Source organism: Egretta garzetta, unplaced genomic scaffold (genome assembly GCF_000687185.1).
Source record: "Egretta garzetta isolate BGI_Z169 unplaced genomic scaffold, ASM68718v1 scaffold575, whole genome shotgun sequence".
Taxonomy (NCBI): Eukaryota; Metazoa; Chordata; class Aves; order Pelecaniformes; family Ardeidae; genus Egretta; species Egretta garzetta.
The window spans coordinates 381,575-453,663 of record NW_009259790.1 but is presented as its reverse complement, the minus strand read 5'-3'; positions in this window follow the sequence as shown (position 1 = coordinate 453,663).

Below are 72,089 nucleotides of genomic sequence, written 5' to 3'. Positions count from 1 at the left end.
TGGTCTAAGTGCAAAAATCTAGTGTCATACAGTGATTTCTAAGAGAATTCCCAACTAGAAGTGGAACTGGGAGTAGTGTACAGCACAGTATTCCCTGTGAATAATTCAGCCTTTTAATGTGAATATGTAAATTTGTCCTGGGCTATATGAGCATAACATCCAGGCATCTGGAGTCTGAGTTAGCTTGCTTGGAGCTCTCTGGTGAGTCTGTGCATGGCACAACAGGGCAGGCACACTCTTACCTCCTATGAATGCTCGTTTAAAAAACATGAGTTACATTATACAAGCATTTTGCCCATTACTGAGGCAAGCTGGGCAGAGCATCAGAAACCTGTTTCCTGATGAGAAGCATAATGTCAGCCCTAGCAGCAAATGAAAGGAAACCATGTTACTCAGGAACAAGCTCAGGAATGACATGGCAGGACTGTCACTGTCCTCTGTGTGTCTGGGTTCTCTACCAGCCCCTTCCCTCCCTGTTAAAACAAACAAAACCCCAAAGCAGAACAGCTGTGACAGAGATGTTTAATGTGTAAGCAGGATGGACTGCAGTGACCATCCCAGGCATGAATTAAATACTGCTCTGGCCTGACTGAAACCCTGGATCTGAACTCTTTTTTTTCTTGTTCCTCTCCTCTCTTAAGCAGTGGGTTGGCTGAATCTAGATTGACATTTTGCAAATACTCTGTATTTCTATAAGAAGCCAAACTGCAAGCTGCATATATAAATGTAGTTGCTTCATAGAAGGCAGGGAGTTGGATTTAGATGCGGATTGTCATAGCTAGGTTTTTCTTTCTGATTTTACCTTCTGTATAGCTAAGGATGCTTGTATCCTGCGTGTGTGCATGCGTGCTTACAGAGGGTGCTAACCCATGCTGATACTATTTGCATGGCAATGAAAGTGCTTTCTCAGAGTCATTTGCATTACAGCACAGAGACTTGCAGACACGTATGCAATACTTGAGGGAAATGAATATTTCCAGTCAATAAGATATGAAATGGTCGTGTATGGTTGCAATAGCTAGAACATTTATTTATAGTAGAAAGTGCATCTATCAGTTCTGTCTGGCTTAATGTGGAAGAGAGGTCACTGCCAGAAACAACTCCACCTGAAGAGAGAGGTGTTTGTTATTTTGAAGGACTGAGGTTATACACACGCACAAATCTCCCAGGAATTTTATTCTGGAGTCTTCAGCAGATGTCAGGTGAAGGTAAAATAATGTTATACATCTTTGAACTGCCTTTACTTAAAACCCAGCATAGACTGCTGTGGTTACAGCGCTTCTCTGGTTTTGGATACCAAGAGATACAGAGTGGAGAGTGAACTGACCAGGCTGCCGTGTTCTTTTCTGGGAAGAACCAGCCCTGAGACTGGGAGGGCTGAGCAATGCTAAAGGCACTCTGTCATGGAACTGCTGCACCTCGGAAGAATTGCAGGCTTTCTGAACTGGCACTGAAGAATGGCTGGTGAGACCTCTCTGGGCATAAGTGGTGGATGACTGAGGCATTAGGAATAAGCGGTTTGTTGTGCAGAAACGGGACAAGCAGCTGAAGTGCGTGGCAGTTGTCAAAGGCATGGGAGCTTTTTGAAGCCAATAAAAATGGTGCAATGAGATGAATGTAAGCTGATGGGGAAGGAAGAGATGGAGCAGAAGAAACCAAAAGGAGGGATTACAAGGTTCCTTCAACACTGTCAGTCTGATCTCAACTGATTTCATGCTACCTAACATAGAAAACTATGTTAAATACTTTCTTTCCCAGTGGTCAGTGGAGACAGGCCACACGAGAAGCTAACAAAGAAATACATGGGTCTTTGTTGTGTACTTTGCATGCTGCTGTTGATGGTATAGGGAAAGTCATCTAAGTTGAGGGACTTAGCTGATTAATGTGTGTATCCCCAAAAATTGTGTTTCCCTTACATAAAGAACCATCTATCTCTTAATTATCAGCACAATACTGGCTGAATTACACTGTGTTGTGAGAGCTCACCTTGTGATGTCGACTTTTCAATATCATCTCCAGATAATGTTTGGCAACAAACCAGGATGACTAAAAACAGCAACTGCATTGAAGCTCTCTTCCCTTTCCAGCAAACAAATGACTTAGGCTTTTTACATAGCTTAAAAATAACTCTACAGATGAAATTTTGTAGTGCCTAATTCAGCCATATTCACCCAATCAATTTGTTTTATGCTACCTCTATCTGTTTAAAGCTGGTCTTACAAGCTGTCAAAAAGCTGTGTGCAGTGGTGGGTAATGTTAACATATCAACTGAAGGAAAACGTGGGTGAGGGACCTAATGTGTAGGAAGAGTTAAGGTTCTTTCTTCTCATCTGCTTTTGCTTTTTACATGAGCAAGCCAAATATATAGCTATGCAGATAATCAGCAAGTATACTAATAAGATGCTTCTCTACTTTTGAATATGTGTATTCTATTGATGAAGTGTTGGCTGCTTTTTGAGTCGCAGTATTGTGGAAAGCAGAGGGAGGTGAAGTCCACAGCACAAGGTAATTAATTAGAGCAGACAACATGAACATGCTGCACTACACTCAGGTGAGTCTCTGGTACATGGTGATTTGTACATTATTAAAACAAACTCATCAGTTACTTTCTGGTACCCTGAATATTGAAAACTGATTAGTGTGACAATGTATTTTTTGTTAAAGCCAGACACAGGAGACAGCATATTCTGAGACCGGTAATTCCATTCCTAGTCTTGCTGGTCCAACTTGATTAACAGATTTTCTCACATGTTGCTCTGCTGTTCTGTGTCTTTGGCATAACTTTTTTCATTTTCCATCACCATGTGGGTACTATGTGAAGAAGGAATGGGTTCTTCCGTGATAGAGGAGATTAGTTTCAACAGTTTCAGCAGCTGTTGCAGGGGAAATGCAGGATACAAAGGGAACTTGCAAAGTGGAGGTGTGTTAAACTTTGCTTTTGCTTATAAATAAACTTGCAATGTTTGTATATTCACAATATTGTTTGGGAACTTTATTTGCTGAGGAAAACAATTTTTTTCTACAGTGGGCCAAATCCAAGCTCTAGGCTTTGTCTTCTGGAAGGGATAGCAATTCCAGTCTGGAGACCAAGTCCAGGGTTTTAGTTGCCATTCCCTACAATTTGTGAAAATTTTGAAAAAGTGTTACCAGTTCCTGTACTATTTCAGGGGCAGTAGGGACTAAGTAGTAGCTACTTGTCCTGGTTTCAGCTGGGACAGAGTTCATTTTCTTCCTAGTAGCTGCCATAGTGCTGTGTTTTGGATTTAGTACTACAAGTATGTTGATAACATGCTGATGTTTTTAGTGGTTGCTAAGTAGTGCTTAGACTACTCACGGACTTTTTGAGCTTCTCCTGCTTGGCCAGGTGCATAACAAGCTAGGAGGGGGCACTGCCAGGACAGCTAACCCAAATTGTCCAAAGAGCTATTCCATACCATATAACGTCATTCTCGGGGGGAGTTAGTTGGTTGGAGGGGGAGAAGAGTGATTGCTGTTCAAGATGGGCTGGGCATCAGTCGGTGGGTGGTGAGCAACAGCATTGTGCATCATTCGTTTTGTATATTCTGTATATTCTCTTACCATTCTCATTATTACTATTATCATTCTTTTCTCTTATTAAACTGTCTCTATCTCAGCCCATGGCTCTTACCTTTTTTTTTTCTTCCCAATTCTCTCCCCCATCCCACTGAAGGAGGGGGGGGGAGTGAGTGAGCGGCTGCGTGGTGCTTAGTTGCCAGCTGGGTAAACCATGACATTACTGCTGCCTGCAGCCTCTTACCCAGAATAAGCCTCTTCCCTCTTCACCCTGCTGAGTAATTTTCAGTGCGGAGAAGACCCAGAATCTGAAATGAAAGGAAGTTTGCAGTAGAGCAGTAGGTCAGTGGGGTAGAAGATGAAATGGGAAGAACAGTTGTGATGAGTCAAAGCTGAGACTGTAGAAGGTGTTAAACGCACAGGACAGTGATGTGAGTTCCCACTCTGACAGTGTTAACAAGTTTTGCTATAATTCAGTTACACCTTGGAAACAGTTAAAGCAATTTAACAGCAAACTTGGTATAATTACTAGTTAATAGCCAGAGCCAGTGCTCCTGAAGTGTAAATTGTTTCTGTATTGATCTAACCCTATGCTGTCAGCGTTCTGTAGAGACTGAACTTCAAGTGCTTAATTCTGCTGTATGCAACCAATAATTTTGTTTTTATCCCCCAAACAAAAGTGCCATTGTTTATTCTATTTTTCTGCAATAATAAAAGAAATTATTTTTTCCCCAAACATGGCTGACCTTTGTAATCAACACATTTGAAATGCCAACATGTGGAAAGGAAATTACAACAGGATCTTATGCTTAAGAGAAATGCAGGACTGGATAGAGAGTTAATGCTGTAGCTACAGACCAAGCCTTCTTTACACTGATTTCCGATGGTGGAAGTTGTTTCTCCAGCCTCTTCCCCAAATTCCTCGTGTGTCTGCAGAACGGCGCTACCCATCCTGGTGAGAGTGTGATTTGGAGCAGTACTGGGCGATTAATACTGTTAAGTAATTAGCAAACAGAAATTATCAGCTACACAGGTTTTGTATCAAATGTTTTCTTGAAAAGAAAGCAGATCCTACTTTTAATATGTAAAATATTAAATAGGTAAATCTTGAAAATGAGAGTAAAATATAAAAGTAAATAAAATGAACAGCTTGTGAAGGAACAGATTGCTCCTGGTCGTAGTGGTACCCACAGAGGTCCCTGGTGAAGGAGGTACGGTTAATCCTCTGGGTGGTTTAATATTTAGCAGGCATTAGCCTTGGTGTCTGCCCAACCCAGGAGGCAGAAAGTTCAAAGCTGAATCAGATTTAAATGGGCCTCCATCAGACCAAGACTTCAAGCTGGTCAGCTCTCCTGTGAGGAAACATATTGCTTTGTTTGTCAGGAGGGACAAGAGAGTTGTTAAAACTCCACAGAACAATTAAGAAGCATGGGTTTTTTTCCCCCCTAATTAATTTGATTTTACTTTGAATTTTTCTCAGTTGACCCTAATAAAGACGCTAATGAAGCTTTCTACATAACCTTCTGGGTTTCATAGCCCTGTCTCCCAGGCAAAGCCTACTGTGATTTAATTTTCTCTCTTCCTCTAATTTATTTATGTGTCATAGCCCTGCCTGCCTGACAAGCTTCCTCTTGTCTGGCCATCTCTTTAAGCTCCCACTCGGTTGCTCCTATGAATGTGTATTACATGATTTAGATATAATATAGATATCTTCGCTGGGAGGACAGGACAGTCCATTGGTTTCAATGGGCACTTGGACACCAGCTTCCCTTTGTGAGTAATTTCCTCAGTTTGTTAGCTACCTGTCTGGATGGAGGGGGTAAGAGGTTGAAATTGTTTCATACGGAGATGCTCATAGAAAAAAAAAGTAGTAATGGTTCACTTCAGAGTGTTGGAAATGGAGAGGCCTCAGCCTGCTTCCAGGCAGAACAAGTTGAAGTGCACTTACAGGTGCGCAGGGATGTTTTCCCTGTTCAGGTTCCTCTGGAGTGAGGCAGGACAGGGATCAAGCGCTTTGCATCGGCCTTTGTGGCAGGCTGCAGTTAGACAGTCTCTGCTTAAAGCTGGGGGGAGAATTTATGAAGCCAGAATGTCATTAGTGGAGCTGGAGCTGGGAGAGTGGAGGGAGGAGACCACCTAAAGCTCCTGCAAGGTGCCAACAGGGACAACAGTGACCTAATCAAACACAATCATTTAGATGCAGAGATAATCAGCCACATTTTTCAGCCCAGCCTGTATCAAGGACAGCAGTGTGCACACAGTAATCCAAGTGCACCCATCAATAATTTAAAGGAACAACAGACTTTCAGACCTTTAGAAAAATCAATTCAACTTCACAAGCAATCACATTTTGCCACCAGCAGAGCTGCTGGCTGAGAACAAAAGGCATCATTGTACCTGATGTTCAGTTATGCACTTAAGGGGGAACATCACTGGCAAGGGTAGGCATTTTTCTATATTTGGCAATATTGGTATGTTTATGATTATTCTTTTGGTTTTTAAACCTCTCTTCAGTAACTGTCTTTTTGTATCAAACAGTGACTTCCTTATTTTTTTCCTCCCTGCTTCCTACCACAAATCAATAGTGTTTCTTGCTTGAGAGGAAGAGTATAGAGCAGGTACTTCTGCTTTCCTCTTACCTATCCTCAAAATAAAGGAAGAAAAATTCTTAGGAGGAAAGGCCATTGATCATTGGACAGCTTTTTAGGCTTAGAACTTCTTTGGAAACTGATATTTAAGTCTATTCAGCATTTGAAGTAAATATTTCACGAAATGTGCAAGCAAGGACCACCAAGCTCAGTCTGCTTTTGGGGTAGGTGATGAGTTAGGTATGATTATAGCTAGAAGGGAGAAGAGGAAACTATCAGTGGATCCTAAAACAGAAAATAGCATCCATGAAGGGACATAAGCACCTGGCCCCTGGGTTCAGGCTGGGCCACTGCCCTGAGCTACTGCTTAGGCAATATATGGAAAAAGAGGAATGTTTGTTGGGATTCTCAAACAAGCAGGCCAAGGCAGCCAGAGCAAAATGCCCAGAGAGATGGATGTCTCAAGTCCTGCATTGCTCCAGGACTTGGTCACCTACAGTTCTGTACAGAAGCCTTTAACCTTCACTGAGGATTCACATTCCTGAATCCTCTATTGAAGTTAGGCACTTTGCCTATATTTTTATGAAAAGTCCACAAAAAGAAGCTGGTAATTCTGTCAAAACATGATGGGATGTGAAGTTTTTGCCCCTCAGCTACAATGGAATGATAGTCGAGTGGTTAGGAGGGTCAGGATTTCATTTGGGTGAATTCCAGAGCTTTCTGGATGTCCCTTGACTGAGTCACACTTGCAGGTGAAATCATCCTTATTCAGAAAATAACTCAGGACTAACTTGAATCAGTGTCAAAAGTGAAGAAGGAGCCCAGGTGAAGGGAGGAGCTGATTTCAAGGCATTTCCCCAGGGAGAGTATCATTTTAAGTACAATAATGTCCTTGGTGCCAAGACCAGAGCCTGCCCTGGGAGAGTTCCCTAAGTGCCATACTTAATGGATTACAGCCAGTGTCATATGTTTGCTTTTGCGTGTTGCCTGATTTGGACCATCTTGCAGTTACTTTCTGCCAAGTGCCACAGCACAGCCTGAACCCAGCAGTGGTCAGAGCTGTATGCAGGTCTCTCTCATCTTGCTACTGGACTGGAGTAGGAAGGGTGAGTGACATCATGTCCTCTAGCTATATTCAAACTACTGCTGCTTTTTTTTGGTTAAAAGTTTCTTTCTGTTACCTGCCAGACTGAACTTCACTGGAAAATAGGCAGTGAAGTGCTGGTATTTGAGACTGAATGGTTCTTAGCCACCAGTTGCACCTGACTTCTGTGTGAAGTCTGTAAATAACGAGGTATTCACTAATGTGGTTCCCAAATCCTTGAGTCCTGCTTCTCTGTTTGCAAGAAAGGTAATGTGCTCCGCTCCAGTCCCGCTTCTGGTACATGCGCTCTCTGAAGATGCTGGCCATGACTTTTAACCTTTGGGTTGAGAGTATGGTTCTTGGAATTCTCAGAAAGGCTGCTCTCCTGCAGAGACATCGGGGAGCTTTGCTTCAGTGTGCTTTGGCAAGAACAGTCAGAATATTCTAGTTTATTTCTATTTTGGGATTTTTTTTTTTGTGCAAATCTCATCTCAAATTCTTTTTTTTATTGGAGAAAAAATGATGGTATTAGATTGCAAATGCTTGCAAAGTAGCCAAGAAGTGTGCTGAAAAAGTAGTGCAGTAAGAAATAGAAAGAATTGTGTTTGGTAGTGAGCTGCTCATTAACTGTATGCCTGCCAGGCTGCATGTTGAAGAGCAGTCAGTTGGTAGCTAATTAATTACGGCTTAGTACAAGTGGTTATGGTCCACACCACTCTTCTCAACTATAAGATAAGTCTTTCCACACTTTCCTGAAGGGCTTAATCAAACTGAAGACTGAGCAATATATAAACCATACAAAACCCAAGTGGAACACTTGAATTTACTGATAGCAATTGGCTATTTAATCCTTATTAGCTTCTGAACAGATGTTTGATTTGCTCTTCACGTGGCATTTCAAGACTAGTTCCTTGAATTTAAAATCTACTGTCTCAAGTATTTATGAAAATTTACTTTTTCCATCTGCCTTAGAGTATAGATTATTACAGAAGTGATTGCTTTGTCCATGATTGGATGCATTTAATTCTCCGTTGCTTAACATGAACATACATCTTTTGTTCACTATGCAAGTGTAGTACCTATACACTGTGAACGCCATAAATGATATCATCATTCTTTCAGTACAGCCAGTACCTGAAATGTAGAACAGTGGGTTCATAACGTTTTGATCAGACTGTCTCATTAGACTGTGACTGAATGACAGTGTACTGGCACTTCACACCATTTACAGCATTTATTCTTGAAATCTAGGAGTGCTGATTCATGCTTTTCAAGTCTTTTTTAAATCTCACGAAGAAGGAAGTGAAACTGGTGACGGGCTAGTAAATATGAAAATGCTGCCAGACATACTTTTAGTCTGATCTAGTCCAATCTTTGTTATTAATCAAATGCTTTTGGTAGCCAAAGATTTAACTTTCCAGCACTTTACAAAGTTCTGAAGAACAGGATTTCAGCATTATGCTTGAATTTTGCTAATTTAGAGGATCAGGTGTCCTCCAGTGAGTCCAATAGGGTAAGTCTGGATACGTGTATGTCCATCTGTCAAAGACATATATAGTCCACTGACTTCAGTATTGCTCTTAATTTTACAGAAAAAGTGCTCCCATTTTATTAATTGGCAGTATTAAAAACCCCCCTAATTTTGCATAAGGAATTAAGAAAAATATGCTTACTCTAGAAAACTAACTTCGAAAAACCAAACAGAATATTCAACACTAAGGTAAAATTACATCAATAAATAAGTGTAGGAAAACAAAGAGATTAAAGTGGCAATAGTAATAGTGGTTATTCAGTGTTACACTTCATCTTGAAATGATGTACTCCCTTGTCAGCAAAGAAAATTCTTAGTTCTCATCTGCTAAGAGCTCTAACAAGCAATAAAAGAGAAGGGTTTTGGTTCATTTACTCCGTAGAAGCCAACTCAAATTCAAAAGTTACTTGAGTTAATGATGTATGACCAGAAGAGTGTAATACAGATTTAGCCAACATGAAAGTCTTGTACCTGACATATAACATAATGTGCAGTCCCACCAGTCCTCCTGCCTATATGAATCATAGAATCATAGAATCATAGAATCATAGAATGTTTAGGGTTGGAAGGGACCACTAGTGGTCATCTAGTCCAACCCCCCTGCAGTGAGCAGGGACACTGCTAACTAGATCAGGTTGCTCAGAGCCCCATCCAACCTGGCCTTGAATGTTCCCAGGGATGGGGCCTCCACTACCTCTCTGGGCAACCTGTTCCAGTGTTTTACCACCCTCATTGTAAAAAAATTTCTTCCTTACCTCTAGCCTGAACCTACCCTGTTCTAGTTTAAAACCATTTCCCCTTGTCCTAACACAGCTGGCCCTACTAAAAAGACGTTCCCCATCTTTCCTATAGGCCCCCTTTAGGTACTGGAAGGCCGCAATCAGGTCTCCCCGCAGCCTTCTTTTCTCCAGACTGAACAAACCCAACTCTCTCAGCCTGTCCTCATAGGAGAGGTGCTATATATATGGTGGTATACTATGTTGTTTCTTGAAGCTGCTCAAGAAAGGGGGTCCAGCATGGCAGAGTTACTATGGCAAAGGTAATGTTAGAGTTGTCTGGACGATGAGCACTTTGGCGAATACTCTTACAATTGCTTTCCTCTATGTGCCCTTTGAAGTTTTGTTTTGGAGAAACGTTTCCATTCAGTTCGTAACTCTGAGTGTGCCTCCAAGCACTTTCTACCAGCTGATACACACTGTTTTCTGCCAGGACAAATGTAGAAGCAGCAGCACACAGCCCATCTGGGAACACTTGATCCAATGCAACTATCTGGAAGCACTAGAATAGATTGCTTCCTCCTGTTCTTCAAGGTGTGCTTTAAGGATTCCTGAGGCTCCTGCCATAATGGTTCTAGACATACTGTTACGTTTCAAGGAAAGGTAACTCTGACAAGAATAGATTGTGTATTGCAGATCTAATTATGTAATTTTAGTAATTGTATCAGATAATGTACAGTCTTATATTGGAGAGTATGGAAGTGATATATTCCTAGCAGAGTGCTAGGAGAAGTTTTTTTTCTTTCAGATTTTGTACAGGAAAAGGGGAAAAAAGCCTTCTGGTGCAGCATATTTCCTTGCTGCATTGCGCACAATTTATCAGGTCAGTAGCAGAGGTGTGGTGCAACACCTGACTCCCCTTTTTGGAGCAGGAAGTCATCAAAAGATGGATGGAAGGAAGGAATTCAAGACACATATTGTGACTTGTTTTGCATCCTCACAAATCTTCATGGTCTGGTTTGTTGCAGACGTTGATTGTTCGTAGGAAGTTTTTGCAATATGGTTCTATTCACTAGGATTTCCAGATGAAGTACTTGCAGTGATTGATTATGATCTTGCAAGAGATATTTCACTCACAGATAAATTTTGAAAGACATTCTCTATTTCTGGGGATGATATTTTGCAAAATGTACTCGTTCACAGCTTTCTCGTTCCTCCCACCACATGGAGTTTCTAACAACCTAGAATTAAGGTGGGAGAGATGAGTAACACAGAATTGAAAATATCATCACGGCTCTTGCATATGCAACAACAGCTTTGGAAATGCTAGCTGATAAATTTTCTGTCTATTTGCATGTAAAAGGACTCAGCGTTGCCTTCCCACTTCCCAGTGTGGAATTAAATACATTTCTCTCTGTAAGAATTGGATTCTACCTCCGTAAAAGTGATGAGAAGAACTCTGTTCTTGTGTGATGTATGGCCATTTAAACAGCTCTAATTCTTTTAAAGGTTCATTTATCTCTATAACTTGGTAATGGTGATAATACCATTTACAGCAATCATTCCGTATTAATAGGAGGATCAGCACAGTCTAGCCGCTGACCTGGGGACTAAGTATATGCTCTGCTCTCACCTGGCAAGGTGACCTTCAGCAAGTCTATGGCCTTTTCTGTGACTGCCAGTAATCTCCCCATTACTAAAGGTAATGATACTGAAATATCTTTGTAATGTGATAGGAGATCCTTGGATGTAATAGACTTTCTGTACATACATTGCCATGTATGCTAAATTGTCTTCTGCTTTTATTATACCATGGCTCCCAAGAGAATATGGAGTGGACAGGGTGACATTTCCTATAACATACAGTTCTGGTGTAATTCTCCATTCTTGTAAAAGTTTATGGGCACTTTGACTTCACTGTCCTGTGAATCACTCACTGTGTTAATCTCTATATGACAGCCCTTGCAGAAGATGGTAGAACACTTTTCCTAAAATTTCCTTCTCTTCTCATATTACATAAATGCTTTTTAATCTAAATTGGAAGAAACCAGTGGAACTTAAAGGGATTATTTTGGGTTTTCAAGTCACATATGGTTTAGGTGCTGAGTGCCTGAAAGGCAATTTTTTTTTTTTTTTTTTTTCAAGTGATGATATAATGTTTGTCTCAGGATGGTTTAAGTTCTGGCACACCTTGCTGGAAAGAAATGAAGCTGTTGACAAGTCTTTATTTAAAATGATTCTGTCAATCCAGGGTGGATTTCAAAATCGAGTGGTCCAAACTGAAGCCCATTTTTAATCATAAAAAGAGATTGAAGAAGGGAATGTAATTTTCTGTGGTTTTATGGCACCATTTACAATGAGATCCAGGCTGGGTTGAACTCTGCTCACGACTGCATTAGCAGTGTTTTAAATCAGTTGCAATAGCATTGCAGTCACAGTGCTCTAGGGATGTAAAAAATGTAATGTTCACACCGTTTTGATTCAGCCAATGCAACTGGATAAAGCAGGTAAACTTTCAGGCAACAGTAGTAATTGTAAAATTATAATGTTTGTAGTAAATGTTAATGCTAATAATAATATTGCATGTTCCTTAGCAATACAGTGTTAAAAACAGGAATGCTTTATTCTAAATATAAAATACTTGCTAAACTAAAAATTGCACCATGTTTGAATCACTGCAAAAGGCCTTAGCATTAGTAATCTGTTACTGGCTGTCATGAAATACAGTTAATTATTATAACAATAATTGTGGTTACAGGCTTAATTATAACCACTTTCACATGGACTTCAACCATGTTTATGCCAATATTTTAGTCTAATAATTTAAACTGCTACTTAAGAGAAGTCATACCAGGGAAAGCATAAAAATATGTGTAAACTAATATTAAACAGACTCAAATGAAGTGCAGAATACTATTACAGCAGTTGGTTAGAAACACTACTTAAAGCTAAGTCTGGTTTCCCCTCTGTGACCCAAGTGTTCTGGTACGGTGTCCTCTGATTTGGTACAAAATGTTGCTATCTCTGTGAATAGCTGCAAGACAGTACCTTGTGGCCGAGGCTGTTGTGCCAGAGGAAGGTCTCATCTGGCTGCTGGGCAATCCTTTCTCCTGCCACTGGGAAGCTTGCGAAGAGAAGTAGGAGGGACAGCAGAGAGGCCCAAGAGAGTAACTCTGGATGTTGGGGTTAGACCTGTTTTGGGAGCTGTGAATACAGATTAGGAGGAGAATGCAGAAACCCTGGTGGCACTAAACTGGGCTGGGTACAAATCATACTGGCAGCACTTCCGTGGCAATCAACTGACAGGTTAGTTCAGAGCACGTGGAACAGGACAGCTTTCTCAGATTTGTTCTTTTCAGCACGAGGAGAAAAAAAGTGTGTGCAGTCTAGTTATGTGAGTTATTTTTAGCTAGTTGCATGCTGTTCTGCCTGTTGTTGTGGGATATTTAGAACAGGAAATCCACTTTTCCTGTTCATCATTTCTTAGAGACTGTTTCCACAAGTGAAGATTTTCCCTTTGCTTTGTACATTCTTAATATTTAAAAAAAAAAAAAATCATCTTGGCAACAGACAGAGGTTTATGGGGAGAGATAGGTGTGTACACCTCTTTACAGCAAAGAAAGGTGGCCCTGTGCTCACCACTGCCCTGGGACTGCTCAGTGATGAATAATGTGGTAATTCCAGAGACAGACACAAGCTCTCTTGAGACTTTCTGTAACATCTTGCTACAATTTCATTTTGCTTAGTGGAACAAAATGATGCTATTGTGAAATATTAAAAGTGTCTGCAATTACTGCATGTTATTGTAAATATTCAGTTTTTTCCACACTGATTTCAGGGGAACTTAGTCAAGCACAGCTGTAAATAAAGAAGTAAAATACTGGTTAAGATGACTCAGGTTACTATGGAAGATTCTGTGTCCCTCCTGAGCAGTACAGTGAGATCCCTTTGGACCTGCTGCACTGTAAGGGAGTGGCCAATTGAGCTGAGCAGCCCTGTGGTGGAGCAGAAGGGTTAAAGAATTTCACCACCAACAAATGTAGAAGCTGCTCTTACTGTAATAGGCACGAATGTGATCTGAGCAGCCTGAGAGGGATCTAGGACACCAAGCTATAATAAACAGGGAAACTAAAAGTGTGGAAGTCTTTCTTGGTGCGTGGATTACACAGTTTGCCAAATTTCGCACTGTCTTGTGGGCTTTACTGGGAGGAGAGATGAGGCTTGTCAAGAGCTCTGTGCCTGGCTCATGGCCACCAAGCTGGTGGGAGCTCCTGCCTCATCTGTTCAGTCTTAGTATGGGAATGTCTGCATCTTCAGATACCTAAAAGTGAGTTTTTGACTTGGATTCCAAGGACAGAGAGAGCAGAAAAGGAAAATAAAGGATATATTTCCTGATTTGTAACCAATGTCATAACCTCCTTACCGCTCTGACCCCTCCAGTTGTCTGTGTCTTTCTCTTAACTGTGCGACCGTTCCTAGAGGATGCTTTCTCTGCTTCCCTCCTAGAATAGGGATTGTAAATTTTTTTTTTCCCCTACTCTTTTTGTTCTGAGATAGGCAATAGAAAGATATACTGATTTTCATATTGTTCTCACTGCATTAAACTTAAACCTTCCTGGTATTTATTAGGTGGATTTCCCTCTGTGTTGTGTCTTAGGAGATATTTTCATTGCTAGGAGGAAACATAGGTGATGAGGTGATGAATTTGTTACTCAGTGCATTTATTATAGGAGGGAAATTCCTAATCCTTTATACCCCCTTTTTGAATCTGTTCACTCTTTTGGAATATGCTTGGAAAATAAATCAGTGTTGGACTTCGGTCTGTAACTAGATCTGCATTTCTAAGAGCTGAGTTCCAAATTAGCACTAAATAAGGGACATAAGGGTTTCCAAAGGCATCCAGGACTCCCAGCTCTACTGGAAATCTGGCCCAGTGCATTTGCAAGTTAAAATGTATAAATACTCTGTCGCTGTTGTCAGCATTTCAATATTCAGTGATGAATTAGCCAAGGAGAAACATTAACTTTTCTCTGGGATGCAAATTTGCTGCTGCTATTTTTTCCTGCTTATTTTTGAGGCATTTATTATAATAAAAAGTCTGAAGTGATGTTGAAGGAAAAAAACCCAAACCAGTTGCTTTCATTACTTTCTCCTTTTCTCTGAGATGAATTCTGCTCTCTAACACTAACATGAACAAAGCCACTCAAATGTTAACTCTCCAGTTTGGTGCATCCTTCCAGGGGGACAGAGTCTCAACTTGACAATTAATTAATTGCTGGGGAAGCCATCCAAAAAATGTGCTTTGGCTCTCATTTCACCCACCCCCGTCTTCCGCTCTCTATTGACAAACATTTTTCCAATGTTATATTGCTAACAGTTATTCAGGACCACTCTGAACAGGAATGTCACTGCTTATCTAGCAGGCTCTCTTGTTGCCTGGTGGTATTTTTGTTGCATAATAGGACATAATTTTTTCCTCAACTTGCAAGTCCCGTCCCCCCCCCCCGAAGTAAATTGGAAGGAAACAGAGTCTATGAAAGAGAAGAAATGAAAAGTATTTGACAGTGTCACTCTGCAGGGCTTTTTTCCAGCAAATATCTAGAGCAGGTGCTGGAGGCTCCCTTCAATGCAGCCTCCAGCTGGGACAGGAGTTTTGCTCTTTACTGAAAGTGCAAAGGTGGCTTTCCATCTGCAGGAGGTGTATAGTCATAGGGAAAAAGACAAGCAACTCAGCACTGTTCAAAAGGGACAAAATAAATTCTACATTCTTCTGTGGAAACAGGACAGTTGAGTAACCTGGAGGTCCAAAAAGTGCATTGAATTATATAGCTGATTAAGCAATACTTGTTGGCTTTAAAAGTGTGCCACTGACTTGTGAAAAACGTAGAAAAACATTCTTATTACAAAAGGCTTGTGCATTACTTTTGATTCTTTTACCCCAAAATATCAGGAGAATTGAATTTCAGCATTTATTATCTTGATCACAAAACTATAGCTAGTCACAGTCACTTAAAGTAAAAAGAAGATGCATCTCACCCAGAGGTAGGCAGCAGTTAGCAGTCATGGCTGGCTGGCTCATCCCTTGGGGTAATCGGATAGCATACCAGTGCTAAGTCCTAATTGAGCAAGTTTCTTCAAGTGAAATTAATCTTATGATAATTAATTTTACTGATAGCTATAAAGCTTCATACAACTCCAGATGTACACACTGTTAAAAATAATACTCTCTGCAAATGAAGTTAGTGTTGACAGGGAAATTCCCCAGTACTAGATGGCAGCATTAAGAACACTGTAAGGAATTTCCATTAGTTTTCCCTGTTTTTGCTTTGCAATCAATATGAGTGAGTGAGAAATATGTTGCATTTGCCTTTCTTGGAATGTAAATGGCAAAAGTATAATTTCTTATTGATTAGTCTAACATAGCCAGACACAAAACAGTGCTTCAAATGCTAAAACAGGGAGGAAAGGAAGTTAAAGAGCATGATCAATTTATTGAATTTCCAAAAGTGTTTGTGGTCTGTTTTGAAAAAAATTCACCACAAGCTCCCAGTGATTGGATTGACAAAACTTTTCCTTGACAGTCTCTGGACAGTGTTACAAAGATAACGGAATTCAGAGGAAAATACACGTGGAAAAGCCTGTCTCCCTTGGAGATCATAGTCCTAACTCTGTTAGATTGCCTCAATAAGAAGAGCTAAAGGCTAACTGAATTACTTTGTGGAAGAAACTTCTATACAAACTCTCCCAAAACCTTTTTCCATTAAGATGTAGTACCTGGGTCAGTGACTAATTTGATTTGCTTGGTGTTTTATGCCCTGAATTGCAAAAACCAGTTTAAACTCTATAACTGTCTGATCTTGCCATTCTATCCCTCCTGATTTCAGCCTTGAAGCATTGCTTTCAGTTTTGGGTTTCTTTTTGACACCAGGGCAAAACTGACTGGGTCTTTACAGTACGTACACTTGGAGGTATAAAGATACAAGTCTGGGGAAATGTGGGAAATTCCCCCTTCTCATTGCATCAGACATTGAGATCCCTCACTTCTGTTCTTAGCTATATGCCTCTGATGCTGGCCTTGGTGGATTATTGCTGTATTTCTGCATTTTTCTAAATTTTGGGATGTTATTCGGATGAGTTCTGTTGCTGTTAGCTATAGGAATCCTAGGACCTCTCTTATACTCCTACATCTCCCTCCTTACCCCCAGTTTTTCTGTGTTACCCAGTTTGTATTAGTAGTCCACACATAGTGGGTTCGCAAAATGCATGCTGCTAGGCTTGCTCCGGCAGCTTTAATCTACTGTGAGGCTTCATCTGTTTCCTCCCTGGACTGCAGAGTCAGAGTCTTGGGAAGTTTCAGTGAAGACAGTGAAGTTGTACTGGTTTACATCACTGAGGATCTGACCCTGGGAGCTTCCATATTTAAGTAACTTGCAGCATTCACTGATTTCTGGGTGGGCAGCCCTTCTGTGGGTAGCTCAAAGATACTAAAAACGTAGGTTTGAAATTAGACACTCTGCATCTGACATTGCAAATGAAATGCTGTAAAAACCAAAGAGTAGTAATGCACCTGCAACAACATGTTGCTGCTCCTCCTCTCTACAAGAGTACATGTGAGTACAATAAATTTGATGGCATTTTAGTTGGTGGTGACTTCAGTCCCTGCTAGTGGTGACGTGAGTTATAGTTCAAACAGTTCTGGAGGGACGAGCACCTCACCTTTCAGCATTTCCTCTGCTAATGCTGTCTTATCTCATATCTTCATTACCATATTCACAAAATGATCATCCACATAACAAGGAGCTACCTCCAGTCATTTTCTGTAAGAAGTTTTAATCACTGTACAGTCATATGTTTCAGTGTTGTAAGCAAAGTATGTCACGTCCAAACCATTGCAATGCTTATGTGCTAAAAGGCAAGAATGCTTGCTGGTTCATCTTGGCTCACCTCTTCCAAAGGCAAAATAAGATACATCATCTCGATCCTTTAGACAACAGCTTATAAGAAAATAGTTGAAAACAAAGTAAATCTGTGCTCTCTATGTACATGCTGCAGATATTAGCAAAGCCTGGGTGATGTGAATGGTGAGTGGGTCAGCGTTTTGTCCTCGTTCCAAATTGTCATGGAACTTGACACATACTTAAGCGCATTATTGCTGATGTGTATTAAGGGAGAAATTTTTAAAATCTTTTCTTAGGTAAATTAATCTAAGCAAATTTCAAAACCTTTGAATACTTAAGAGTTTTATCTAATTTAAAATAGTATCATTTGATCTCCTGTATATAGAAAGAATTTTGTCTGAGGGAAAACTGAGGAGTTGATCTGATGATCAGAATCAGGTCCTCACTTTTTACTTGCCTATGGTGATATCTCTCTGTGCCTTTGCCTGTCTCTTGCTTGTACCCATGACATCTCTCCCCAGGGGACCTGCCTAGGCTATGGTTTGTGCTGGAATCCTTCATTATTGTTTGGACAAGAAATAACGGCCAGGTTATGAACCCATTTCCTGTTCTAGATGAATAGTTTATTTCTACAAGTCCTTTGGTTTATTCAGGGGAATTAAATATTGCATGGAAATAATATCTAAATGAATAATAAGGAACACAGATTGTAAATCTGACCTTTGGAAGTTTTCCAATTTTGATACCAATAGCAGTATTTTTAATCTTCTATTAACAGTAATTAGATTATTGTGTAATTTGATCTATAGTAGCAAGTGTATCCCCCTATGAAAAGCAAAAAAACACCGGTGTGTATATCCTATTAAGGCATTCCTATAAAGTTTATTTGAATGTATTTCAGGTAAAATGTTCTCTCTCTCCTTAATTAAGAGGGATTTGCTCACAAGTATGTTTTCCTAAGTTTGGCTGAAGTAGTTTTGATATCAAGTGGTTTTGAAGAAATATGGCAGAGCAATATAGTATCAGTCAATCCTATCAAGTTTCTGTAACCCTCATAAATCCTTACCAAGTCAAGTGTGCTCTCTTTTCAACCATTTGAAACAGTAGAAGCCTAGGAGCCTCCTGATATGAGCAGTAGGGATGTGAATTGCTCTGTAGTACATCATTCCTGCATCTCTACTTTGTTGGGAATTAAATTCTGGTTTAGGGATAGTGCTTTATAAAGGTGGCAGGCATATCTCATCTTGACTGCCCCCGACTCCTTGGTGCTAAGAGACTACCATTTTGTACTCTCAGCCAGGTCAAAGCAGTACAGGACAAGCTTCAGGGTCTTGTGCATTTTATCTCAGGTATTTGTTACCTACCTGCACAATACTCTGTGTACTTTTTCCACGAGTAAAAACAGTAGACTTGAGTTGCCTGAGCAAGTTTTGTGTTCAGCTTGTTCTCATTTGAGAGAGCTGTCTCTCCACTTATATGGGGAGCAAAATGCAAAAAGGGCCTGAGTTCCTCTGTAGCAGATCTGAAATTCAGTCTTACCTCATGTTCCCCAACTTTATGGCTACACGAATTACTAAAAGTCCTGTAGGTAGCCTAGGCTTGCTCAAGCTGTTGTCACTGTGGCTTTAAGAACATCAGAGGGGGTTATAATCTCAAATTATCTTTTGGAAATACACTTCATGTGGCAGCAAAATGCTGCTTGACAAGATAGCGCAAATGGCATAGTCACATGTTTGGACAATGCAACCCTGGCACTTTAATTTCATAAGGAAGAAAACCAATCTAAAATGTTCCTCCTGCCATGCCTAGAGTCAGTCTGAGGGGCCAGCACTTATGGTATATCTATAGCTTGGAAGAATGCTGGGAAATTAACCTAAGGATTATGGAATGCACTTAATTTGGCTGTTCTTGGAGATATTCAGTGTTAAACTATGTAAGTGTTAAGATGGAGATCTGGACCTTTCTTGTTCAAGTGCAGTTTCTAATTGTTTTTTACTTTTGTAGGGGAAAATATAAAAGCTAGGAAGAGGTATTTTGAGTTCAAAGATGTTTGTCAGCATATGTCTACAAAATTGCTGAGAAGAAATGGTAAAAATGCTTTTCACCCTCTTCCTCTGCCTCCAGCCCTGCAGAAGATTTGGAGTTCAAATCTTATCACTGTGATACAGCTTACTCTCTGTTTCAGGAGATGCTCCTGGAAGCAATTGCAAATGAGATGTAAAACACTACATCTTTTCTTCCTTTTTATAGAACAACTTACTGAGTTCTCTGGCTTTTCTCCATGTGTTTTCTCTGCTTTATGTGTGGATTAAGGCTGTGTTGTTTGACCTGCATTGTATCTTTGCCTTTGCAGCTGTGACTGACGAAAGTGGCCCTAAGGCACAAGTCCCACAGATGATCAGAGAAGTCTTGTGTTTTAGCTTTCAAATTCTCTCATAATTGGAGGAACTTGTCCCTAATACTGAATGACACTGAAAACACTGGAACATGTGAAAGAAGTCTCTCCCATTTTGAAATATTGTCATCTGCTCTTTGCTAGAATATCAAGTTTAATTCATCAAATGGCTTCATTAATCCAAGAGAATCATTCAGAAAGACAACTACTTCTGAAATCATCCGAAAAATCTATTCCTGTCACAGAAGCAGTAACGAGATTGTAAATTTGAAATGAAATAGAAAGACAGATAATCGGATCGATGACTTGTTAATGATGATATTGAACAGCTCCTTCACTGTTGCTCTGTGATAAAATATAAAGAAAATACTGTGGGCATCGTGTCCAAAACTGACAAGGTGCCAACACAGAGCTTGTGTGCAGGGATAATGATACTGCTCATAGGGCTCTCAGCAATCGTGCCAGGGAGCAAAGCTTTTGGCACAGCTGGCTGTCGTGGAAACCATTTGTGTTTCTCCCTGCACAGCTTTGGCTTTTGTTTGAAGAGAGGGAGCAATTGTTCCCGGCCATTGCTTTTCAATATGCTGTGCAGGAATTAGGAGTCACAAACCCAAAGCACGTATTAGTTCAGCCTTTAGGTCCTTCCCCCGGGCCAAGCCAGCTATATATTTCAGAGCAGCCGCAGCCCAGTGTAGAGGAGAGATGACCCATGGCTGCTTTGTACACTGCTTTTGATATTAAAAACTAAAAATGTCAGCATCAAACTGACACACATCAAATTCTGTTTCTCCACCGCCACCTTTGCCCACTCAGGGGAAGAGGCTGAGCCGTGCCTGCCTGTCAGTGTGCTTGGCTGGTGCAAGGAACTGCTCAGACCCCTCTGACCCTCTGCAGGCTGCTCAGAGGTTACTGTTTTGAGGCCTGATGGTAAATGGATTTCTAAATCGCAGCCTAGTGTCTAACTTACAAATGTCTGGGAGAAAGACGCCTGATTTTAAGATTTTTTGGGTGCAGGGACACAGGTACACAAACCTGGGTGTTGATTGCAGATGTGGCAAATAGCTGACCTGGTATTTAACCCCATCCGCGTTCTGCAATGTGTTATTACCTACGGGGTGACATTTAGCTATAAGCACTGTAGTCTGGTTCCTAAAGTAGCAAACTTCCTGCCGATGGGCAGACAGGACCCCACCACCCTTCTCCTCCTGGCAACCCATCATTCTCTTCATGCTGCTGAGGAGTGCAGGGGAGCAGCTAATGGCAGGCATCCCCATCCCGCTGTGCCCCAAGGGTGGGAGCAATTCCCTGGCAGATAACCTTGGTAAATCCCTCATCTGGAGAAGGGGAAAGCGTCTCCAGAGTTCTGCTCATGCTTCTCCAAATTCTTGAGCTGGCTCTAGTAAATTGGATCTGTGGAACTCATTGCTCTGTCTTAGAGGAGAGACGACAATCACCTATTACAGAGGATCACTTTCAATTTTAGATGGCCCTAAGCTCCTTATGCCTCTGGGCATATGCTAACTAATGCCACTGTTTTGCAGCCCTGTTTGCAATATATATTTTGTAAACTACTTCTGCCTAAATTTCCCAAAACAAATTTAGCTTGCTGTTTAAATGAGTCTCAGATACAGTCCTAGGCTTTGCTTTCAGCAAGCAGTTGTCTGAACAAAACATAGTGCTCATAAATATTTGCTGAAAGCAAACAGCTGGGGCAAAATTCTGTTTTTAAGTGGCTGAAATGCCTCTGAATATATTTGTTGTTTGCTCACTTTGATTATGTATCAGTCTCTGTCTTAAAAGCAGAATGGAGCTGAAATTATATGCTGTGCTGCCAAGTAAGGGAAACAAAGGCTTTGTTAGTGAAACTGGATGTTACACCAGCTTTAGGTCAGATCCTTTTTACTGCCTGTATTTATTTTCTCACTGAAATGGTAATTTCAGAAAATACAGCTTGCTTACCCTGTGTGCAAACCTGTCAGGTGTTTTTCTAGTATCACTGTCATAATGATTTGCTGATGAAATAATAATATCAGAATCCATTGACTTGTTATCTTAGTTTTTATGTAGAATCTAACATAATTTGGTACGTTATCACCTACCCATATCACTGATGTCAGAATCCAGTCACTACTAATCACTAACAGTCGGCTGACAGTTACACCGGAGTTTCCATAGCTACTCAAGTGCTGTGTCATCAGCAAGGGGACTTTTGCTGAAGTGGCAGCTGCTATCCTGCTACACACAGGTGATCCCATCTCTATTTCAAGCTTATTCTGAGCTGGGTCTCTAATAAGATAGCATTGCTTTCGTAAGGCCAAAAAGCTATGTATATTACGGGAAATGTGTTTCTTACCTAAATGTCTTTTTACTACAGAGACTATTTAAATTCCAATTAAATAATTATTTGCTTTGCTTTTCCTGTTTCCAAGGAAATGGAAAGATATGCTTTTCAATGCTAGAACTGCTAACCATTTAGTTGTCAGATAGCTTCACAGTTCCATTGAACTTGTGACCAGTTTTTATTTTATTTTGTTTTAGTCTGGTTTACAACAGAAACAGGAATTGATGGCTTGGATTGTTTGTCTGCAGTCATCTCAAAGAACTTTTTGGATAATTTCTGTTTCCATTCAAATCAGAGGGCAAAGGAATGGTACTACTGGTAGTGGACCTCAGCAGCAACAGTAGGTAATCACTGCTCGTGTCTTTTAAATGTGTATTTATTTTATTCAGAAAACTGAAATTTTAGTTTAATCTAGATTGCCACCATAAAAATACATCTGTTTTCTAGGCCACTTATTCTGGATTTTGGTATCTGCATGGATACAATCTCTTTTGCCTTTACTTCCACCAGTCCAGCTCAGTAAATGTTTGGAAAAAGGCTGCGTGGTGCTGAGTTGCCAGCCGGGTTAAACCACGACAAACAGAAACAGGAATTGATGGCTTGGATTGTTTGTCTGCAGTCATCTCAAAGAACTTTTTGGATAATTTCTGTTTCCATTCAAATCAGAGGGCAAAGGAATGGTACTACTGGTAGTGGACCTCAGCAGCAACAGTAGGTAATCACTGCTCGTGTCTTTTAAATGTGTATTTATTTTATTCAGAAAACTGAAATTTTAGTTTAATCTAGATTGCCACCATAAAAATACATCTGTTTTCTAGGCCACTTATTCTGGATTTTGGTATCTGCATGGATACAATCTCTTTTGCCTTTACTTCCACCAGTCCAGCTCAGTAAATGTTTGGAAAAATCTGCTACCAGCATGGTCAAATGTGCTGTCCAGACAAAGCTCGCTTTTAAGGTAGGAAGGCATTCAAAACGGCATTAACAAATACGCCACACTGGTACTCATCACTGTGAAGGAAGCGCTGCTGTGTGTTTTTTCCATGCTACGCTCTGGGAAGCCAGCGACCTGTTGGAGCTAGACACGTGGTGGTTTTGCAGTTCCAGGCTGTGAGGTTATTTTGCTTCTTTTTGGAGACCTGTTTGCTGTTGAAGGGCACCTCTTCATGTGAACTGCTGCTGCTGAGGCCTCTAATTCAATGGATAAAGCGTAACTACAGAAACTGCACACCCAAGCCTTCTGTTGCTATTGGCAATCCCAGTTTGTAGATGGGCTTTTGAATCCAGCTTTACAGGATGTATCCTTCCTTTATAGACTGTAGTGTACTTGCGTCAAGCATTTTTCCCCTTTGCTTGTAGAGGCTACGTTAACACAACCTCTTCAAAAGGAGGCATGCTTACGCTTTCCTGGTGGGCACTGTGCCATAGGCGCTCTCTCTGCAACTCCTTGCAGATGCATCAGCAGAGCGTGCTTCCCTCTTATGGGAAACCACTGGATTAAGCTTAATAGGTGCAGGCTGGTGTGTTGCCTCCTATGTCACGCGTTTAGGATGGCTTCCTCACCACCTCATGTTTGCGGGGCAGTGCTTTGTCTCTTTTCCTAGTGTTTGAACACTGTCTTTGTGCTACTTGCCTGTACAGAGGAGTCTTTGCCACTCCAGCGCAGAGAGCGAGGAAAGCCCTCAGAGGTGTTTGCAGCAACTGATTCATGCAGAACATCAATAATTTTTATGTCTGAATCTTGCCATAGAATTGTTCTTAAATCCTATTTTATTGCACATTTATAGCTGCGTCTAGTTAAAGATGGTTCACATAGGAAGCAGAGGCGAGGAAAGAAGCTGGCTTCCACCTTTCCTCACTAGTTTCATGTATGTGTTTCTTCTGTGATCCTTCTCTTCCACTCACCAGTCTGCCCTAGGTCCCACATTGAGGAGCAGTCGGAGTAGTGAATCCCAGTTGGTGCCCACTTACTGAATGGTTCATTAGGGTTTTTGCCAGCACACACATCTGGCATGGAAACATGGACAGATTGCCTAAAAAACGGCAGCTGTCTCAATCAGCATCTGGGATGCTTCTGCAGCAAGCTGCAGTTTTACAGGAGGGGAAATATCCTAAATCCTGGAGGAGACTGCATGGATGCTGCACAGGACTCTGATATGCCAGCTAGAGTAGTTATAGCTGAAAAACAAACATCAATTACAAATGTCAGACAGAAGCTGCACAGTAAGGAATCATATGAAATTAAGGCTTTGATTTTAGCAAGCTGCTTTTATTCCCCATATGCCAAAGAATAAGATTTGCTTTAACTCATGAATTTATAAATTGGTCTACCAATTTCTTTTTAAAACATTGTCTGGTTTCTAGAAGAGAATAGAATATTAACAAGGAAAAATCACTGTGCCATGAACCATTTAGAGCTTCATCAAGAATTCTGTGAAAGCAATCAGCTGATGATAAAGTTTGGACACTAAATTACAGAGGGTGTGATTTGGAAAAGTAGTTGTATTAATGTCAAGAGAAATTGCCTAAATGCCAAACCTTGCCAGTGTGTAGCAGTCACAGGTATGAACGTGCACTGATGAGTTTCCCAATGTGCTAGATAAGGTGTAAGTAAGAACAACCTGTTGAAGAGTCTCGTGATTTTACCTCTAAACCATTACTGCACATTCCCAGTGCCAGAGCCAATGAAGCAGCTGATGGGGATGGGGGTGCGGCATGGTCAGCATCTAATGTGTGTGACGTGCCATATTTTCTAGTGCTTTTGAAGAGATGCTCTTGGTGATTAAAGCTGACTGCCAGAAGATGGATTCCTTTGGCCTAAAAGAAGAGGAAACTTCACCAAAAAAAATTCTTTTTTGACCAACTTCAGGCAACACAGCTGCTGAATGTTTTAGACACATTTTCCCCTTTGTTTCAGCAAAGAAACTGTTTAATTTGGAGGATGGTAGGATTTGACCTCGACACCTCTCTGTGATGCAGCTCATGGGCCTCAGAGGCTGTGTGATACAGGGTCTTTTTAAATGCGGAACCCCAGATATGGATAGGAGTCTTGCGAAGCTGTTTTCATGGACAGCATTTGCAAAATAGAGACTTGAAACCAGGGTGTTTTCTTGTCACGGGGAGCACTGAAAGTGGCAGAGTTGAATGTTTCTGCTAAAGTAACAGGGGCATAGGGCTGAATGTAGTATCAACTCCAGAGAAGGAGCTGTGCATCCGCCAGCATGTTTGGACAAGTGAATGACAAGAGCATAAAGTGAATGCAAGAAAAACTCCTCTGGCATTGTATGACAGCAGTAGTTTCAGGAACGCTTGTACTTGATAACACAGGGTGCCGACAGAGTGGTGAGCTGGAGCCAAGACAACAGGTAACTAGACAGCTGACTAGATGAATAAAAGGAAAAGAGAGAATAGTCGGGGTCTTCACAGCATGTGGGAATCGTTGATGTGATTCCCAGCATGGGGTATAAGAAGATAAAAGTATTTCCGTTGTCTTGGTAGTACACTGTTCGTGTGAGGCTTAGGTGGCATTTGTCAAGTGCTTTCAACATGGAAAACTCTGAACCAGCTCTTACTGTTAACAGTGCCTTGCATTAATGCCATGCATTAATCCTTAGCATGAAAACTAGCAGTAATTAACTGCTTACAAATTAATAAAAAATGAGAGCAATAGTAATACCTCACAGGTCAACGTACATGGAAAATCTGAAGGTTTTCTTCCTCTGTGAGCTGCAGAGACCCACCTTGGGGTCTGACTGCTCAGTTATGTTCAATATGGCTGGGACGGGGGCAATTAGGGGGGGCATCAGTTTTGGCTTGCAGCTGGCAATTAGCTAATTTTTCAGTTGATGATAAAGGAGTGTGTATCCCATGCTCCTGATGTGGAGTTTTTTTGGCAGGGTGAAGAAGAAAATGAAACTTGACTGATGTTGGGTCATGGCGCTCGGCCTGATTCCAACCTCACTTGCCCTTACTCCTGTTATGTTGCCCAAGAGCTTTGTGGTGTTCTTGATTTGCACTGTTGTAAGCAGAATCAGGGACAGACTAGCAAGAACAGCTGTTTAGTAACCTGTTGTTTTTTCCCAGCATCACAGAAATTTAGCCTTCCTCTGGCAAAGCATTAAAGCATACATTTAAATTTCATGTGTACTAATGGCTTTCTGGATGAGGATCTTTAAGCAGGGTCCATGGCTTGATGCAGCTCTTTCGGAGAGGGTGAGCAGATTTTGTAGAAGATAATTGATAAATAGGCTGAGAATGTTGGAACTGGGTAACAAATATGTTAATGGATTTTATGCTGAATGATATCATCATGGCATCCAGCAAGGTTATACACCAATACTGCTACTGATCCATGAGTGATATGAACCTGTTCATGAATCAAAGGGGACATCAGAATAAGAGGAAAAAAATATTATGAGGTTCTCTGCCAGAAGATACTACAGAAACATGAAAGTGCCTTAGATAAGTTAATACATGAAGCTCTATATCGCTTACATGGGGAGCAGGCAAACACTGTCTCCATTTTATAGACTGGGAATTTGAGAAACAATGAAAATGATAATTCTGTTCAAGGTTTTGAAACAATCCAAGAAAAAAAATACTTAAGTCTTCTGCCACAGTCACTTGTTAACCATGTAATTGTCTATGGAAAGATGTGGAATATAATTACAAAGCCAACACTTCAACTACATCTATATAAGGGTGAAAAGCATAGAACTATATGCCCAAGTTAAACTTCAGGAGAACTAGAAAAGTAATAACACAGCTATCAAATTTTGCTTCTTGTATCAGCACTAAGCCTAGGATTTATTTATTTTCCAATGTGTCCAGACTTACTATGCTACAGCCAAACCTGTCTTCCCAAGTAATGTGAATTGAAACTTCAGAGCTGATACAGACATAAATAACTTTGGGGATTATAAGGACCTAAGCGTTTTTGCTGATTCTTATTAATTTTTCATTTCTCCCTTGCCAGTCGCTGAAGCGTTTGCATCTTGTGGGGGGACTGGGGGCGGCAGAAGGGAAACTGATGGGAGAGGAAAATCATTAGGAAAGTTTTGAATGTGCTAGAAGCTTTGTGTCTGCATCTGAAACCTGATGAGCTGGTAGATCTGTAACTGGTCTCTACAGTAGCAGTTGCTGCAATCAGGGGGGAATTCAGGTTGGTTTTGTTCAAGTCAGGTAAATCACAAACTCCTGGTGGAAATGCAGTCACCTGTAGCAGACCTTTCTGGGGACGTGAAACATAGATGAGTGGGTTGCATGCTGTTTGCTGTGGTTGTGATGTGCTCCATGCCTTCCCAGAGCAGAAGGACCTTCCCACACCACCAACTTGGGGTGTGGAGGGATGTCCTTGCGCCTGTGGAGGGTGGCATTACTCCTGTGGGAACAGGGAAGGGAGAGGCTGTGATTAGAGCCCTGCAAGGCTCAGAAGTGCTTGTAACCAGCTGTACTGCCCAGGCTGGCCCTGGGGGGCCACAGCCTTCCCCTGCATCCCCCACACCTCCTTTTGTCTCAAGGGTATAAATGTCAAGGCTAATCTGCTTCGACAGGACAAGGCAGTCTCTAGCTTTTCTTACTTTGAACCTAGCCTGGGAGCCACAGTTTTCCAGAATGGTGTACCCAAACAGCCATCCTTTGGTCAGGTGTCAGGGTGACAGCAAACAGGGACACATGAGTAGAGATCTTTGCATACGCTACGCTAACCTCTGTAAGAGTGTTTTCCAGTTTGCAGATGGGCCAGTTGTGTAGCGTTTGTTTTAACCGGTGGGGATGGCTCAGAACGACACAAACACACGGGCAGAGACCTCTTGCTCCAATCCTGTCCCTCCTGTTACCCTGCTCGGTAGCTTTGGTTGCTCTACCTTTCTCAGGTGCCCTGCGGAGATGGTAAAACTGTGTACAATAATTGCCTTAGACTCTTAAAGCAGCTCAGCTGTCCCAGGTGGGCTCATCCCACCTCCAGTGCTCTTGCTCAGCTGCAGATGCCAGCAATTTTAAGAGCTCTTATTCCTTTTTGTGCTCTTGGAATTAAACCGTGGCCCTTGCTCAGGCACACGATGGTCACTTGGGGACATCTGACTCAGCAGTGACAGGAAACATCAGCATGGAGGGGAGGGATAGAGAGATGATGTATGGAAGGAGGAAATGGCAATAACCATTTCTGCCTCATGTTAGGCATTATTTTTTTTTTCTTAAAAATTTTTTTTTCTGATGCTGTAATGTATTTTGAATTAAGGCTTCCTTCAGACCTCCCTGCCTTTTGTGAATGAGTTGGTATTTATAGGTGAGTTTAAAAATCTGCAGCCATACACCGCTGGTCCTGGAGCAGAAGCAGCTGCTGCTGTATTTTTTCATAGCCGGCGGCTTCTGTTTTTAAGCAGTGAGCACATTCTCAGGTTTGCTCTGTGCTTGTCCGTAGCCACCAAAGGCACAAAACAGTGGTAAGACTTCCTACAGGAAAAGGAATCGGGCCTTTTCTAACAGTAAAGGGAAGGCACGCTACATGGTGTCTCTGTTCCTATGTGCTGTGGAGGTGTGAAACCCGGGGCTAAAACAACGTTTGGCCCGTGGCAAGAACTTCGTCCCACCCAGGATCCCCAGAGTGAGTGCCTGTCCCCACAGGGTTGGGTGGCCCGCAGCCACCTTACAGGGGCTTCTGTTCTACTGCAGGCTCCTCAGCCCAGTGTTTCTGATGCCAGAACAGTGGTCTTAAAGGGTCCTCGAGTGCTGAAAGGGTCCTCAAGTGCTGCCTTCAGTCAGCTCCAGGGATCTTCCAAGTCCTTTGTGGAACCGTTGAAGTAAGAACAAAATTCTTACCTGGGAGTGGAATATCTCCTGTCTGCGTCCATTTGGGGACCATCTCAGCCATATATACAGCCAGAATAAAAAAAGCCCAGCTTTTTCTTGCTTTTTTTTAAAAAATTGTAATTCAGGGGGAATGAATGATATGAACAAAAACCTTTTCTCATCACTTCCAACACTATGAAACTAAGTTTAATCTATACAGAGTGTTTCTTCAGATGGACAGAATTAACTGGAATTTAAACTGCTGATTACACATTCACAAGCAGGATTGTGAGTTTCTTAGGAAAAAAATCGATACTTACATGCTTTATTATCCTTTACAAGTGAAATTCAATCATTTGGCTCATCTGAGAAGTTCTTTTGTGCTGTGCTTGTACCTTAGGTCACTGAAATTTAGGCATGACTGTGTCTTGTCTCTGCAATAATTTGCTAGGGCGCTAGTCAGTCCTTTTGCTCTGTTTAAACTGAAATAGTATTTCTTCTGAAAAGGAAAGATTAGAGATAGATATTAAGAACTATTAAAGACCTTTCACTACTAAAAAAAACCCCCACAAAACAAACAAAACCACACCAAATAATGTGTTAATTTTCTATCAGTAATGTACACATTAACATCGTAATAGAATTCAGGCATACATAGTTTTACCACATGTAGGCTGACTGGATTTACTTGGCACGTTAAATGTACAGCTGTCCTGTCTTTATAAGATTCATATTATAAAAAGATTCTTTCTCCCTCTTCCCTGTGTTCAATTATTTTTTGTGGATCCTTTGACTTGCAGTAGTTTTTTAGTTCCATCCGCAAAAAATACACAGTATTACGTATTAATACATATTATCTTTTTCCAGTTATTGGATGTGTGTCGTTGAATGAAATTATTGTAGAAAGAAATTACAATTTGTGCTTTTAAAAAAATGGTATCTTGCAAGTCCCACCAGTCCCTAACATAAATTCTCCTTAGTCGTGCTGATTGCATTTCAGTCTTGGCTGTTTGGAAGAAACTAGTGCAATCAGAAATACTAAAGGTGAGGCTTACAACAAAAGTGAATAAATGCTTTCCAGCATATTTGTTCAATGTTAAGATATATTTTATTATTGTCGTGTAATACACCTGTATTTAAGCTTCCTGAAATGTATAAAATACAATTTTTCTTTCCCATAGGAAAAAGACTTTGACAAAATTGGTCTTGTAAGGTTAGATAATATGTCCTAGTTATAGAACCTGGGCCCAATAGGTTTTATCAGAATACAGTAAGTGATGAAGAAGAAACCAAAAGAAAACAATTTTGCTTGAGTGATTGGAGCTTATATAAGAAAAGAAAGCAAGAAAGATTAGTTTCATAAGGTTGCCTTGAAGCAACAAAAAGCAAGCTAAAATTTCTGGGTTACAGGCACACAGGGAGATCTAAGGACCCTGAAAAGCTGAAGATGCAGCCTGCATTTGTAAAGCAGTATTTATAATTAATGTGAAAATGGTTAGCATCCCCTTCACCTGCCCTCGTTAACCAGTAAGATAAAAATAAATTGGGCATTGCTTAAACTCTTCATTGGCAGGATAAACATTTCTTGGAGCTGTTTGAAGCTCCAATCAAAAAGTACATCATCATGGGACTTGAACATCAATTGGCAAAAACCATTCATATGATTAAATTATAAGTCTAAAAATCCCTTATAAATAGAATAGCTTATGGAGGAAGCCAGAAAGAATGAAAATAATTTATGTTTTATATAAAAGATAACGTATAAGAAGCCATAGATCTCTGGTTAGTGAGCACAGAAGCTAAATCACACTGATTATTTTTGTATTGAATGTAAGCTGCACCTGTGAGGACTCTCCTTGACGGCAAGCTCATTGTTTTCATTGCTACAGTAAATCATGTTAGAAAACAGCTCCTGTCCATTGGAGTAACTTCCAAATAAGCTTGTTAGTTGCTCATTCTCCCAGGACAGAATGCAGAATTCCAAGATTCAGGTCCTGTTCAAGGTCATGTGTGAAATCTGGCATCTGAATCTTATGTTTCTTCAACTGGAACTGATGCTTTAGCAACAAGGCAACAAGCCTTCCTCTTTTCTTATATGAGTATTTCTCCATTGTATCCTAGCTCAGAAGCGCAGTATGTGCAGATTAGACATTTTAATGTGTACCACATGGTATCACGCAGACTCCTTGTCTTGGAGTACCTTACTTCTACCAAAAGGTGAGAATTTTGATGTAGTTGTATGTTACTGATACTCCACATAGAGCTTATTACTCACCAGCTACAAAATGGTAATGTGTGTTAGTATGCAATGACCCTGTGAATTAAGCAGGGCTGCATTTTTATCAGCTCAGAAACTGAAGTTCCGAAGAAGTCCAGATTACTTCTTCGAATAGAATGTCTCACAGAAAACGCGTTACTTCTGACCTTTAGCCTCTGAGTTATTTTTTCCTCTTTTTTTTTTTTTTTTTCTTTTCTGTATACTGCTTTCACACTGGTGTCACTTTAGACCAGTATATCCTCAAATCCTGAGCCAAAAGCCACTGACATCCAGAGCCCTTCCTTTGACCTCAGGCATCTTGAAATCTGTGTATTTTTGAGGTGTAGCTCAGCAGATAAGTTCCTCAGAAGTTCTTTGCTCATTAATAAATTCAGAGAAGTAAAAGTGTTGTGCTTGTTTGCTCCTTACAGGTCTAGTTTACCAGTTTGAGGTTTTTTTTTTTTCTTTTTTCTTTTTTCTTATCCATTGAGGGATGCAGAAAAATCTGTTTTGTTTGTCTGTATAAGAATGTTGTAGTCATTAGGCCTGGGTAGTGAACCCTCTCTCTGTGGTTCTGGGGTAAAGCTAGGAAAACATAGGGAGTTTGAAATCCTGAGTCTATGCTAGACATTTTTAACTCTGTTCAGTCCAGGGAGGAAGAGTAGAGATGTTCTGCCAAAACAGCTCTGATTTACTATCTGACCTATTTGCCTGTTAGAAGCTTAGACTGTTGGTTTGCATGTTGCCTTTTCTTTTCTCTTAAACCTCTTTACCTCTATCTCCAATTTAATTGCAAGTTTAGGGTGACATCCAGAGAAATATTGTTGGTGGGTTATTTCTGGAGTCAAGTATAATTTGGCTAGAATGAGGGATGTAAGCTCAGCCTCATCTCAGTGGTGGAAACAATAGTTATCATGATGATAGTTACTTACAACACTTACGTGTCTCTGCAAGTCCAGGTAACATACCATTAGATCTCATTTTTCTAGGTAAGGCATAAAAACCCCCTCTGCCTAAAGATTTAATAGTTATTTGTAGTTCTCAAGGATAAACTATATATCTGATCTTATGAAATGCTGCTTCTGTCTAGTCAGTGATTCCTTGAACTAATTTTATTGTAATTAATAAGGACACTATCTAATCTCTTTTTCCCATAATATTCTCTCTTTGCATATGCTTTTCTGATAGTCTTCAAGCCAGCTCATATCTTTATCCCCCTTCCAGTGCTAGCCAAGCTAAATCATCAGACAGCTGGAGCCATTCACATTGTAATTTTTTTAGGAGATAAAAAATAGCACTAGTTCAGTAGCAAAGCGTTCCACAATTTAAATGCAAAAATGCCCTTCTGCTGCAGAGCGGTGTGTGACAGTGGGAGGGAGATGGCACAGGAGCCACCCCCACAGGTGGGTGCTGAGCAGGCCAAGCCTGAGAGCAGCTGTGTTGTTCTGAGCCTTCCCTGGGCTCACTCTTGGGCTCCTTTGTAAAGAAGCATAAAAAGTGAGGAAATTGCTGATCTGCTGCTATGACCCAACACTAGAACAGGGGCTATACAAAAGCTTTTCGTCTTGAAAAACTTTCTTTAGCTAATTTGGGATGCATGCTGAGGTCAGGAGTTGGGCTCTTGTTGCTTATTTTTGAAGCATCTGCAGAGAAAAGCAACACGTGCTCCACTGTGTTATTCTGAACTTGTTGGCTTTGCTGTCAGACTAATGAGCCTGTCACAGGAGGCTGCATTCCAAATGGTAATAATTATTTGGATGAAATAGTACTAGAAGGTGTAAGAAAAATTCATATCCTATTTTTAATGTAAAAGGGAAAAAATTACCTAGCAAGATATAGCAGCATCTGCTGCCTTCAGGTTATTACACAATCACAGGCCTCTGGGTTTTGGGACAGAGAAATGGGCCTCAATGCAATCAGAAGGCAGATGCTGTTGGGATCTGAAAACCTGGCACTTGTGAGACCATTTACCTGAGTAATTTGACCGCCATCTTTCTAGAGCATTTTTTCAAATACATGCCAGCTCATTGAGATTACAGCCCGTTCCTGAAATAATGCCCTTTCCGGTACTGGGTACAGCCTGGATGACAGTAGTGATGCTTCCAATGCTTGTTATGTTTGGCTCATATTTTGATACGTTGTACAGAGAAAAAATACAGATTTATCAGTGAACAGCAGTCTGAGAACTTAGCTAAAATAGGGTTGAACATGTTTTGATTATTAGGATTGCCAGATAGAGGGTGGGAAGGTGCAAGTAGATGGTGGTTTTTTGTAAGGAAATCTGGGACATTATTGCTATCTCAACTTATACCAAATAATAAAGAAATATGGCTGTTTGTGGTTCCCAAGGGCATCTAGTGACTTCTGAAGAAACGGGTAAAAAGATTCCTTAGTTAGCATGGTTGTAATTTTAAGGATCATTGACAATATTTTCTTACTGTTTTTAGAGCATTGCAAACAATTAACTGAAAAGTGATGTCTTTGGTTGAGAGGTAAAAAACAGTGTAATGAAATCTAAAAGATTGAGTGGTCAGAAGAATGAAAACTTTTGAAAGCCTCTGAGATTTCCTTGCCAGAAAAATTTCACTCTAACAGCAATATATGTTGATCTTTTGTCATATGTATCTGGACTTACACAAGTGAGTTCAGAGCCGTCATCTAGACTAGCGAGGTGAAAGGGCATCTCCTTTGGGGCAGCTGGAAGAACTGTCCTAGCCAGACACATGTAAATGGCTGTAGCAGCCCAAAGAATGGGGGTGGAAGCAAACAAACTTTGCCAGGTAGAGAAAAGTATAAATGGCAAGGGAGCAAACACTCAGAACACGTAAAAGGGAACAAAGCCATTGCTTGGGATGGAAACCACAGCAAACATCTTAGAGTCAGTCTTAGTAACAACAGTTTCCAACAGTCCTTAACAGAACCGTAGCAATTGTTCAGACAGCTTCAGCAGAGCAGTTGATTTCCGGAGGGTCTAACCTTTGTCAAAACATCAAAGAAAGCCTTAAGTTAGTTTTAAAGGCAAAAAGAAAGTGAAGGGGCAGCTGAGTCTTCAGCCCAGCAAGTTCTGAGTTTTCATTTGCAATCAGCTTCTTCACTAAATAGACATTGGCACTCCTTGTCCTCTTTAATGCTCGGGAACCTCTGGTCTCTGCAGCTCTGCTTGGTGCAAATTCATGTTTTGAAAGCGAACAGCAGTCTGTGAGTATGGGCCATTACAGACAGTGGTTAGTGCTCACCTGGTCATGACAGGCCTGAACTTTTAGTTTGCGTGTGGGTTTTATTTGTAACCTTTTCTCAGCATCCTTGAGAGCTAAAAACTGGGAAGGAAGGAACTGAATTTCTCAAGTAATTACATCAGTCTGGGTACCAAATCTTCAACAACTGCCCCAAACATTGTAGAATTTCATAAAGATAAAACTTGCGCAACTGAGATGACGTGTTCTGGGAAATGAATTGCACAGAAATAAATACGGCATAATAAAGAAAGATGGCCTACTTGGAGTTGTATTAACCTCAACATACGCAAATGCATTTCTAAGCACCAAACAATGTTTATTTCAGGTCAAATCACAATTAAAAGGAAAGAAAATTGAGGTCTTCAAGCAAATGTGAAGTTTTAGCTGCAGTTAATCAGCTCTGACAGCAGATACTGCCCTCTTTCTCTGCACATAGGAAGAATTCATATAGATACCCACCTTTACCACTAAATACTGGCAAATAGCGCTGACAGCGTAAGTAAACTGTCATTTTATATGATAAAGCTGTTCTTACATGTCAAGGTTTTTCTTATGATGTCAACTTGGAAGCCAGGTTTCAAAACTCTGCTCCCAAATGTTAAACCTTTTGCTTATAAGGAAAGGATAAGTTTGGGAGCTCCTTTTATGTGTCACAATTTCTTCCTTAAGTCAGAAGGTCTCCTGTGAACATTAAGTCTTCTGCGGAGCTGTGGTGGAGTTTCAGGAGGCTTGGGGGAGTGTGGTGCTTGCAGGATAATTGGGGGTCCCACATACCCCGTGGGAGGTGAAATGTCTTGTGAACACAACATACTCACCAGTCTCGTGCAGTGTCCTCGAGAAGGTCCAGTCCCCTGTCTGACCTCACCTGCGGTGCAGTGCGTGTCTGGTGAGGTCTGATGGGGAGGTGGGAGGGTGTAACGCCATGGTCAGGGGCTGCTGAGCTGTTTGCCAGCTGCCTGCAAAGCAGAGACCCGAGGGTGGTGAAAAGAAGGGATGTGGAGACTTTTGGTGTGCCAGACGCAGCCAGGGTTTTGATTACAGATCTTTGTCGCTCTGCTTTTGGGAGTAGGAATTGATGGAATACTCATTTCTGTACACAGCCCAGCATTGCAGCGTGCAGCTCCGCTGTTCTTAGTGCTTGCCATGTTTTATTAAAACAGCAAGTGGGAAGGGAGCTCTTCTGATAAAAAGGAAAAGTGTTTTGACATTGGAGAATACATTTTACATTGCCCTTTCATTAAACAGGCAGAGAATTCACTGTTTTATTGATGTAAAGGGCCATGCTTTTATTAAAAGAATAAGGCATTGTATGCATGGGAAGCAGTTCATGTTTGGGAAGTTTTGCTTTTATGAAACTTTAATTGCTTTTTGAATAAAAAGCTTTATTCAGAAAATAGAAGGACTTGAAATAAATAGGCCTGTGCAAGGCTGAGACATTCATGGTCAGCCAAGGGAAGGCAGGATGAGTTTGGGAATAAGCATTGAACACTGTATACTGAGAGCAACATGCATGTATGCACCAAGATTGTGGTTACAGCTGGCTTTCTGCCTGTGATTCTTTCTTACAGAGTCAGTTGTCAAAGGAGAAATTTATTTTGTTTTGAAGGGGTTGAAAATTATGTTCCATGATGTGGTTGAGCTGGGAAATGTCCTCATGGGTAGATTTGCCTGTGAACATTATCAATAACTTGCCTGTGAAGTGGTTCTGTCAGAGGCTGCTATGACCTATGGGATCATATGTGGTCTGTGATGCATAACTGGCTGTGACATCATCTCACAAAAAGCAGTTTCTCTGCAATCTCCATGTGGTGCTATTGTATTTTGTTGCCTTTGTAGTACCCTCCTAAGCTGGCACTCACCCTGGCAAGAGTCTTGGGATTTTTGTGTCTCTGGTTGTTAGCTTTGCATTTTTTTATTGATGAACAAAATATTCTTTGATCCTCATCCCCTGGCAAGAGTCTTGGGATTTTTGTGTCTCTGTTAGCTTTGCATTTTTTATCGATGAACAAAATATTCTTTGATCCTCATTCATCTTCAGCATCCAGACTATCTCTTACATGAGTAAACAAAGTTTAGCTGGGTGTAAATCATTTGACCAGAATGTCTTTGGGAGCAGAGATCTTCAGGTACAGTTGTTGTGAAAGTTAAAGAAAAATATCATGTGGTTTCTGTACTTTATTCAGGCTTCTTGGCAGCAGTTGGAAAATATATTTTCATGCAAGTTTGTAGAATTTTCTGAAGCTGCAGTTTGAGTTTTGAGAGATGATGAAGGTTATGCCTGCAGACTCTGATTAGGCACAGAAAATACCAACATGCATTGGAGTCTTATAAAGTGGATCTGGAGGAGTCTTGGCTCCTCCTCTCCTGTAGGGTTAAAGTCACCCCTCTTGGGGTTAAAAAACAGTGTTTAAAACTGCACATGAACGCTGTGTGAACATCCCAGCTGGAAAGGGATACAGCAGAGTCTTGAGGCAGGCTGTTCTGATGTGCCTGTTTCAGTCACAGCTGCTTCTACAGACTTGGAGGGAGAGTGGTTTTATGTTTTATTACTTTGGGGTCAGTCCTGTGCCCAGCTAACCTCAGCTGCAGTGTGTCTGTTGCTTGGGTGGTGCAGAATTGGGGCTTAGCTGGCTGTGCTGACTTACCGTGCACAAGCATCTCTTTGCTGTAAAGCTGAATTGCTTGAGACACCTTCTACTGTGAATAAGCAGTTTATGTGCTCCCTTAACGATGACTTTCTTTGGTGTCAGATTTATCAGCAAAACATTTCCCTGACCAGACTCTTTATCCTTACATGACGTTTCTATAGAGATGTTGCCTGTAGCAACGCCAATGCCAGAAACCTACCAAGGAGTTAACTCTAGACCTACCACAAATATTCAAGGATTTCCGCGGAAAGTTAGTATTTAACCAGGAGATAAGAAGTGTGTGCAAAGTCTTAATTCCACCAAAATCCACAGGGAGTTTTTGGGTTTTGTATATGACCCTAGTACATGTGTGGAGGCATATCGGGACTTGCTACTTGGTTAATACTTTAACCAGCCAAACCAGTGTGGTGTTATAAAGTAACTCTTCATTTCAGCATTCTTTACATGCACTGCATCTGTGGCTCCATTACTAAGGATCACCCCCTTTTGCCTTCCATTTTTTGCTGCCTTTTGTCTCTTTGGGTTTCTTTGTTTCTGTTTTAAGCTATTTAAAAACTATTTCTATTTCCACCACTTCTACACAGTATCCTGAGCTTGAAACAATCGGCTCTTCTTTGGAATGAGACTTCGGGCCTCGTAAGAACAAAATTGAGCAAAGGGAAATTACAGACTGCTTTCAAAATTTTGTTTGTTTCACAGCAGAAAAAAAGTTCTTCCCTTTTAAAGATTCTGTTTATTATTAGGGTAATAACGGCTTATATTCCATTTTGGTTTATGTCATACATTCTTGCAAACAGATATTTGGTACTCATTACTTAGACAAATAGACACATTATTAAGACGTGGGCTGCCTGCCTGTCCTCTGGAGAGTAATATAAAATGTGAGAAACAGCTGAAATAAGAGCAGGGGAAAAGAGGTGCCACTAACACCTGACAGAAGATAACTGATGGGCTAAGAAAAACACACATGTGCTGCACGCCTGGTTGCATGAGTTTGGAATAAAAACACTGCAGAGCTTGTATATGGATTGATGTTGCCATTTGCTGTAATTTCTAGCATCTCTTTCATCAAATTAATAGCTAGAGCTTTTCCTAATATTCTCCTCCAGGAAAAAAAAATACAAACCAACAACCACCCTTATCTCCGTGTTTGTATGAAGCTGCTTGGGAAGAAGAATGCCTCTTATTCAAAAAGCATTGAATGCGACTAGAGGGAGCAGAGGCAACCTGGAGGTAAATGTTAGAAGCTCAGTTAGTCTGCAAGTGATGTGAGTTTGGCAGTCTGAATTGACTGCTCTGAGTTCAAGTACCTAAGGCCACCCCATGGTTTTATGCAACTATCAGGTCTGCTCTGCAATGTAGATCTAAGCGAGAGGCAATGCAAGATGGGAAAGAGGTGGACAGGCTGTTTTACATGTAGGTGGTCTGCACATAGCATCTGTGTGCACAGTGGTGGATCATGGAGACAGATTGCAAAGGGGAAGTTCAAATTCTGGGTGGTGCTTAAATCACCATTTATAAATTACAAAGTTCAGCAGTTCTGTGGCCATGAAGAGTGAGTTACAGTAACCCAGATGTGATTCTATGAAAACACCAATAGCGGATTGTTACTGAGGCTTGGGTCTTTCTTCTTTAGACCATCACATGCTATGTTGGATTTTGTGAAAAAAGCACTCAGGGGAGATCTGACACAAGAGAACGTGCCTAATGAGTGCTGACCGAGTCAGGGTCAAGAGTAAAATTTATCAGTGTATAGAGGGAGCAAAACCAGGATATAGTGGCTGATAAAGCAGCTGGCTGCCATTATAAATGAGACTTCATAAAAAGCTATAAAACCAAATACCCATTCCCCAAACACAGAGCACAAGCATAGAATAGACTATTACTCCAGATTGTGCTCTTGCTACAGCAACATAAAATTGAGTAACAACCTAGCGAGGCAGGCTGCTGTTAACATACAGGGCTGGAAGTCTACCATAGCTGGTGAATTGTACTGCATTTACAGCTGCATCGGTGGAAAGGTGTGCTTTGTCCCATGGGGTAGAGCCAGTATTCTTGAGTCTTACGGCTAGGGCCAGGTCCTTCCCAGTGGACTAGCAGTAAACCTCCATTGCTGCCTTTCTCTCCCTGGTTATAGATATGCTGCTAGTCTTTCCTTATGGTAACCCATGTCTGGAGTGACTTGGAGGAGTCCGAGAGGTACCCCAGGCTTTGCTAAAGCTGCTGTTTAACGTATTATAACTCAAAGCTCTTGAGAATAATGTGTTTTGGCCAAGGTTACCTCATCTGTTTTCTAAGTCTTCTGCTTCCCCCACTGCTTGCCCTCCTCTCCATCCAGGCAAACAGTCACATTGGTGGCTGAGAGCTGCAAAGAGAAGAGGGAGGTGGTGTGTGGTATAGCAAGTGCCCCTTCTGATACACTGACTCACTGGGAGTTCTAAATCTTCCCTTCCTGCTCAGAGTCCTGACTGCCTGCAGTCCTGCGGCTGGGACTGTTGGGCTTGCTGATCTGTGACTCTGACATGTGCCCAGCTCATATACTTGTGAAGAAGCATCAAAACTGCAAGCAATACTGTCTGACCCAGGTATACTGCAATGTCTTTATGCTCAGCAGGGAACACTTTCATTCATAATGTGTTTATTCCAGGAGCCTATTTCACCTGTCCTGTGGCTCTGATACAGCTGGGACATCATGTAAGATTTCAGAAGAGTAAAGGATTGATCCCTAGCACCATAGGCTTGTCCCCAGGGCTTTGCAGAAGTCTAAGAGTGTAATTGTGAACAGAAATTGATACTTAGAAATCAAGTTTTACTATGCCCCCCACAAAAGACTAGAAAATAAAAAGATATATTCTTTATTAGATGAATTTTTTTATTAGATGAAGTTTGCTGCATTCAGTAAAGAGAGAACAATAAAGTATGAAAAAAGGGGGTGAAAAGCTAAATTGGGTGAGTACATAAGCTATCAACAAGTACTGTACAAAGCCAAGCCTGTTGCCCATTAATGCATGGATGTACTGCTTCATTTCCTAGCTATCTGAAACTTGATGAAACGTCAGCCATCCTTGAAAACTAAAAATGGTTTACACACTGTTTGGTTTTAGATGGAGATATCATTGTGTGTCCACACTCAGACTCTTCCTATATAAATCCAAATGCTTAGAAGTAATTCAGGATAGGCATAGGGACCTGCACTAAGGGGGGAAATATAAAGCAGGGCCACACAAACTGCTGCAGATTGCTCAGCATCCCATACTAAGGGGAGGACAAAGCTCTGTTTGGGTTGAAGATTACTATATGTGTGGATGATTATTATTCATTGCACCAAGTCAAATCAGGATAAGGCTAAGGTTAGGGTTAGTTTCCAGAAAAGCAGGAGCTGCAAAACTAGTTGAATTCCTGAATATTATAGTGTTACCCAATTTAAAATTAAGCCCCATCCCAAACAGCGTGTGGGTATATACTCTCATTTATGGATTTTGACACCACACAGAATGCCAATTCAAACAAAATTAGGTTTCAGCTTGAGGTCAGGAAAGCCAGGTGTTGCAGAACTTGGTTCCTGTATACTTCCAGCTGGCATGAAAGACTCACCATTTATTTCTGTGTTGTTTTAAGTTCAAGCACAGTAATTAAAGCTGGGATTAGGACTGGGAATAGTGTTTGTTATACAGAAAATGGGATTTGCTTCTATCAGACAGTCTGATTTTCTTTGGGATATCTGAGAAGCTTGGACTTAGCGGGTGGGGTTTGGAAGCCCATTCAGAGAAGTGTCTTGGGGCTGGGCTCTCTGGAGACCCATGGCTTCAGACAATGTGTTCTGTATTGTGTCATCAAGGCACATGGCAGATCTTTAACCCTAAATTAAACTAACTTTTCAACTTCAGGTGTCACGGTTCCATTTTCAGTGGCAGCAAATGCATTGATCTCAGTAGCAGCACAGCCAGAAGTTTGATGTTAACCAAGACATGATGTTAGATTTATGCACTAGTAGTTTCATTATTCAGTGAGAAATTAATAACCTGTCCCCCAGAATTATGCACTCAGCAAAATGTGTGTCTGAAAGTAACAGGAGCCACCAAATGTTGGAGAGCTGAGTTTGACTGTTTCCTCCTATGGCACTGGATGGGGACTAAGGAAGAGATTTGGTTCCCAGCTCTGCCCTCAAGACAATGTGATTTCAGGCAGGTTGGTTTGCATTATTTTGTTATAAGGTTCCTGTCCGTGGAAGATAGGTTAATGCAACAGGCAGCTAGAAAGTTCAGGAGGAAAAGCAGAACGATGTTTTTTAGAAGCATAAGTCACTGGTGTATGTACATGCTTCTAGAAATTAATTCCTGAGAAGCCTTCTCAAGTGTTCTGAAAGAATAATATCTGATTACTTTTGTTATATACCTGCTTTATTTTCAACTTCACATTCTTAGCTGGTCTAGTTTCATTTCTGTGAATATACCAAATGTTTAAGATGTAGTTTTAGGTAGCATTTGTTTTCTTGCTGTGTGAGGATTAGTCTCAGTGGATATATTTTGGTGAAGGGAATTGATGCTTTTCACTAGGAAGAGAGAAGCATATTTTGTCAACAGATATTCTCTGTCTCTTTTTAAAGAAAATTTCCAAAACCCTTTTTGCCAAGCAGAAAGAGTGCCTTATTGCTCTAATATTCAGCATTACTTTCAGTCTGTAACTTCTATTTCAATAGCTACTCTGATTTACATCAGATGAGCACATGACCTATAATAAATTTCAGTTTTAATACTAATGGTGGACAATATAAAACCTATAAAGGATTACATCTAAACAGCATTGTGCAAAGGAGCTATGAATAATAGAAAAGCGCAAATAGAAAGTTAACCCATTCCTTTACTCTTTACTCAAATTTCAATGTTTCTAAATGAGAAATTCTCTTTAAATCTACTTACAGAATATTGAATGTCAGTTAGAGGAAGGTAATTTGGGTTCTAAATATTGATGTTCAGAATTTAAGCCACATGCATATGGTTTATACTATTAGTCCTTGCTTTGTATCTGTTGCAGAAGTTTTTAAACTGGATAAAGGAGCAGTGGTTTCTAAAAAAAGACTTGCTGGTGAGAAGGAAGCATTTTTAATTTCTACCCTTTGCACATATATTAAAATATATTTTGTTACCATGCTGTGGGTTTGTTTTTTTTAACATTACATTTCCATTTAATCTGTTGGAGATCCGCCACATTAATGAATGAGTGAGAGGCAGAAGAACAGGGAGAGAGAGAAGGTTCTCAGTGATTGAGAATTACTTCATTAAAAGATTTCTGCTCTTCAGGTTTGTTATTTGGAATTATCAAAGTGATACCTTTTCATCAGATATCACTTAGCAAGAACAAATCTGCGAGGATTTCTTAAACTATGTAACTCATAACTATAACTCTTTTTACCCTTGTTAACATGTATCTCTAGAGTAATTTATCTGCTTTCCTCCTTTGTAAAGTGGACAATTTTGTTGAAAGGCTACTCTGACAAATGCAAGCGTGTGTATTACAGAAGGATTTTCTTAGTGGTTTATTGTGTCGACCTTTAGTATTAATTTTTCTTCATTCAGAATTTCTGTGATATTTGTCTGAAAATGCCAGGTTCAGGAACTTAAAAAATGAGTAAGTGTTTGCTTTGATTTGCATCAGTGGTCTGATTGGCAAAGCTTATTTCACAGAAGCAATGCTTATGTAGGAATGACTATGCTCGGAGTAGACTCATCAGGAAATAATATGTATATTTTAAATATCAGTAAGGGGAAGACTATTGGATGTTTGGATCTGAGATTTTTTGCTAGTTACCATAAAATCTTACCTGTATATGTAAATTATGTTATTGTCTCTCTTTTCAGCCTAGTTTAAGAATTTGTCCCTCTTATGCTTTTCATGCTTCAAAGAAGCTATTAAAAAAAAGAAAAGCCAGTATGTGGTTACTTTGATTTTTTCATAACGCAGACAAGGAGCCCATGTGTATTTTCTAACTGGCCTCATAAATATCTCTGGTATACTCCAGAGTCTACAGTGGTATGGATGATTATGAAATGATGATGATGCTTCATCAGTGTCATTCAAATTATGCACTAGAGACATGATACTGCAAAGCCCACAGCTGAATCATTAGCCCAGTTTCTGTATAGTTCTATTTTCTACACTATTAGGAGAACTGGACTCAGTTCCTTCCTGTGCAATAGATGTACTGTGTGACCTTGGATGAGAAAGGGGCCATGGTTTCTCCAAAGTAATCCCTTATTTTTGCATGTCTGAATTATCACAACAAATAAATTTTGTTCTTCTTAATTACTTTTTTAGAAATGCTGATAACCTGCAGCTCCCAGTGATTCAGTGGGCCTTGTGTGTAATTCGTGCTTCTGTAAGATGAGGTCTGTTAGCTCCAGCTGGACTCTGGAACACAGGAAACACAGGAGCACTACAAAAATCAATAGCCAGTTTGGAAATGTTGGTCCTCAGTACTCCGTGCCTTGCTTCCCAAAAACCAAAGTCAGGATAATAATTTCTTTGACAGTGCTTTCAGAGCTGTGAGAGAAGAATGCTGTCATGAGTGGGTATTTTTTGTTACTGAAGCATCATGAGTGTTTGTGTACCCCAAATGCTATTGTAACTGGTACATCATTACCAAGATTCAGTTACCAAATCTCAGCTATGTTCCTTGTCCATTGGGTCTTATGGAACTGAAACGGTTCATGATAAAGGTTCCTTCTTCCCCTGCGATGTAGGGAGAATTCACTTTGTAATTCCCACCTGTCTCTCATCAAACCTGGCACTTACTGTGGTAACATAGTTGTTCAGAAATTATGCTTAAAGTATCATGAAGAGAAGGGCTGAGTTTTAATTGAATTTTTGCTATGGTCCACAGCTAGGGAATAGTAACATAATTAGCCTAGTTTGACACAAAGATATTTCTGTATATGCACCTGAATGAGTCATAGGCGTGGGGATTATCATCTACTAGTGTTCCCGTCAGAGAAGGATACTGTTTATATATATATATATATATATATATAAAAAGCCAAGTTACTTCTTTCCTTGCAGTCCCTGAGACAATGGTGATTTTTCACTGCATTTCGACAGAAAAGCAAAGAATGTGGTGCTATGGATATTGAGTAGATAGTAAAATGGAGAGTTCAAATGCTCCTTGCATCCATCTAATATGCCTTCAATGCATCTTGCTGAAAGCCAGCAAACATGTAGTCCATCCTGATTCCCATTACTCTGACACAGGAGGTTACTCTAAACTGTAACTTCACCTATATGACTTCCCAAATTAGCAATCTGGAGTCTAGAAGAACCATCAGACCTGATTCTTTGGCTGGTGTCACTTGTTGAACTTCTTAACATTAGCTGAAAATGTGCCCCAGTATATTACGGTTTTAGTCAGTGGGTATCTTTTAGAGCAGATCAGCGATTGTACAGTTATAGTTGATCCTGTGCAAGGGCAGAAGGATGTTTTGGGAAACTTCAAGTCCCTCAGACCCTACTGTTCTATGGTACAGCATTTTTCTTCAACATCTTGGCATAAATGCTATTCTTTTTCAGGAAGAGCAGGATCAGAACATGGCTGAAGACAGCATTTTTCATTCATGTTGTGGAGGCATGTGTCTCACGAGTTTAACCATAACATGAGTTTCATCCTATGTGTGGATTATGCAGTGTGTCCTGCCAGCACAATCAGTTGGATGTGATTACTGACAAAGATGATAATCATTTTAGTAAAGGAAGTGAAGTCAAACACTTTTGTGGATAAAGTGAATAGCTGTATAGCTAGCAGTGATAAACCTCTTCCAAAACCCAAGGATCTTATTTATGAAAAGTAATTTTCTGCCTGGCCAACTAAATGGAATAGCATTAGAGACCTTAGGAATGGAAAATATCACCAAATTAGATTTAGTTTTATACAAACTAAAATCTTGATTATTCTGCGCCCCTGCTCTCAACAAATCTCTGGCAGAAAATGGGACTGAATTTGTCTATGCAGTTAGTAACTACTTCATCAGGCAGGGGACAGACTTTCCCTGTGCCCATTTGCCATGAGCTTCTTAACCTCCTTGCCCTGTGCAGTCTCCTTTTGATCAAAAGCAGCTGAGAACACAGAGGGCCTAAGGTGATCAGCCATAAAATCAAGGTCATGGAGAACTCCCTTTGTTTCCCAGTCCTTTATGCTACGTTAAACACAACTTGGCCAGGGAAAATTTAGTCCTTGTGTCTTAGTCATTAGACTGTCCCTTAGGAGTTTCTTTCAGTATTTATACAGACGCACTGGTCTATGCAAGCTCATTCTCATTCATCCTTATGGAAAATGGAATTTTCTGATTTTTTTTTTTTTTTATTGCTTGTGGGTTTTTAGCTTTTTATATGAAATATTTTCTGCATTTTGAAGAGTTGACCTGTACAGTGGCAGTTTTTCTGGACCATCTTACTGGTGCAATTCATGAGTAATCCTGGTAAGAATGAAGGTATTTTCCCTGTGTAATTTGAGCACAGAAGAATTGCTGGTGCAAGTGATAACGGCAGGGATGTTTCCTGCAAGCTTCTGTTGGCTTAGGCAGGCAGTTAATGGCTGAAGGAAAGCGAGCTGGAGGCTGACTCTATGGACTTTGCTGCAATGGTTTCAGCCTGTTCTTTCCAGCAAACTTCAGTGTGTATAAGTAAAGTTAACCCCCAGGGTTGACTCTCTAGGTTGTCAAGGTCCTCAGAGAGTAACACATGTCAAGATAGGCCCAGCTTTACATCCCAGGGAATGAAGAGTTTTATACCTCAGTGCCATTTTTTATGAACTCTATGCAATGCTGTTGACAGGTAGTGTCAGATCAGCAAATGCGTGCAGACTCCTGGCAAGGTGTTTGAGGTGATGTGGAAAGGGAGGAGGACTTGTAGGGAGTAGCTTTGCAGAATGATTTGGAAGCAAATATTAATTTTATTTATATATAAATAAAAAATAATTTAACTTAATTTCCCCTAGAGAAATAAATGAGCCACCTTGAAATTTGCCCCTTTTTGTAATGGAGTCAAAACCTAAGTTCTGTCTCTCCTGTTTGAAATACAGAAATGTAGAATGTCCTGCAAAACGTAGATAATTAAAATATCTGTTAAAAATGCCAGTGATGCACCCCAATAGAAAGCAACAGCACAACCACAGAATGCCTAATTGAATTAGTATTTTGAGTTTGGTATTGAACATATTGTCTGGGTACTATGGAAGTGATCAATGGAGAAGTATCTTAGACTGACAGGCTGATTTTTATGTTGTTGATTGCTGCTCTTTCCCCTCAGCTGATTTTGCATTCCTTGAATGTCTCTAGAACAGCCAGGAAAATAAAAATACATTAATTCCTCCATAATTTCCAATTTATTTAATTGATTTTTGACCCGGACCTCCATGGAAAGCAAGCCTTACTACTTAAAATGTGAAGTATTGCTGTGAAGGTAAATATATATATATGGAGAAATGTGGTTTTTGCTCTCTGATCGTGGATGTAAGATATACTACAAAAGAATCTCTATTAAAAAAATAATAGTGTTTCAAAAATTAATTATTGTGAAAGACCCCTGAACAAGGCTGCCTCTCTCAACAACACTTAGGAATGTATATAAGACAATGAGTGGATCCCCTAAATCAGTATTTCCTGTTGAGAAGTCTTTTGTTGCTGATAACATTGAGATAGTGTATCATGCTGAGTTATGCTATCAATTAAGAGGTTGTATTACTGAAGCCTGTATTCATCATAGAGTCCCCTTGGACCATAGCACTTTTTAGTCTTTTTCAGCTTCTGTATCCCAAAAGACTTTGATCTTAGGGAAGGGATTTAGTGTGATAAATTTAGCAAAGAATGAAAAGTGCTGGAAGACTTCTGAACAGCAAGTAATGAGTTTAACCAGGATCTTGTGTAATTTGAAGGATTTATCCTGCCTACAGAACCTCAGGCCACAAAATCTTTTCTTTTCCAGTGTATACCCTCTGTCACTTACTGTCTTAAGTCCAGATGTGATGACCTGCCCCTTAAAATTGGATTCTTACGAAAGTGAAGCTTTTTCTTCCCTTCCTTAGGAGTCACTTCCTCCAAGTGTGTAGCCAATGGGCAATTCAGGATGGCTGAGCCTTTGGAGCACTGAAACAAATATTCAAAAAAATCTCTGCCTTTTGGTATAATCTGACAGCAAAAACATTGATCTTCAGAAGTAGCTTTGAGACAGGGATAAAAGTCATGCCTGGAAGGGTTAGCACTCTACAGAGAAGGCAGCAAACTTCCCCAGGGGTGAGGACAGCCCCTCTTAGCTCAGGGGCAAGGGAAAGCTGTGCTGCCTGGGAAATACTTTTGGAAGACAGCATCTGGGCTCACTCATTTGGGACTCGAGCCTGTTTGCTCTTATCAGCAAAGAACCCAGGAATCTAAACCTTGTACCTCAGCCGCTGCCTGTGCTGTGATGCAAGCCAGCACAAGTGCCTGAAAACACTTTTTCAAAGAACTGGTCTTTGGGAGATGAAGGTGCAGAGACCACAGGCGTGCTGGGCAACATGCTTCAGCTTCTTTGGTAAGACCGCCGGGGATGAGGTAGGGATGCTAGTGTAGGTGGCAGCCCCCAGTATGCCCTAAGTTTTCAAATAAAGTGAGAAGATCTGCCAGGATTTCCAAGTGGGAAATGATAGATGTATTCATGTAACACGCTTGCTATGCACGGGCCCAGAGGACTGGACCTGGCACCCGAGGGAGTTCTGGTCAAGGCAGTGTATCCCACCATCTGAACCACTGCACTCAAAGAGGCAGAACTGAGTCTGCAGAATCTCCTTCTAACTTTGACTAAATCCTGAACTCTCCTTTCTTTCCCCCCCCTTACATCCACGAGGATACGTCTCAGGTTACCTAAAGTCTGTTGTGTTGTCAGAAGAAAGTTTCTGTTCTCTGGAGTCTTTTTCTGTGCTGTGTAGGCTTTCATCATTGCAGCTCATTAGTCATATTCTTGAGGAGGAAATACAATTGTATCAGTAAACATAGTTGGCTCCTATTGTTTTAGATTAAAATACAGAGAAAAGTATATTAATTTTTTTTATGACCTGATTGATTTTATTCCCCACCCCCCCAAAGAAACTAGTTCTTTCCTTTATGGGAAAGCCTGTGTAATTAGCAGGGCTCCATAGAAATTGATGTAATGATCTCTGAAGTGTAATAGAAAATTATAAGCTTACTATGGGGTTTTTAACTGTATGACAGCAAAGATATAGTGAGAGCTGCAGTGGGGGATGGATGTTCCTATAACCCTCACTGTTCTATCTGTGACCATTCTTCTTGGAGTGGGAAAGGGGAGGACAGACCCCTCCAGCCACTCAGCTGACACCTTCTTTGCTCTTCCCTTCACCCCTTTTCTTCTAGTGCTTTTGTGAAAGAGAGGCAATTGCTTGTGGTAGATGGCAACACTGACCCACTTTATAGCATCATATTTTACCTGGAACTTTGAAGGACACTTTTTCCTTTTTCAAATCACCCTTCCTTGTCTAAAGTTGACTAAAGGAAGTACTGTGCATGCTCAGCTCTAACAAGGACTGTCCTTAAATGGCAGCTATAAACATTTTCCTCTGTTTGTATGTGATGAGTCTGAGCAGATTTGTGGCTAGAACAGGTCTACAGCCAAGGATGTGGATTTGTCTGGGGAGGAGGCCATTTTTGCCTCCTCTGGGGACAGTTTGGTGGTGCCCAGACCTCCATTTCTTTTTGACAAATAAATTTAATGAGATTTAGAATCTTTTCATTTCCCAAAATTTCCATAGCAACTTGAGACCAACTGTTTTTTGCCAACAGTGAGATGTCCCCATTAACCTGTATTCTGTGTGCGCCTCTGAATTCTCTGGCTTTTTTTGCAGACAGTTAATACTATCTAACAGGACACAGTTTTGGCAGAGATGAGGTGTTTACTGTCCTGTAAGTCAGCACCTTTCTGAATGCCTCCTTGTAGCCCTGATTTGTATCCAGAACATCCACAAACAATCTTTTCTTGTAGATTTTTACCTCTTAAAGATGCTTTCAGTGCAAATTCTTTAAAATCTGACCACAAACTTTCATCTGTATTCTCTGTTGTTCATGCAAATTACAGCCATCTCGCATACTTATAAATATTCCTGTTGCCAGGGCAGGGTGGAAAGGATCGAGACTTCTTGATTTAGTAACTCCCTTCACTGGGGAATAAATATGTTTGTCAGTTACTACACTACCACGAGAAGAGCAGTTTTACTTTTTAACACTTTTGCAAACAAAAATATCTTTATTCTAAAATGTGATTGTACCACAGCTGCAATGTGGCTTTGGTTGTGCAGCTATTGCCAATGAAGATGTGACTGTGATGTGAAGATGCCTGCTCACCTGACCAGTGTTTTGCTTGATAACCATCATGAAATACCTTAGTGGGACAATGTGCTGTCCCATTTTGGATCTCTGGAGGAATACACTACAGCACTATACACGAACTCTTCAACCGATAGCATAGTTGGCTGTATTTAATTGATGGATTGTAGGTATACAGTAAGTAGTACTGTATGTTCAGCTGGTAAGGGGACAGCTAATTTTGCATTTCCCTGGTAAAGCTCTAATCCGGCCAAATGTTGACTGTAAAGCATGACTCTTCAGACTGCTGTGGATGAATGGCTCCAATTCACTTAGACAAATAATCAAGTAAAAAAAAAGAAATCGCAGGAGGAAGAACATGCTTTACTTGGTAGAAGACCAGGGCAGTAGGCGTTCTATTGTGCTGGCTGCCTGAGGTAAATAATGGAGGGAAGTCAAGAACAGAAACAATACTTAGTTGCTGTGTTCTTCTGATAGGGTTTAATAAGCATAACTCATACTGAGAACCTAGAATGGAGCAATACATCACAGTGTTTAAAGAAAACTAAACAAACAAAATATTAACATGCCCACTTCAAGAAAAATATGTCAGTATGTTAAATCTGAGTGTGAAAGCCTTTCACTTGTTGTTATGAAAATGAACTATTATTTTGAAGCTGCAATACTGGAAACTTGGTTTTACACTTGCAAATGTTTCTCTTGCTGAAGACATTAACCTTTGACAATAGCCCTATATTGAACTTGGAGATGAGGTAAACTGTGAAAGCCGGATTATCTGTCTCTTTCTAGAAGACTAGTAAGTTGTATTCATTGCAGTTCTAAGATCTTAGAAAATCTTAGAGAGAAAAATGTTAGAAAAGATCTCATGAAAGGAAAACCTTGGTGGTTTGTAACAGGAGTGAATAATAGTGCAGTTCTTAGGGTATCAAACTATCTTCTGGGTTTTCTAGGGCAGTGATTTGCCGTTCTTCTCATTTGCTTTGCTTGAGTAAGCAGTTTTTCATGTTCTTGATACTTCCTGTTAGTGATTTTTCCCAATACTGTCGCGTCTTCCTTCCTAAACCACAGGGCACCAGATTTGTAAATGCATTGCCTTAAACTTCCACTGGGCCCCTTATTTGAAAGTCTTTTTCATGGCTTCACATACAAGCCATTTGAAATCAAATTATAAACATTAAAAGATACATAGGTATCATTTACATCTCTGATGAATTGGACATGTGATCAGCATGGGTTTATTTTCCCTTGCATCATACTTGAAATGGTTATTTATGTTAAAGTATCTGTATGCTCTTACAGATCACTCTGCTTTGCAAAAATATGTCTGATAACAGGAGATGCGGGGCTATGAGAATTGCAACTGTGAGTCCCTATGAGTTTGAGCAAGACACTGTGGCAGGTGAGATGCTGAAAATTATTGTAAGAGCCACAGAGGAAATACAAGAAAGCAGCCCAAACCTGAGCAGCAAATGTTATTGAAGGCTTAGCTGTTGAATTTCAAAGTAGCAACATGTCTGGCTTTAACCCTTCTGTTAATCCCTTATGATAACAGAACTGGGCTCAAAATCAGTCACAATTTTAAACTGTCATTCTGTGCTCAAAGGTCAAGTTTTTCCGTTTCAAAAAGCAAACAAAATATAAAATGAACATTTGTTATTTAAATTGTTTTCTATCTTTCAGCTTTAATATTTAAAATAGACTTTGGAATTTGAAGGTATTTTTACATTTATGAAATAATAAAACTTTGTGCCTATGATAATGTTGTATAACACCAGAAGAAATATGCTAACACAGATGAATGAATCTGTTCTTCTGAAGTATATATTTCATTCTTGTATACATGTTCCCCGTTTGTAAACAAATACAATCAAAAGATACAAGACCTTTAAAAGGAATAGGACAGGTGCTTTGTATGAATGCTATGCCCTGAATAGCTTTTTCAGTGTTAGAACAAAACAGTCAAATACTATTGATTTCCATCTTTTTAGCCTCCTGAAGGATTAGTTTAAACATTGCCTTCAAGAGCAAAGACACTGTGGTAGTTTACTGAAAAGATCTCTGTAGCAGACGTTGCATATCTATTTTGTGTTCTGCCTTTTCTCATGCTGTTTTAAAACCAGCATGGGCTATCCTATATAGAAAATTTTCACTTCCATGATCCAGTGTCAGTGAAAGTCTGACAAAGCTAAATGAGATCCCCTTTTTTAGGTTTTGGATCAAATCAATTGTCCTCAAAATATGAAATGAACACAACCGGGTATTTCCAATTTCTGGTGAAGCTGCAAAAAGAGCCATAGCTGAACCTGACAATTCTTGTTAAATGGGAGAGTCGTTTTCCCCTGTGATTTGTGTAAATCTTCTCCATAAATCATTTTTGCCTCTGTTCCCTCCATAAATTCATTGTGTTCTGCCTTAGCCCCATTTTTATTTTAAAAAAAGTCCAATGCTGACCTTCTCCCAGATGCTGCTATTTCAGATATTAGTCTCACTTCCCAGTCCCTTACCCAAGCCATTTCCCAGAGTCCTGACATGTACAATGAAGAAAGAAACAAAAGATGAAGCATTTCCCTTCACCACTTACCATCCAGGGGACTATGTGTCTGTTAAGTGTTAAATGAAAGAGAGTCAATGACATCTGTCTCTTAATTAAAGCGGACAGTTGGAGTTGGATATACCCACAAGACTTTATTATAATAGAGGCAGCCTGAAGAAATGGTATCAACTGACTCATTAGTAACCACAGAAAGGAGGTGTTAATTAGGGAATGTGTGATCCTACCATCAGACCAATTTGGGAAAAAAAAAGGTGAATGATATGGAGATGAGCTGCCAGTGATACAATATATCATAATTATTGTGCACATTGCACTGGCATTAATGGTAGTGGCATAGCAGGGTGGGATGCTGGTTAATTCACATTAGTGTCAAGTCAGGCAGTTAAAGCCCTAAAAACTAAATGAGGAAGTCTAATTGCCTGTTCAGAATCAAATAAATGCACTTTATTACCAAATTCCACCATTAGCAGCCCAGAAAACCACTTGTGACTGACAAGAGAAGGGACAGATGAATTGTTGAATGTAAGGAGGGAACTGGCTGGCTGGGGATCGGGTACAAGCAGCAGTACTGGTATAGCAGCACTGCAGGAGTGCGGGCTCTGGAGAGCACGTGCTCATGCTAAAAAGACACATACAGTCATTATGCTGGAGAGTCTAAAAGCAGAAGTCACGTGCAGGTTAAGGATAACAGCAACTTCATGGCATCAGTACTTGATAGTGATGTCCCCAGAGATTTGGAACAGAAAGAAAGTGGTGAAGCTTGGTGTGTGAAGGGTGGAGATCGTGTGTGCAACTAAGCTGCAGAGATTAGATGTGATGTGATTGTGATCTAAACTGAAGATACAGGTGGTCTTGCATCTGCACACAAAGCAGAACCTTGTGACTGACAAGAGAAGGGACAGATGAATTGTTGAATGTAAGGAGGGAACTGGCTGGCTGGGGATCGGGTACAAGCAGCAGTACTGGTATAGCAGCACTGCAGGAGTGCGGGCTCTGGAGAGCACGTGCTCATGCTAAAAAGACACATACAGTCATTATGCTGGAGAGTCTAAAAGCAGAAGTCACGTGCAGGTTAAGGATAACAGCAACTTCATGGCATCAGTACTTGATAGTGATGTCCCCAGAGATTTGGAACAGAAAGAAAGTGGTGAAGCTTGGTGTGTGAAGGGTGGAGATCGTGTGTGCAACTAAGCTGCAGAGATTAGATGTGATGTGATTGTGATCTAAACTGAAGATACAGGTGGTCTTGCATCTGCACACAAAGCAGAACCTTTTTCTGCTGTATATCTAGACTTAGTGTTTTTTTTTTTGTGGCTCTAAGTTGATGAAAACATTTGCTTTTTTGTGGTTCAGAAAAATACTAGAGTCTCTGAGTTCTTGAGAGAAACAGATTTCCTGTGAAGAAAACGTTTGTCCTCAGAAACACACTCCAGCAGCATGTCTTGGTGGATCATTGTTTTTCAGCATCTCTCATAATACCTCAGCCACAGGCGGTCTTAGTTCATCAGTTAGCATTATTTCTGGCAACACTAACATATAGACAATCTGATCTGTTATGGCTGTCTTTCAAGTGATAGGTGTCTGTTGCTGGAAGTTGGTTACCCGGTTTGGGTGGTGCTGTATGCAGTCACGTTCAGACTGGATGTGTGAAATAGTGACCAACCAGCATGAACACGGAGGTTGAATATGTTAAAACCAAAGCCCTGTGGACCCAAACCCTTCCATGATTGACACTGGGTTTGATAGAAAGGATTTCTTTCATATATTTCCATTTGATGTTGCGGCCTTCACATTTCCTAAACAGGCCTCCCATGATATCTCCAGCTGATACATTATTCTTGCTGGTGATAGAAAAACTTTCTTGTGCACCTTTATGCACCAAAGGGTGTTAAGGGAGGGCTGGTATTTGGCCAGAGGCATGGGTGATAAATGGTGTAGACACATTGCAGCAAGGGTGTTGTCCAGTTTCTGGGCATGTGGGGCTTTAAGTATTTTGATAAAGCAAAAGAATTTCATGTGCCCAAGCTTTCTGGGTCTGTTCCTTCCTGCCCCTTTGCCTTTAATTTTTAGAAGGTAAGTGTATAGGTGGAAGTAGCCAGACATTTTCCTGGTTAAGTGACCTCACTGAACCAACTAGCTGTGTTGTTTGTAATTTGAAGTAGGAGAGGGGAGAGAAAAGATTGACCTGGACTATGTAAAGCAACAGAGTTAGGACCTGAGCTTTAATTTGTCTTTCATGTCCTCATTGGGAAACAGCGGTTGGTCCATTCAGCTCAGGGAAATTGTGGTAGGGCTTGCCGACTATGGTATCTGTAAAAAGTTGGTACTCTTTAGCCCAGAAATGTGATCTAAACCTGCCTTTTGAACTGTGCTCTGCCCTGTGTGGATGTGGCTGCTGAAAAATAAACCCTAGTCTCTTCCCTTGTGTAGTTCAACATTATTGTATCTGTGACGTTCTTCATGCTGGGGTGGCATCCTGCTGCACTGTTCTTTCTTTCCGTTTCAGGGCCACTAACTTCATTCAAAGAAACTCTTCTGTTAAAACAAACAAACAAACCTGTAGCTATTACTGTCCCCCAGTCTTTCCTTTTTTCTATCTTTTAGCAAAAATTTAAGCAGATTTTTTGTAATTACACATTTTTTTCCCCTCACTTTCACAATGTGCTCTTTACAATAAAGATTTAGTCTTACTTAGGCTGCTTCTGAAAGGAAAAACAAAGTTGGTTTAATGCAATGGAAGAGCAGAGCTATATTCCAGAGATAATTACTTTGAAGATAATTACAGTTGAAAAAGGGGGCTGTCAAAAACCTCTCACTTATTTTTCATGGCATTTTAAAAAATTGTCTCTTCTCAGCAGATATGAGTTCTGGCTTTGCTTGCACCAGACTACAAACTCAGAATATAAGTTGGACTACGCTCATCTCATCCTCTCCCCAGGGGGGCCCAGCACCAGGTGCCTCAGAAGACAGTACAGCAAATCTTACAATAGGCAGAGGTGGAATAATCTTGCCCAAGGAGAGATTTTTCTACTAATTTTTAAATATTTGGAGTTTGATGCAGAAACTAGCTTCACAGCATATGTCAAACTATGATGATGGAACAAGCTGTGAATTTCTGTCCCTGAGAACTGGGCCCCTGATCTCAGCTATGTTGACGTACCTCCAGGTAACTGCGCTCAGCTCAGCTAAAACCAACAGCCAGCTTGAAATCAGTCTCTGTCTGTAGGTCTTTCAGAAAGGATGTGGGTGTATAGTCTGTGATCCTTTTAACCTTCACTAATCTTCTTTGCAAGAGCATATTCTGAAGTGGTTTCCTTTTAATGCTGTTCAGTTCTACTGCTTATATACTGCTGGTCTTGCTGCTAAATGAAGTACCTCAGTCAAGCAAGTGCTATTCCTAATCAGAGCAGGCATCCTAGGGTAATTCAGTGACTTCCTTCTGGGCAATGCAAAGCCATTAGTAGGTTCATACCATTTTGCCCTTATTTAATTACACCCCAAGGAGAGGACTGAGCTGGCAGGATAGCTGAAGGCTGAGGTGACCCAGTAAGGACTCCAGGCGTGAAGGCTTCTTTTTAATATTTCATGCAAGATCCTTGCAGCAGCCTACAGTAGAAGGGGCTTCGGTTTCACTCAGTGCACACGTGCAATGGCTTCTATTCATTGCCATGGAAATACCCATTTCCAAAGCTATCGTACAGAATCATCAAATGTGTATCAGCTTTTTGAGGTCCAGCAACTCTTTCCAGACTAGATGATTGAGCCAGATAGAGATATGAGGCAGAGACCTCCCTTTATTCCCTCGGGGAGGTTCAGTGGCAGTATTGCCACAAACGAAACAGAGCGTTTGTGTCAGGGGCGGTTAATGAAACCATAATAATATGAAGTAAAATCCACTGTTTTGTGAAGGCAGATGTTTTGACTCAGACCGCTGTGTGTGCGGGTGGTGGGAGTGCTCTCCTTGTGCCGTTAGCACTTTGCTTTTATGGTGCTGCCAAGCCTACGCCTGATGTGATGCTCACTGCTGCAGGGCTGTGGTGCCAAGAGCTGTCCTCTCTGTGCAGGGAGCACTCCGTGGTAATCACCTGAAGCATCAGGGAGACATTATTTCTTCTTCCCTCTGCACCCCTGCTTAGGACCTATGACTGGCTTCCCCCTTCTCCTTTATAGAGGAAAGTGCTCTCTGGAGAACTATTCAAAACAGCTGCAATCTCCCACCTACCTGTGGGTTTACACCCTATTCTGCAGCTCCCCTGTGCTCATGCGGAGGTGACAGATTTTGCTTGAGCCCTGGATTAGGTGGACTCACCTGACTGATCTGGTGAACATGGAAGCTGAGCATTTTGCAGTGGAAATGCAGCTTTGCTAGTAGTGGTTTTTTAGGTTCTGTGATGATCTGCTCTTACGTACATATGCCTCAGCATTTATTCATTTTATATGTATGAATTACTTCTTGCACTTAAAAAGGGCTGTTGCAACGATGGGATACTTAATAGGAGAAGCATGGCTGAGAGGGGGAGAAAGGAATGGAAGGAGAATGGGTGGAAAGCAGGTTGAATATTAAAAATCAGGGTTCACACAAAGGTTTGTGCCATTCATTTCAGCTAGAGGTTCTGCTTACGAATCAATGTTCTCAAGAAATTTGATAGTCTGCAAAGCCAGAAGTCATTTCCTCTAGCAAGGAGTTTTAGTAAAGCAATTAGAATGCATTCATAGCTAGAGAAAAATTTCATCTAGCTTTGCCTATGACTACTGAAAGAAAAATCCAACAATGAGTTTGCATCTAGCACTGCAAAACTGAGATCAAGGCATTGAATAAGTCAGACCTGCGGCATCTTGAGATTTTAGGGCTTTGCACAGGTCTGTCTCTAGTCCAGTGTGAATGTACTGGTGAAATCTGAGTGCCTGCAAGTGAACTCTCAGCGTGCCTGACCATTTGGTTTATATGCCAGCCATCTCAGACTGAAGCTCCTGGCCATGTCATACCATATTTTTATTTGATCGTTTAATCCTTGCAGTTCTTAAACTTTGACATGCTGAAAGCACACCCAAAGCCTTGTACCATGGGTAGAGGATGACAGGCTCGTATTGTTCACTCTAGTATTTAGTGGTTTTGTTAGAAAGGCCTGCAAACCCACACAAATTTGAGCAGTAAATGTGCATAAAATATCTTTGACTTTCCTCACCTATTTAAAAAATAAGTAAATATGTAATTTAATATCAGAAACTTTCTTTTGAATAGAAATGTGCTAGGATTTGGGGGTTTTATTGTAAAATAACTTCACAGTTACTTTTGCCTATTATTTAACAATAATTGTTTCAAAGTGAAGAATCAAAATATTTCAATTACACATAGTTGTGAAATCAGGAATTTTTGCAACCTGTGGTGTCTTACAGAGAACGTTCAGACTAGAAAGTCAGAAAACAAATGACCAGTTTTAAAGTCAAAGACCTTTCCTTGCTTAGGAGTTGAAATTTTGTGCATCTTAGAAAAGGCCAGTTGTTTCTTTAGACAGGTCATTTGACAAGTTGCTTCTTTAGGCCAGTATTCCTTGTTAATGAACACAGCATTTTTAAAAGAAAGACTCTCTCTTGTTATTTCTGGCATATAAAACCACAGCATTAGAGAGCAGATTACACTTTTTTTACAGCTATTACCAACTTTGTAGGCTATGGGCCCTGCTCTCACTGAATTCAGTAGCAAAATCCCGATGTATTTCATTGCACAAACAGATATTAATTGTACATGAGCTTTTATTTTAGTGGTCCAAGATCTAGAGGTGATACTGTTTTGTGCCATTTTTGGAAAGTCCCTTTTTTGCTGCCATTGTACCTTAACAGCTACTACTATGAATTAGTCTGCAATGATGTCTTGGGGAAGGTGTGATCGTAGGATTCATTTCCAATATCCTGTAGCCTGAGACTTTGGTGGGGGCATGTTTGATTAGAACTAAACAGCCAGCAGGGACTCCTGCAGTTAACAGGCTCCACATTTCATATGGCTGCACATACCTCTGGATGCATGGTCATTAGAACACACACAAAAGAAATTAAATAAAAAGTGGCAAAACAATATCCAGAAATTAGAAGTGCTTGATATTTCTCCAGTTAGAGTAAAGGTAATGAGAGAAAAGTAGCAAACAGAACTGTAATCACAGTTTTAAAAAAAAATGCAGAGATAATTTGGACTGTTTCTATTTCTGTTGTAAATAGAAGCTAAGGTGACTAAGGGCTTTAAAGTGCAATTAAAGTTTTTTCCTGATAAGCTTCATACTGCTTCCCCCCTCTTATTTTCTTCTGCCTTTTATTTTCTCAGCTTGTTTTCTGTCTACCATTCCAGCAGAGAGAAGTAACTAGTAGCTGCTAAATTAACACTCACAGATGGGCAATTTTTAATAGAACTTCATCTCTCCTGGTCTAATTAATGATCCCTAAACCTCCACTGGTCCCTCCAGTGATCCTTTGACAAAGAGTGTCTTTAAAACCTCTGGAAGTTTTAACTTTACAAGAGAAGAGTGAAGGGAGGTGAAACTGGAACTCTTGAGGATAGGATTAAGGAGGAAGGAGGATTAATAGCAGATGTGCTTTGCAGTGCCTTTTTGATAAGGGAATCAATCCTACACTAGCTTCTATGGAAAGTTTTCTTTACTAGTCTAATTCAGATCTCACTGGGGCTGATCAGAGTGTTTCTTTCTATTTCAGTGGCCTTTGGGTCTGGTTCAGGGACCAGGTTCTGCCTTGAAATTGCTTGAAATGGAATGAACCGTGGCACTTCAACAGCACTGTTAACCACAAAGAGCTGATGAATGTGCAGACCAGCGGCTGCCACCTTCAGGACCACATATCTGTGCTATAAAAGAGATCAAAAGGTGAGTCTGGCCAATGACTCGATAAAGAAAGAGAATAATAAATTACCACACCTGTAGACAGGGATGTGAACCAAATAGGAATGGAAAACTAACATGGATTCTTGGGTTTGTATACAGCCCATACTCTGTGTTGCTCTGTGCTTCCTCTTGTCAAATTGTCCCCTCCTGATGGTTAAACTGTGCAAACCTCAACCCTACAGGCTGATTTATTTTGTTTTAAATTTAGTCATTGCTGTTAAGATGCACAAATGGAACTGGAGAGAGAAATGTATTATTTGGCTCTGTGGCTGCTTTACTTTGTGGGACATGGGCTTGAATGGCTGAAGGGCTATTAGGGATGTTCTTTTGCTGAGTGTCTAATTGGATTCAGTCATAAGCCTTTGATAAACAATGCTTGTACAATATTGGTATAGAGTATTTAGCTGCTAAATTTCCCAAAGATTATCTGTATGTTGAGCCGCTCCTTTCCTCCAGAGCCAGCATTGCTCAGACTGGCTGGGCAGGCTGCTCTGCTGGGGCAGGTGAGCCTGGGTGTGCCAGACAGGCCAGGATAGGGTCCTCACCCACAAGGGTGCTGTCCCACTGTACCCAAGCAGGACAAGCAGAGCCATCTGGTGATGGCAACCAGGGTCTGTCACATTCCAGAGATGATGAGGCAGGGCCAAGGTCAAGCCGGGATGTTCGGTCAGCAAGCCAAGGCTGAGCCTGGCAAGGTATGAGGCTTAAATGCAGCTCCCAAGCAAAGCCAGAGAGACCTCTGACATGAAAAGATTCTCACGGCTTTCCCGCACAGCAGTCAGACCCAAGTTTATACAGCTGCACCACATCCAAGGTGGCTTGGAGTACAATCAGCCAAACCTCGGGGAAGGGTGAGAGGCTGGAGAGCCCCTGCAGCTCGCTCAGGTCCCTGACAGTCTGCTCCAGCCCTTCACAGCTCGTACAGGTTAACAAAGTGGAGATGTACCACCGTTGCAAATTACTGCCCAGGACTATGGGACCCCAAGTCTCTTCCCTGTAATAGTGTTTTTGAGGTGCTCTAGGCTGATGTGTACGAGTGGACAATGGGTTGGATAAGAGCCTGTCTCTCCTTTGCTCTCAGTGATTCATTTTCTGATGCTGACTCAAAATCAGATTAGACAATGCCCCATCAGAAGAGCTGAACAGACTGGGAAGAAGAGTCTAGGAACTGGGAACCATAGAGATAAATGTTACCTTGTAGCAGGGCAATAGCTCCTGGATCTACTGATGGAAACAGTAGCAAATATCTTGACAGAGAGATGAAGGTGGGAGGAGGGACTGGAGAAAATGGCTGGTTGAGAAAGGAGACTAGAAAAGGAAAGTGAATGGAACAAGAAACAGAAAATTAATCTGAGGGGAGACGTACCAGAGCAAAGGTGAAGCATCTTGCATGCTTCTCTTGACTTTCCATCCTGACAAGTGTTTTGTGTAATTATAAAGAGGAGGAGTGTTCAAAAGCACCAGTGGGACTCAGATGCTAAACTCCCACTCATTTTCATTTTCTGGAAATTTTGAAGCTACTGGGGTTTTAAGAAGTTCTCCCACCATCTTATCAGAAATAAAACCTATTAGTTTATCCAAAGCCTGCTGAAAGCAAGAGAGTCTCCCCCATTAATTTCAATATGTCTTCTACTGAGCACTAATAAAATGTCAGTCTGCCGTGGCAAATTACTAAAATGAAGCTGTCAGTGAGTATTCATAACATCAGACTATATTTCATGAGCTGGGAGATACATCACCTAGAAAGTCTGAAAGCGCAGTCGGCTGAATCAGCTTCTACTACATAATTATGGTAAACTTGTCGATCAATATTTTGTGCATTTTTAATACCTTCATATTGAGGCTTCTGATCTCTCTGTATTAATGCTGATAATAGTTTTGCTTCTCTCTGAAATCAAATACCTTAAGCCTGAGGTCTCTTCCTTTTTGCCTCTTGCTCCCACAGTTAATTACACCTTCAGTTCTGGAAAGCAAATAGGGGGTTCTAGTACCTTTTTTTTTCTTTTTTACTTATTTTGAAAGAAAAGAAGGACAACACCAACACTGGTAGATGGGCAGACCCTTGTAGACTCTATTAATGCAGTCCCTCGTCATAAGCCTTTCTAAATCCTTTTAAGTATTGAAGTCTAATGAGCAGCATCTCACCAATAAGAGCTCATTATTCACCTGTCATGAAAATGTATTTAGCAGTAAAATCCTCTGTGTTCAGCCTTCCCCAGCACTTGGCTTCAGCTCTCGCTTTCCTTTTGGCTTGCTTTCCCCCCTGCGTTGTGCTGTTATATGTCAGTTTTTTCAACACCACCACAGTTGGTCCAGCTCCAGCGTTGTGGCAGAATGCACAGCAGAGCTGTTCCTGAGGAAGTGGTTCAAGTTTCTTTGAGGAGCTCTAAGTCCACCTGCCTGCCATACAACTCACAGTGGAGGAGAGGGGATTTTCAAGGCTATTAATTGTCATCAGAGCTAAATTTGAAGACTGACCTATTTGAGTTCCTAAGACAGTGTTGAATTCTGTTGTGTGCAAGTCAAGCTAAAGATGCCTATACCTAAGGACTTCAGGGGCCATTTAAGTAGCTCCCATGGCCTATCCAAATATTTAAAAATTAATTAATAGGTAGAGTAGGACACTTCATTTTTCTTATAGATTCTGATTTATTGAGTCACTGACTTAACTAATTGTAACCAACCACAGATCGCATCTCCAGTTTACAATGTTGCCTGTAATTTCTGCAGTGCAATTCATACACCTCAACATGAATTGTACTTTACACAGGATTTTAGCTTAAACTCAGATTTAACCCTCAATATATTTTATGAAAACTTTTAGTTACCACAGGGGCTAGTTTCTGCAAAGTACAGTTTTATAAGGGTGCAGAAGCTCTGTGGAGGATCAGAGCCATGCTTGGCATAGCAAACTACAAGCAATGTCGACAAGTGTGCAAAACCTACAGCTGTTCATCAGAAAAAGTCAGCTTATAATTACCCCTCTTATATTAACTATAGGGACATTCATGAACTGCACAACGTATCACACTCATGCAAAGGCCAGTCTAACTTTCCTAATGAATGCAAATCCTAATAATCCAATGTATGTCAGAATATAGCCACAGACTCATAATCCTCTCTGCCATTTGATTCTTTCTGTTCAGATCCTAATTTGTAGTAAATCTTCTATTTGGAAGCTGCTGTGGCTCCTACCATTTGTATCAAGGCCAAACTGGTCTACTATCCTCTAAGAAATTGGTGTAACCAAACCCAACTATTATGCTGGTTTTGAAATGGAAAATTAATATATATTCACTTTCCCTGTTGTCAAGCTATATGTAACAGCTTCTTCCAGTAAAAAGAATTACTGAAATTATGATCAGCAGCTCAGCTGCACGTGGTCCTGAGCAAAGAGGTATACTTAGTGATTTTAGAACAGATGTGTGATGAGAAACCTGGCTTTATTGGTTGGCTTTGCCTTGATTTTAATGTGTAACACATTGGGCACCAGAACAGTAAATACTTAGGAAATTTATAGCTTGGATAGCAGCTTTTTTTTCCCATCTTCAGAAGGAGGTTATCTCAGCTACTTTCAGTAGGATTGGACTCCTATTCCTTTTCAAAAAGGACTGGTCTAAATCTGCGCCAGCGTTTACCAGAATTTACAATTTCTTTTCCAGCAGAAATGTCAATATTTAATGATTATTTTCAGCCCAAATTGTTTGAAAAGATTGAAGTAATGATTTTTTTTTTTTTCCCTAACAGAACACAAACTTTTAAAAATAGATTTGGAAATGACATTATTTACCATTCAGCAAAATTTTATTTTTTTAAAATGAAATTAGTGTTAGTCTTTTAAGTTAGTTTTGTGCACCAATTCAGTTGTCTGAAGTATCACATTATGTGTTGTTCATGTAGGTTTATGCTTGTTCCACTTGCTCATCTTGAATTAAACATATTGGTTCAGTTCAACAACAGGTCACTACCTTCAGGTGAAACAATGTAGTTTGATTTTCCAAAAAAAAGATTTTCTTTATGTTCAAATGGATTATTTTCTGAAAAACCATTGAGTCAGTGGAAATTAAGTTTTTAGTCAAAAATCATTGGAATGGCAAATACTCATTCAGTGCTAACCCAAGAACTGGGCCAATTTTACCAGATATGCCTGTACCATAGTTAAAGCAACGCTTTGAGTACAGAGTTGGTATTGCCAAGCTGGCTTTAAAGTAAAGCTGTTTGGATGCTGGGTATAGTAAAATTGCAGCAGCACAATATTGCAGTCTGATTTGGCCTGCTGAGAAGCACAGCAAATTACTCCATGCTGCGATGTGACTCAGCAGTGTAGGCATAGTTCATCTTTTTAGGCTATATTTGAAAATGTGCAAAATTACCTAAAGACCCCAAGCTGCATCGGGTAGGCTTTCAAAAGTCTCAGTGTTTTGTTTATGTTTGATTTCTCACATGCCCTGCTGCTCCACATTTCCTCCTGGTGAAACATTTGCGTCTCTCCTAAATAGCTCTTGGAGTGAGATCTTCCTGCCCGGGCTCCCATCAGTAAAATGGGAACTGTTAATATTCTCTTACTTCATAGAGGGTTTTAATCACTTTGAAGTTAAGTGATAAAGTGATGTTGTATTATTGAAGCAAATAGCCTAAGTACCTAATGCATAAAATAGCAGCTTGCTAAAATCTTATAAATTCCAGGGTGAATCATGACTGATGTGAAATGAAACAGCATTTGCATTTCACACGGTGATTCAACCTCTGCTAAAATAGCTGGCAATACCCGAGACCAGTCAGGATCATATTAAGGCACATAATACTCGTTCATTTGAACAAGCACTTACAAACGTTAGTGGTTTTAACATCAGGAATGTAAAAGTTTATTTTTTGGACATGATTCTCTGAAGGTGATTGAGAAGCAAAATACGGTTTTAGAGAAGTGCAAAAAAGGAAATAGTTTCCAAGCTGGAAATAGAATTTATTTTCTTGCACAATGGTTATTGATTTTCTTTTTTTAAACAAAAATCTCCTGTGGGATGAAAAAACCCCATTGCTGGTAACACACTTCCGGCATAAAAATACTTTAGTTAAAATGTATTGGCATAAAACTTTTCTTAAACTTTCTCAACGTATCAGGTCTTCCTATTTCCTGAGCCTGCTGCCATGTTTGTGGAGTTCAGATATTGTCCAGATCAAAACGCTATGGAGAGTAGCGTTTTTCTAATCCTTATAATTAGCAATGAAAAGACAGCTGACATCCCTGGGATTTTGGCTAAGAGCTTCTGTCAGCACATTCTTCTCTCCTTTCAGGTGTAAGTATTCTACAACACACATTTAAGCAATCCAGAAAAAGTAATTTGGGAATTTGCTGGAACTTTACAGAGAAGATTATAATGGGATGTTACAAGTAAAACATTTTTTAAATGGACAGAGATTGAGGGGTTTGGAAATAACTAACAGGGACTCATCAGTGAGTGCTGGAGAACGTGCAGTCACAAATTAAAATTTAGAAAGCAAAGATACAAAACAGAGGCAAAGACATAGGAAAAAGACTCTCAGAACACTCAGGACTGTAAGAGGGCTGGTTATTTTGAAAGCTTGGAGAAAGCCAGGAATACTAGTTATGATGTTCGTAATAGCCTTTATGTAGCAATGTTTTTTTCCTACTTTCTCTTTGAACAAATACTTTTAAATTAACAGCATTCATAGTAGTGCAAACATCAGTATATCTGTCAAGTATGGCATGATAGATATCTTTTGGCTTGTTTTTAATGCACAGTGCAGCCATTGAACATAGTTTTATAGAGATGTAAAATTTTTCCTAGCATTATCTGTCATCATATGCAGTGTTGATTATTAATTTGCACCTATGAGTGACCCCAGATAAAAAGCAAGCATGATACTCTCAGATAACAGACACTGCAATATTTTAGTTGCAGAAATAGGTTCTGCTGGATTTTTGCTACATAGGTAGTTATGTAGATAGATCATACAAAGGATGAACTGCACGTAACTCTCCCTTTTTGAAGAAGACTGCTGAGAAAGCATTTGCAACCACTTGGGTCACTTGAGGACTTTGTTTTCCTTAATTTTAGATTGTATTTTGCATCCACACTGATCGTTGGCTATGAAGGTTACAGTTTTGTGTGTTTGAATCATTCTCTCAGATATTTTGTTTCTGCACAGTATGACACAGACTCAAATATAAAAATGCAAATTTCACCAGCATAAACCAGAAACCAAATATTGACTGTGTCGATACTCCATGTGTGTGACTGCTTTTACTATTTTCCAAGCTAGTGTGTGTTATAATGTGCTGAAATGGGAGTCTGGGACATGTAAGAGAGCACATAGGATCTCTGCGTATCTAGAATTTCTAGGAATCCAGGAGCAATTAAAAAATCCGTGGAAATCTATTCTGCAATGATCTCTACCCCACATCTTTGATCCTGTGGTTCTGCCCAGAGCCAGTGTTGTGAGGGTAGGAGGTGGCTTACGTCCTTCTCCGAGATCCCACACAGCTGCACCTCAGTTTTGGGTGAGGAACAGGGGTGGGAATGCACACACAGTCTTCCTGAGGCCAGTGCTGCTTGCCTTGAACTCATGGGGCATTTTCCAGTATTCAGTTCTCTCTCTCTCTCTCTTTTTTTTTCTTTTTTACAAATGGTCACTCTTCCAGTCTATGAAACCTTGTACTCAGAAGTTTTTGCAAAGATTAGCACTCCCAGCAAACTCCAGAAGTGTCAGTTCCTGTTACTGCACTCCTGATCTTCATTATCTAGACTTCATTACAATAACAGTGTCAATAGTGAGTCATCATGTGTGCACTCAGCTGAGCGCTTTGCGTTTGAAGTGAAAGCCAGGAGACAGCTGTATGTGTTGCAAGGGGAAAGGAATGCTTCTGGGCTTTGTATTTTCTCACTAGACTCCAGCGGCTGAAATGCATCAGTTTAAATGTATTATCATACAAGTGGTATAGGAGTGATGATCAAATAATCTTACTCTAATATTCAGTCATTAGCGATCAATAACTGCCACCTTATTTAGCTGGTTTTGGTTGCACATCGCTGGTTTATTCTTATGAATTCTGATAGATTTTTTTTTTTAATGCTAAATAGGTTAATCCCTCTTCCCAGCTGAAAAACATGAAGTTAGGTGCAAAAGTCCCCAAAGCAAGAAGAATTACTGGGAAAAAATTACAGAAGTGTAAATCAAGAAAGTAATATTGAACTTTAGAAGACAGCATACAATAATATGACACTTTATTCCACTGCTGCCTGAGGTTTATATATACTACTGTCACTTTCTTACTGTTCTCCACCACTAGTAATTTTCTTTCAATCTAATTTTTATTTCCCAAGGGTTTGCCAAGGTTAAAAGTGCTAGAAAACCAATGACTATTCACTTGCCAAAGGACAATAAATTAAATTAACCGTTGTTGGTAGCCAAGTCAGGTCAGAACTATTTATATGTAAATAGGTGCAAAACCCTGATGGCATAGTGTATGATTATTAGCAGCTCATTGCAGACTCTGTATTGAAAATTAAAGACACTGGAAAAGCCATGTGTTTCCTTTCAATTCTGCCTGCAAAAAAAATTCCGAATTTCTGCTTTCATAGTAGCTTCTTCTTAGTGGCCTTCCTATGCATTAGAAACCTAATTATTCAAGGTCAAACTTGATGGGATCTTTTAGTAACTTGTTTTATTTTAATTATCTTCTCATAACCACCATAGTAGTGATTTCCAATTGATGGTACTAATGTGGCTAAGTTTAACATGTACCAGGTCGTTCTTCTGTTGTCCAGGAAATGAGTGCTCCTGCAAGTGGTACTTAGTAACCACATTGGTGTGCTGTGGTCAAACCGCTTAGCAACCCTTTCCCACATCCCATTTTGGGGACCAGGTAATAACAATTCACCTCTTAGTATCACTTTTGTGTGCCACTTCCTTTTCTCTGAAGACCCTTTGGACTTAAAGTATAGTGTAAACTGTTCATTCTCTCTTGAATGTCTAAGGCAGCAGCTGGAATGGTACCATGTCAAACTTAAGAGCATCAGCGTCCTGGGGATTACTGATGCCTCCTTAGTGCTCGTAGCACAGTCCCAAAGAGTTAGTCACATCTATACAGCCTGCTTAGGGCAGTTTGAGAGCTTTGCTTTGGTGTCAAAAGCACTAATGGCTTTTGGGGAAGGAGAATGAACCAAGCCCAGGGGCTTCCATTGCCCTGGGTGAGGAGGGTGCTGTGCTGTTGCTCAAGCCCTGGTTTTAGCTACATTTGTCCTTCTTAACCCTTTATTTCAACCTCTTCCTAAAGTACAGGGCAGGACTTGGCCATTGGTTCTGATGCTGATGTGAAAATGCTGCCTTCAGGAGCACAGTGACAATACTAATGTTATTAGAGCTATTTTTCTCTAGGACAATGTTTCTCTGTGTCGTGGTTTAACCCCAGCTGGCAACCAAGCAATGGGAACCTCTACCTGAATAAACATACCATAGCTCAGAAATTTATGGGTGATCCACATGCACATTACTTTTCTGAACAAATAATGTTTTCATAAAACCTTAAGACTATAAGTAGAAATTCTATTATATGCTATGTGGTATATATGGATTTTCAGTAAAACCAGTGAACCGGTAAGTTGACAAATGGTCTTAGTGCAACATTATTCAGCAATCTATGTTTTTGTTAATTCCTCACAAATGTATGTCTATGTGTACTTCTTAAAAAGTTGTTATAACATGATATTCTTAAGAGAAAAAATCAGTTTCTAAAACTCGCCCATTTCCCAAATTAAATAGATTTATAGAGAATGTATGTTTCTTTCCAGATGGTTAGCTCTGCTGTTGTTTAATACAAAATCTTTTCTGTACATTAACACTATAAAATTATCTTATTTTTCTTTGTGGCATAAAACTAAATTTTCGTGAGTATAACTAGGAAAAATTGAACATACTATTCAAAGTGTAAGTTTTCTGATTCTACTGTAAGCATGTATTTTTAAAGTATGTTCAAAGATGCAAATACACATTTAATAAGCAATTTTTAAAATATTCACAAGTTGTTACACTATTTTTGATCACACAAATGTATTTTCTTTACCACTGAGTCATTTTAATGATTGGCATATTCAGCTTTGAGGATATTAAACCATGAGAAAATTGTACATGTCTGAAAAAGTACCAAGTATTTAGAAAAATACCTAATTACAATCCTACCAGCTTTGAATTGAAACCATTACAGGACAATCCCAACATCAGTAAAAATATCTCATTTAAAACAGAAGCTGCAACTATAAAATATTCATTATTCTGTCATTAGAAGAGAGTTAAAATGTGTGTCTCTGATGAAAACTCTTGAATTGTTTTGTTTGTTTGAATAGGAAGAGATAGTTTGCTGGCAGCCCTATGGGCAAATCCATACAGAAACTGTTTAAACATCACATCAATATAGTTTAATTATGACTAAGCATGCCCCAAATAAGTAAATGAGACAGAGAAATAGCAGCACAAGCATATCTTTGTGTTCTGCACTGATGTTCTGTGTTATTTAACACAGAAACATGGGGATGTTTGTATATGTTAAAAGCAGCGTTGTGGGCAATTCAGGCTTTGCAAGATAGGCTTTTCTCAGTGTGCTGCTCATCTCCTTTTAATACCGTCCTTTCAGGGAATCTAAGAGCTTTCAGCACCACCCAGGACCAGTCTTCTCTCCTTGTAAAGAAATGTGTGGTTTGCTTGTACGGTTGCATGAGAAAATAAAAATGTTGAATTTATTAATGTTCCTATTGAACATCTAGCTCTGTAAGCATATGTGTGAGTATTGACCTTTTAATTTGTGCCTAACCTCATTCAACTTTTATTTGATTTAAGATTGCACTTCAGTACTTAATTGGGTTTAATTAGCTTACCCTGCAGGTTATTAAGCCCTTCATAAAGGCCACTGGGTGCTCAGTTCTTGCTTCCATTGGTAGGGCTTCCCTCTCATAGGTAGGGTGCACGTGGCAGCAGGTTGTGGAGCTGTGAGCGTAGGCTGTATTTAAGCAGGTTTTTAACATTTTTGGTGTTTGGCATTTAGCCTGGTGATGACTACTTTTCTTTAAAGTGTTACCAGACAAAGCTGTCTTTGGTGGCTTTAGGTTGTTCCAGTCTGGCCGACAACTTACTGAACATAGGTAAGTAATAACAAATGTTATACAGGGAACTCATTAATTATTTCTACATAGCATTTGGTGTTCCTGCAGTGCGACAACCTCTATGCACGGAGGATTTATACTCCAAGGGTTGCAGCAGAACAGAGGTGTCAAGCCTCATTCCTAGTTTGTAGAGAGGTATTGACTGAGTATCAGTCCCTAATAATTCAACTTGTATGAGGCTAGTTCTCTTAAGCCATTACAGCTTTAGGTTTACAAGCATATCAGAATACCTGCAGCATAGTAATGCTATTAGTGCAAATATGATCACATCTTTCAATGGTATTAGGACTGGCTACTTACAGTAAATGATATTTCTATTAAAACACATGCCAGTCTGCACACTAATACCTGAAAAAGCCTGTGTGTACACAACAGGCATTGATTTCATGTAAAGTGTCCCTCAGTTCAACATATCCTGAAGTTAAAATTGAGACACAATGAATATGGCTATAAAGCAGGTTCTTTAATGTTTTCTGTTTCTATAAAATAGGTATATTTTCTTCCTTAATTCTGTTTGGCTGAATAGCTATCAGTCTGTCCTGTGAAATTCATTATGTGAGGTGCTGCTAATAATTTTTTCACATTAAGTTAATATCTCAGTTAATGTGGAAGTTATGGCTAAACAGGTTTTGGGGAAAAAAAAAAAACAAAACAAAAAAACCCACCACCAAACCCCACACCTCACTGATTAGCAGTAAATTGTTTCTGGCATTTCTAACTGGTTAATCGGAGATGAGTCTAGATGCAACTGAGCCATGATGTCCTGGGAGGGGAATGGTCCTGGGAGGAATTCTGGCAGAGAATTCTCCCTAGATACTTTTCTTTCAAAGCATCTTAGGTTTCCCACACAACATCTCAATAACAAAGATTTGCAGGTTTTGCTTTTGCTTAAGTCTTATCATGCTGTGCATTGGTTATGCAAGACATGCATGTGTAGAAAGAATGGCAATAATATACTTTTAAATGGAAGACCGACAGTTATTTTGAAATTGCTAGGAATTTTTTTATCCTTACAATAATCATCTCTGCTATTGCTGCGGACACACAGCTGGCCTTCAAAAATTTTAAAAATGCCCCTAACAGAAAATACTCTCCCATTTTGCTTTGTCATTAGTCACACATAAAGATCTCGCTTCATAAACTTTGGTGAAATTGAGTAAAATTCACAGATTACAGAGGCTAGGGGTCTCTCTTCTTTTCTGTAAAACATACAGTTGACAGTCATATAAATAAATAATAAAAATTGCCCTTATCTATATGTTCCCTTGTTAATAGTATGAGTAATTTGTGATCATGCGATGGTTAGCGGATTTTTGCCTAAAGAATTCCTTCGAAAGGGAGACTGTAGACTGAAAATTCCCTTAGATGTTTTTAAGGAAGAAACTGAATGATTGAAAAACACTTTAAAATGTGCTTTCTTAGCTCTGCATTTATGCAAGTATGTTTCTTCAGTTATTTAACAGAAATCAAGGTACTCTATCCTGGGCGTAGGTGATTGCTATTTCATGATTTTTGCTTTCCATATCATAATATCACACTCTCACACATTGTAGAGGTTATTCCAGACAATTTTCTTCTGCTACCCCTGAAAAAATTACAAAATCAGTAAATAACTTAATAAAGGGAGAACATCAGTTACCTGCTGCTCTGGAGAAGCTTTGGGCAATTCTATGAACAATAAAACTGACCAATGTGGAACCTATTTCTTTGTCTTTTATTTCCAGACTATCACAGACTTCCTCAAAATGAACACTTAGCTATGCAAATTTTCTTCTCTGTGAATTGCACACTTTGAGTTTTCCTTAATGCTTCAGAAGACCTTGGATAAAACATTTGCAGTCAGACATGAATGTGAGTGCTCTTGGCGGGATACGTTAGCAACAAACCGGAACTTGAGAGGTACTTTAGCTGCATAATATTGCTTGTGTCAGTGGCCATCTTGATGTTCACTGCGAAGCCTTATCTATTACTTCCTTGGGGGAAGGCTGCAGAACAAAGGTTTGGGTCGAGGAGGGAGCCTCCTCTGTGAACTCTATGCTGTCTGTGGGTAAAAACCTCATCCCATGCTTTTGGAGGTCAGCAGGGGTCCTTGGAGAAATTTGCAGAACTCTGGCTTTACAAACTGAATCCAGCTCCTCTTCAGAAGTCAGCTGGGATGGGATGACCACCTTGAGGCATGCCCACTCTGCTCGTTGACTTCATTTAAGCTAGGGAACAAGGGATGAATGATTTTGAATGGTGCATTTGTGCTAAACCCTGAGAAAAGCTCAGGCTTCCTCAAGGGTTAGCAGCCAGTAATGTGTCCCCCCAACATGCTGGGAAACGAGCCATCAGCAGCACCTTCCCACGGAGTCGGTGTGTCCCATGCTGCTGGTGACATCCTGCCCACATGACAGCTGGGAAGTTACTGACCTGTAGCTAGTGCGGACTTTGCCTCTGCAGGGGCAGATTGTCAGGGGCCACACTGATGATTAAAGCAGTGCTGCTTTGTGCTTGTGTGAATAAAATCCCAAAGCTGAGAGCTTCGGTCCCTGTTCATGGATGTATCTGGTGTATGCTCAAGCATTAGCTGGCGCAGCAAACTCATTTTCTCTTTTCTTTTTCCTCTCTTGGAAATACTGCTTTGCTGGTTGCATTTGTTCAGTTATCCTGTATCTCTGCCACTATGTCTGTGTTAGGCACAGATGACAATCAAGAGACCTCCAGATACTCTTAAAGGTGGAAGGCAAAGATAATCATACAGTTACAGTATGAGATCAAAGAAATTGCATGGAGAGAGGATGAGACTGAAAATAGCTAGTGGGAACCAGAGAAATCACTTGATTCTAAAGTATTGTAACTCATAAACCCCTCTTCAGCTTTCCTGATGTTGCATTTCAGTTTTTTCCCTTGCGTCAGTTCTGGAGAGCGTGCTGAGCTTCCCTGCTAGGTGCACACGTGTAGCTGTTCCCCAAACAAGAATGAAAAAGGGATTTTTTTGTCTGAGGGAAGTGCAACCCACAGTGTTTGACAGCCACCTGGGTGTGCTCCAGTGGGCATCCAGGACGTGGCAGCTGCATGGGTGATGTTTGAAATGAGGAGAGTGTTGTGCTAAGGA